This window comes from Pogona vitticeps, chromosome 6 (assembly GCF_051106095.1).
Source record: "Pogona vitticeps strain Pit_001003342236 chromosome 6, PviZW2.1, whole genome shotgun sequence".
Classification (NCBI taxonomy): domain Eukaryota; kingdom Metazoa; phylum Chordata; class Lepidosauria; order Squamata; family Agamidae; genus Pogona; species Pogona vitticeps.
The window spans coordinates 52,208,859-52,280,947 of record NC_135788.1 but is presented as its reverse complement, the minus strand read 5'-3'; the positions used below and the strand labels follow the sequence as shown (position 1 = coordinate 52,280,947).

Below are 72,089 nucleotides of genomic sequence, written 5' to 3'. Positions count from 1 at the left end.
CCATTCCAAAACGGATTAAGTTCTTAAGTAGAGGTTCCACTGTAGTTTCTATGGACGGAAAAGAGCAGATACGGATTAAATGGTTTTCAATGCATTCCTATGGGAAATGCAGATTCAACATAAGAACTTTTCAACTTGAGAACCACCTTCCAATACGGATTAAGTTCTTAAGTAGAGACCCCACTGTATTATCTTAATACCACTACAATTCCCCCCCCACACACACACACAGGAGCTGCTCATAGAACTTAGGAATCAGGGGTTTTCAATTAAATATTCTTTTATTATTGAACAAAGTATAAGAAGAATCAAATATAACTGTTTCATGTGTTCATGTATAATAAATCAGGTGTTCAATCACTTGTATTCAATACTATTGTAGGTTTTCAACCAATATTCTTCGTGTTATGCTTATGGGTTCATTTCTGCTTGTTCAATATGTTTTTCTTTCAATTTCCTTTCTTAACCCCTTTTTTTCTACTCCTAAACCCTAGCACTCTCTCCACATCTTCTTGTCCCTACTTCTCTCTATCCCTATCTCATTCCAACTGTCCTTAACTGTCTCTTCTAACTCTCTGTCATTCTGACTCCGCCCCTCCTGCTCTGTCCTCTGATTGACATGCAGGAATGACGTCATCTTTTGGGTTCCGCTACATACCTCCCCCCTTAGCAAGTTTCTTCCATGGAGTAAACCTATAGTGGTTTTCTCCATGAACAACAAAGAAGCAGTTTAATATTTCCTCCAATTTATAACAATAACATTACACATTTTTACTTTACATTAATACTTACTCTATATATTTAACTTCACTCAATTAACCTGTGCAATCAACACTTTCAATTCCTTTGTTATTACACTTTCCCATTGCTTACCAATTTTTTTCATTTACAGTACTTCTATCAATTAACATTTTCAATCAACACTTTCAATTTCTTTGTCAATACGCTTTTCCATTGCTTACTATTCTTTCATTTTCAAAAAAACAATTACTTTTGCAATTACTTATTTTTATTTATACATAACTGGAAGTTTATCACATTCTACTTTTATTTTCATTAGTCTATTTGTTCTTCATTAGGTCTTCGTGCCCAACCTTCAGCAGCTATCTTTTGAGTCTTTCTTTTCTTGCAGAATTTAAAGTCCAAACCTTGCAAGTTTCTCTTCCAGTTTGCAAGCTTGTCCTTGTAGGCTTTCCCAGTTCATAATTCAGTTAAAGGTAAAGAGTCTGTGCATAGTCCAAATTGTCCTTTTCCCTTGCACGGCTTAATCTCCTGTAATAACCACCCCCTTTTGTTACACTTACGTACCATCGATGTACAGTGTCTCTCACCTGTCTGCAGCTTTCCACTCCGGAACGCAGCTGGCTGATGATCTTCCTTGTCGTCCGTCTGGCTCAGCACGGCTCTGGGTTCGAATCTGGACACCTCAGCATGGAACTCCTTCTGGTACTCTAAGTCTCTCGCGATCAGACCTTTCTTGTCATCTGCTCGGCTCTGCTCGGCTCTGGGTTTGAATCTGGACACCTCAGCATGGAACTCCTTCTGGGACTCTACGCCTCTCACGATCCGATCGGCCATCACCGCCTTCCCAACGACATCCTCGCAGTTGCTCATCTCCTGGATATTTTCAGCTTTCTTTTTGTATACAGTATTAGGTTAGCTGTAGGGCTAGCTATTTCTCTAATCTCTGGTGAACACTTTGGAGTTGCACCTGTAGTATCAATTAGGTGCACTGTTCCCTGTGCTACCCCTGGTTGGTTTGAGACGACTTGCTTCTGTCTTATCAGCAAGGCTCTTGCTTCTTTTTGTTTCTCTAGGGAAAGTAAGGGACTGATTTGGGCCTCTTCCTTCCTATCACCTAGGACCATTTCCCTTCTATAATCTGTTTCTATCATGTTTGTTTGAACCACTTCCTGCCCTGGTTCTCCCTTCTCTTGGATTATGTAGTTTCTTTGTTTCATTTTGGGGTTTATTTTGTGTGGATCTGCCTCATCTAATTGTAACTTGCTCTCTTTGGAGGTTTCTAGCTCCAGATCCTCATCTTCAGGGTTAAATGTTACCCCTTTGGCTTTTCTGTCAGCCTCTAGCTCTTGTTTCTGTTGCTGGCCCTGCAAACTTTCTGCTGCACTTTATAGGGGTCTCTGCAAAGTGTTCCCTAGGTTATCTATACTTTGACTTGCTGTTGTAGGACCTTGCGTCTCCTCTATTTTTGAATTTGGTGTTTCCTGTCTTCCTTTTGATCTTGTATACACTAAATTAACTTGTTTCAATTCATCCTCACTTTTTCCAAGTCCTGACACCTCTGTGTTCCTGTTTCAATTGATTAAAAATATTATTAATGTCTTCCATGTAATTATTATAATCATCCCTACTCTTGTCCTCTCTATTGGCTTTATCTTCCCTATTTCTCTTCCTTTGACATATATCACAACTCTGACAAAATTCTTTTATCTCTTTCTCCATTTTTGGCCAGTAATACTTCTGAGATATCCTCTGCTTAGTCTCTGTAATACCTAAATGTCCAGATAAGGTGTCTGTGTGTCCTTTTTCTATTATATTCTTTCTGTATTTGGAAGGAACCACTAGTAATTTATGAAGGCTCTCTCCTCTTTTCCTTGGATTTATTAAGATCTTTCTATATATAAGGCCTTTTTCCTCAAAATACCTCTCAGGGTTCTCAGGTGATACTGGCTCTTTACTAACCATTTTAACGCACTGTTCTAACATTGGATCTTCTTCTTGGTACTTTTTAAATGTACCTTCATTTGGATTTGTCATTGTTACCAAATCAGCTATTTCATCATTCTCTCCTATTATTTAATTAGGGCACTCAAATTTTTCCTCAGATATTTCCTTGTTTTCTTTCTGGGTGTGAGAATTCACTAAAGCACTCTTGACATGCTCAGAGAGGTCTATACCTATCAGGCATGACGTTGGCAGTTCACTAGCAATTCCTATCCTCCACCAACCAGTCCACCTTTGATATTTTATTGGTATTTTTGCCACTGGTAGTTTATCTCTGTCCCTATTCCTTTGACTTTTATGCTTTCTCCTTTCACTATAAACTTTGAAGGGATTATTTCTGGATGGCATAATGTCACTTGAGAGCATGAGCCTTTTAGAGCTTCATATTTAGTTTCATTTATATAAATAGTATCCCCAGAATATTTCATAAGTTCCTGATTATTTCCAACCAAGTAACAGTGGAGAATTTGAGCTACTGGGAGTTGTTCTTGTTGCTCTGGGTTTTCTGCTCTGCCACTAACTGTGGTTGCCATGGCACCTGCTTCAACTGCCCCTGTAGGCGCCTCTTTCTGCTGTAGACAATATACTTTCTTTGGCACATTTACATTCCCTTTTTGTTGGCCAAAATCTCTGTTTTTAACACATTGTGTTTTAAAGTGGCCTTGTTCTCCACAAGCAAAACATCTAACAGCTTTATGTTCAAATATCTCAATTCCCCAGGTAACACTGAGAAGAATTGTTCAAGACCCAGGACATTTTTCATATCCTCTAGGGTCTCAACCCCTGCTTATTCAAGCCATTTTTCTAAATACCTCTGCATATTGGCCCCTAATTGAGAATAGGTTTCATCAGGCTTTTTGGTCAATGCCCTAAATTTCCACCTCAAATGTTCTGCATTGATCCCAAACCTAGCAAAAACCAGCTTTTCAAAAGCTTCGTATTCTCTCACTTTTTCCTGAGGCATACTGGCATATATTTTGGCGAGTTTGCCACTAATTTGGGTCCTTAAAAGGATCATTTTATCAGATTCTGGGATTTTATAGTCCCAGCAGGCTCTCTCAAATAGAATCAGAAATGCCTCTGGATTATCCCCCTTTCTGAATTGTGGGAATTTCATGAGGTCTACTTTTAAAATCTCTTCACTGGCTGAATTGTTATTATTCTGATTTAGGGCTGTTATTTCTAGTTGTTTCATTCGTAATTCATGTTCCATCTCCTTTTCCTTCATGGCCATTTGTCTGGCTTCTGCCTCTGCCCTCATCTTTTCTTGCTCCATGGCTAATTGTTTGGCTTCAGCCCTTTCTCTGGTCTCTGCCTCTGCCCTCATCTTTTCTTGCTCCATGGCTAATTGTCTTAATTGAAATTCTCTTTCCCATTTCCACCTTTGAAACTCTTGGGAGGTTAGAGTAGCTTCTCCTTCTCCTCCTCCCTTTGAGGCATCCTCCTCCTCCTGAGTAGCATCCTCCTGCTCAGCTACCTCAAGAGTACTTTCCTCTTCGTGAGGTAACCCTTGTCCTTCAGGTACCTCCATTGTTAACTTTTTTCCTCTCTTAGGAGGCATGGCTTATCTGTGTTCTCAGTTTCAAAACACAAGCCTTGTTTTAAAAGGGACCTATTTTTTTCTTTTTGTTAGAGAGAGATCCACTTAGTAGCTTTGACAGCCTAGTCTGGGCTTGCTTTGCTACTTTGTTATTCCAGGCACCCTGCCTGAGCTCCTTGTGGGATACACTGTTTCTTTTTGCTTCCAGCCACACACTTATTACTGTTTATTTTTTTTCAAGCTCCTCTGCTTGTTTCTGTTTCCCTCAGATTTGTGTTTTGACCCTGGCTTCCGCTTCTTGTCCTCTCAGCACTCTCCTCTCAGAGCCCAGGACCCCAAAGCTAGCCCCCCTGGTCTTTCACAATCTTGAGGTAAACCTTAAACTGTTGAATTTTCCTCAGAGCTTCCCGTTTCTGTAGTCTTTCTCTGGTCTGCACTCAGGAGTCCCTTTTAAGCTTTTCACCAAGCTACTTCCAAGGTCCCACTCCTGCCCTGACAGCACCAGACTACTAGGTTCCCTAAGCTCAGAAAATTCAAGTTTTTCTTTGGTTTACTGAAATCTTTTGGCTCACTGGATTATCTTTCGAATCCCACTTTCGCTGCCACCACTTGTGGCGATCCCCCTTGTGGTCCCTTATTTCCCTAGGCTCCACAAAGGTAAACTCACCCTTTTCTGCTGCCACCAGGTATTATCTTAATACCACTACAATTCCCAGATACGCACAGGAGCTGCTCATAGAACTTAGGAATCAGGGGTTTTCAATTAAATATTCTTTTATTATTGAACAAAATATAAGAAGAATCAAATATAACTGTTTCATGTGTTCATGTATAATAAATCAGGTGTTCAATCACTTGTATTCAATACTATTGTAGGTTTTTAACCAATATTCTTCATGTTATGCTTATGGGTTCATTCTTGCTTGTTCAATATGCTTTTCTTTCAATTTCCTTTCTTAACCCCTTTTTATCTACTCCTAAACCCTAGCACTCTCTCCACATCTTCTTGTCCCTACTTCTCTCTATCCCTATCTCATTCCAACTGTCCTTAACTGTCTCTTCCAACTCTGTCATTCTGACTCCGCCCCTCCTGCTCTGTCCTCTGATTGACATGCAGGAATGACGTCATCTTTTGGGTTCCGCTACACCCACGGTGAGGGTAACAGCAGTGGTATGCCCAAACAGATACACTTATCCAGATGTCTTAATCATGTGAGCAGTAGTTGTGATAATAGGCAGTAGGGAGACCACTGTGGAAGAAACCTTCATCAGATCCCACTGTCCTGGGCAATTCTCTATCTATCTATCTATCTATCTATCTATCTATCTATCTATCTATCTATCTATCTATCTATCTATCTATCTATCTATCTATCTATCTATCTATCTATCTATCTATCTATCTATCTATCTATCTATCTATCTATCTATCTATCTATCTATCTATCTATCTATCTGTCTGTCTGTCTGTCTGTCTGTCTGTCTGTCTGTCTGTCTGTCTGTCTGTCTGTCTGTCTGTCTGTCTGTCTGTCTGTCTGTCTGTCTGTCTGTCTGTCTGTCTGTCTGTCTGTCTGTCTGTCTGTCATTAGGACATAGAACCTGTTGTTAATTTATTTGAATCCCACCACTGGGGAGCTCCAGAGTCTAGGAGAAGCAACACAGAGGAGCCCCTGTCCCCACCAAACACATGTGTAGGTAGTGTGACCGAGAGGAAGGCTTCTCCTGATGAGCAGCAGAGAGAGAAGATAGGGAGACAGTATCGGCAGAAGGAAAGCGGCAAAGAGGAAGAGTAGGAAGAGGGTTGGGCAAAAAGTGAGAAGAAAGCAGAGATTGTGAGGAAAGGGGGGTAGTGAGAAGTAGAGAAGAAATTCATATAGAGAGAGGGAAAAAAGGGATCAGAGAGAGAGCGAGAGAGAAAGGGGATGGCAATGAGGAAGGGTTGAACAGCCCTCAATAGAATAATTCAGTGGCAGGAAGGAAAATATGCAACATGTTGAAGACTATGACAAAACAAGAGGAAGCAGTGCTAAAGGCTAAAGCTTTAGGCAAACAAAAAGTAAAGCAGGATATGTTGTAAAAAAGTGACAACCCAAATTAAATTGTTCTGCACAGAAAGATGGATAGAGACAAGCTACCTCTCAAATGTTAAAGTGTTAAGCCAAACCTACAAGTGAATTGGAAGAAAACTTTAAGATATTCAAGACAATATGTTTCCAGATTGATTTAGGAGTCATAATTCACATGACCAGTGACATTTCATTTTTTTTAGAGAGTTACATTTATACGCAAAAATATTGTTTGCTGCTCTCGGAGTAGGTCTTTGAGAGCCTGCAACTTGCGTATGTGAGCATCAGCAGCAGGAACTATGGTTGACGGCAGGACAGCCAGGGAAAAACGAGGGTGGTATCCATAATTGGCTGCAAATGGGGTCTGTTTTGTGGATGAGTGTATGGCATTATTGTAAGCAAATTCAGCCAGGGGTAGCAGGGTAGCCCAGTCATCTTGCTGATAGCAGGTATAGCAACAGAGATATTGCTCAAGAGTGGTCTTAGTATGCTCAGTCTGTCCATCTGTTTGGGGATGATACGCCATCGACAAGTGCACTTGGGTGCCCAAACTGGTGTGTAAGGCTTGCCAGAAGTGGGAGGTGAATTGGGAACCACGATATGAAATTAAGTGTGTCGGGAGCACATGCAGACGGAAAACATGGCGAAGGTAGAGCTGGACTGTTTCAGGAGCTGTGGGAGGTTTAGAACACAGGACAAAATGAGCCATCTTGGTGAACAGGTCCACTATTACCGGAACACAGGTATACCCTTGTGATCATGGGGGATCCGTGATGAAGTCTAGTGATGCTGTGTCCCAAAGACCGGCTGGTACGGGTAATGGTTGTAGCAACCCTGGAGGTTTGGCTGGTATATCCTTGGCTCGACGACAAATCTCCCAGGAATTGACATAACGGGCGATGTCAGTTCGAACCCAGGGCCACAAAAATTCCCGTGTAAGTGCAGAGTTTTGTCCTGACCAAAGTGTCCTGCAGGAGGGGAATCATGGGTCAGATAGAGCACGTTGGTTCGGAGCGGCCCTGGAGGAACATACAGACATCCACGGTGTAATAGGAGACCCTGGTGGTCAGTAAAGTCTCCAGCAGGGCCCTTTTGGAGCTCCTGCAAGTGTTGCTTGGCTCAGGGATCTTGAGCTTGGCTGGCTCGAATTTCTTCAGCCAGGGACGAGCAAGTTGTAGTGGCTGCAAAAACTGAAGGGGATAGGATAGGTGTAGTCAGAGACTCTTCAGAGGTTGGAACAGCGTATTCCAGTTTGCAGGACAAGGCATTGGCTTTCTGATTCTGAGTATGCAGGATGTAGGTAATGCGAAAGTCAAACCAGGAGAAGAAGAGACTCCACTGGCTCTGGCATTGGTTAAGGTGTCGGGCTGTCTGCAAGTGTTCCAGATTCCAGTGGTCCGTCAAAACTTGGACAGGGTGATGGGCCCCTTCAAGGTAATGCCTCCAGACCTCGAAAGTGGTTTTGATGGCCAAGAGTTCCCACTCCCAGATGGTGTAGTTCCATTCTGGGGGTGTGAACTACCGAGAGTAGAAAGCGCAGGGCTGCAGTGGCTGTGAGGGGTCCTCCTGCTGGGACAGTACTGCACCCAGAGCGACACTGGAGGCATCCATCTGCACAGGAAATGGTGGTCGGGGGTCTGGATAGCGCAGAGTAGGCTTGGTGGTAAAGCGGGTTTTTATTGTGGTGAAAGCATGGTCTGCCTCTGGAATCCAAAGAAATGGCTTTTTGGGTTGGAGGAGGTGGGTCAGCGGCATGGTTATGTCCACGTAGGCTGGTATGAACTGGCGGTAATAGTTCGCAAGGCCGAGAAACCGCTGCACATCCTTACGGTTCCAGGGCTGCTGCCAGATCAGAACCAACTCTATTTTCTTTGGATCCATCAGGATCCCTTGGAGAGATACAATGTGACCTAGCAACTTGACTTCCTGCAAGTTGAATTTGCACTTCTCCAGCTTGGCGTAGAGTCGGTGGTCTCATAATTGTTGTAAGACCTGACAAACGTGTTCTGTGTGCCAAGCGGGTCTGTAGGTCCCGAAAGATAACATTCATAATATTAAGTACTTTTTAAACAAAGTAATTCCCTCAATATACAGTGGTGCCTCATTTGCACTTACAGGATGACATCAAAACAACATGACAACCTGATCTTCGTTCACCAAGTCTGTCTGTGTAGGTGTGTTGTTGTTGACAGGTGCCTTAAGGTCAGAACCGACTTAGAGCAATTCAAAGTGGGTTTTGAAGATGAATATTTAAGAAGTGCTTTTACCAGTACCTTCTCCCACCCACCTATGAGTTTCTGTGGCTGGTCAATGACTGGACCCCAGGTTTCCTGAGCCTTGGTCTGCCACGCTGTCTACTGCACCACACAGGGGATCTCTTGTGCAGGCTTAGGCATAAAGAAGTTAAATGAAACAACAAAGATTTTATTTCTGAAGGAAAAAAAGATCAAGGACTCTGAAATAGGCTAATAGCTCCTTGTGGCCATGGGGCACAGTTATCTGTAGTGAGGAAAAGAGTGATAGAGCACAGAACTAGGAATTTGGAATTTTTTTATACAGGCAGAAATACTAACTGCACTTGGTTCAGAAGCCCCATTGCCACCTTGTTTCTCTCATTCCAAAAAGTTCTGGGGCCTGCAGAGAACAGCAGTTCATGCAGTCTGTGAGTCAAAGCAGACATAATAGAAAACCCATTAGTAGAATGGAGCTTCCTTAAGAGGTTACATTCATATTTTTATCCTTCTTTGTTTTGCTCTGCGAAGTACAAATTAGCTTGCTTTTGTTTGACAATTAGTTGGGGTGGGAAAAAGCACAGGCTTTATTTGCAAGTTGACGGTGAAGACACTGCAGTTTTGAGTTATTGCCTTTGCAGACAATCATCTTTTATATCATTTTCCAACTGTGAAACTAGCTACCAGAATCTTCATCTTAGGTTTGGTTACTAACTTCCATGGTCATGGACCTATGTTAAAGAGAGTACTTCATAAGCATTGACTGATTTATTCAGACCTGCAGGACAGATTGCAAAGACAGCTGCAACTTATGAACATTTTGCAGAAAATCTGCAGTGGTTCTAACAGTTTTGAGGGAAAGATAGAAACAAAACAAAACCCTCATTGTCCCTATAATGATTTTAGTATATGCATGCATCCTGCTTTTAGCATAAAAAGCAGACAACATAACCTATATATAACAAGTGTGATGGAACTGGGGCTCACATAAATCCTTGGTTGCTGTTTCTTTAGCAAAGCTCAGTATCAAAGCACTACCAGTAAAGAATCTAAAATATAACAATGCAAACTCATTTCCAATGAGCCTGAAACAATACCATTTAATTAAAACCTTATTATCACATACTACCATTTCAGTCAAAGCAGGCTTCCCAGGAGAGAAAGCTCTCACTCCTGATCAACTCACATCCACCTTCAAAGAAGAAGCAATATCCAAAGATCTCCTGCAACAGGAAATGGCATGGATACCAATATTGATAACACATTTTAATGAGTTTTAGTGTGTGAAGTGATGAGTCGTGTCTTTATTTCTTTATATCATGTATGTACGACCACTTTAAATTCCTGTGTCAAAGTAGTTCAACAGCTCCTATCAGTTGTCTTGTGTGTATCTGAAGGTGGGCATGAACTGATTTTTTAAAAAATACATTTTCAGTGTTTTATTATTCTTATGTTTCTGGTATGTGTTTTAGAAATAAATTTGGAGCTCCTGCTTACAAGAAAATGTTTTCATCTCTGTCTTCCCCAAACACTTGGTTTCCCTTTGTGGGGAGGAGCATGTGCTGAATTTGGTGGGATGTCCCTTACCTGCTATAACAGATGACTGTGGGGCACTTCACCAGCACAACTATTCCCTTAGGCAAAGTCAAGGAGGCTTCTATCAAGTGTACATTACAGTTATAAAAGCAGGAGGAAAATCGCCTTCTGCTGCACTGTTTACTGAAGTATATAGCTTCTTCTCCACGAAGGAACAAAAATGTAGTACATTTAATTAATACATAGGACAGATCTCACTCTGCATCCATCCATCTCATATGCAGAAAAGTGTTGTTTAGTTGTTAAGTCGTGTCCAACTCTTCGTGACCCCATGGACCAGAGCACTCCAGGCCCTCCTGTCCTCCACTGCCTCCCGGAGTTGTGTCAAATTCATGTTGGTAGTTTCAATGACACTGTCCAACCATCTCATCCTCTGTCGTCCCCTTCTCCTCTTGCCTTCACACTTTCCCAACATCAGGGTCTTTTCCAGGGAGTCTTCTCTTCTCATAAGATGGCCAAAGTACTGGAGCCTCAGCTTCACAATCTGTCCTTCCAGTGAGCACTCAGGGTTGATTTCCTTCAAAGTGGATAGGTTTGTTCTCCTTGCAGTCCAGGGAACTCTCAAGATCCTCCTTCAGCGCCACAATTCAGAAGCATCAATTCTTCGGTGCCAGCTTTCTTTATGGTCCAGCTCTCACTTTCATACATCACTACAGGAAAAACCATAGCTTTGACTATTCGGACTTTTGTTCGCAAAGTGATGTCTCTGCTTTTAAAGATGCTGTTGAGGTATGTCATTGCCTTCCTTCCCAGAAGCAGGCATCTTTTAATTTTGTGGCTGCTGTCACCATCTGCAGTGATCATGGAGCCCAAGAAAGTAAAATCTGTCACTGCTTCTATATGTTCCCCTTCTATTTCCCAGGAGGTGATGGGACCAGTGGCCATGATCTTAGCAGAAAAGTACTTACTTTTCAATTTTGATTCCTAATGTACAGTATTGCCCATGAAAGCCAACAGCCCACTTTACATAGAAATGGGAAGAGGCAATTAACCACTATGCCTGCTTGGCCACAGGGAGTCACTGTTGTATAGCTGAAATAAAATTATGCTTTAGTTTAATTTTTAAATTTCATATAAACTTCCAGTTTATATTAAGCAACAACATCATTTATAGCATCTCAAGCTTTAAGATATTAATATAGTTCTAGACAAATGAATGTACCAAAACCCTTATGAACATATACAATATATGCACCTATGTCTTTATGTGTTAATGGAATGATGTTGCAGGATTCTGTTTCACACACATAGACAACTGCATGTGAGAGCAGAAAGGTGAGGGCGATGGGAGGGAGAGAGCCTGAGCAGTGAAAAGGCTTTCAGCAAACCTACCAAGGTCAGCACTTTCCTAATCCCAATCACAGCTTCCTGAGTGGGGTTCATAGAGGTGGGGGAGCTGAAACTAAATACCAGACACTTTCATATAAAAAGGTTCAGCACAGCAGCTGAACTGAAGCACTGATTTAAACCAATCTAGTCATTCAGTCTGACTAAATCTTAGGTTCATATTTATATTGAATGCGAAAGAGAAATGTCAAACCTGCAACCTTCCAGCATTTCAAAAATGAAAACAGGACAAACCTTTTTAATTGCATTGCATCTTTATTTTTACACAAGGACTTTTGATTGTCAATTCCCTTTCCTACTACCTGTTGCTAGTCTTCTCTGCCTGCTGCACACAGTATTCATTTATAGTGCTATGCCATGTTCTTGCAATTGCCTCAGATGCAGAGAGCACATTTGGTAGGGACACGGGAGAGAGCTTTTGTTGTTGTTGCTCCCAGACTCTGGAACTCCCTCCCACAGAAGGCTAGACGGGGCCCCATCTTTATTGTCCTTCCACAAGCAGACAAAGACCTTGCTCTTCAGGCGGGCTTCCCCTGAGTAAATGGGTGCCGAGTGGGTTTTTAAAAAAATGGATTGTCGTACCTTACTGCACTGAATACATTTTGGTGTTGCCTAGGTTTTTTGGTATTGTATTCATTGATCTTTTTAGTATTATATACTCATTGTTACTAACTTAAATACAGTCTTTTAATTGTTGCAAGCTATCTTGGGTCCTTTTAAAGGAAAAAATGGGTTAATATATTACAAATATAAATGAATAAATAAATAAATACTCTCACGGTCAGCAGTGTAGCAGTACATTTTGAACTGTATGTACTCATTTTATTCACAAACGCACCCAAGAAAAGTCCAAAAATGCAAGCAGCTGCCTGTACGAAATGTGTGTACACACAAGTGCATGATCTTCCCTGGATTCTCTGTTCCCAGCATTAGGGGGAAACCCTTGATCTCAAAGTAAACAAATGAGTTCTAACAGTCTCAAACACAAATCTCCAGCTGGGGTAGAGGAGGAGATAATAGATGACATAACCGAGAGGCCCCGGTGTTTCAAGGCTGTGGACTCTGGATGCATTACACCGCTGTCCACAACAGGCCTTGCTATATTTCAATGCAGAGTTTAGAGAAATGAATATTCAGGAATGATGCTGGCCGAGGGATTGTGTGAGTTTTAATCCACAAAAAAACTTGTCCCATCCCCATTTCAGTTCAAACACAATCAATGACTTTTAGGACAAAATCCTATTGTGAAATGGCACCCACTAGTGGGCAATTTTCATAATCTGTGCATCTTCTTTTTGTAAGAGAAATATAAGCCTGGTTCCTTCATGTACTTGAATGGCAACATTGTAATGGAGAAGCAAATACACATGCTTCCTTATCATATACCTATAGTGTAGTGCAGTGGTTCTTAACCTTGGGTTACTCAGGTGTTTATAAACTGCAACTCTCAGAAACCCCAGCCAGCACAGCTGATGGTGAAGGCTTTTGGGAATTGCAGTCCAAAAACACTTGAGTAACCCAAGGTTAAGAACCAGTGGTGTAGTGGAGACAACCCCTGCAAACACCCACATGCAGAAGCCTGATTCACGCACAGACACTTTTAAAAGGGAGGAACTACTATTTCTATGGCTACTTGTAGCAGTCTTAATGAGGACACCTTTATATTAGTTAACATGTATTAGAGTTTGAAAAAGTAGCTTTTCCAACCTCTGATATCATGACGTAGAGCAGAATGAACACCTGTTTCTCTACCATGTGAAAACTAAATGGCTAAAATCCTGCCATGCAGTTATGCAAAAAGTGTAACTTTTAGAGGCAAAGTGCCATAGGTTAAGAAATCTCTGCAGGCAGTATCTATTGCAATATATCCCCTAATTTTAAACCCGACTCAGCAGGGCTCAGCCTCTCTCATGTGCAGCTTCTCCCCTGCATGCACATGCGATTCCGCCCCCCGCCCCGTGCTGGGTTTCATTGTGACTGGATAGCTGCATGGAGAAGGAAAAGAACTGCATGGAGGGAAGCAGAGTCATGTGTGCGTGCACATGCACGCCCAATTTAGCTGGAACCTTGATCTATTGTATACTGAACTGTGCATTTTGCATAAGTGTGCAACAGGTTTTCAACCATTATAATCCAAGCAGGAACACTGGTGCATGTTACACTTGTTTTATGACAAGATGCCAGGCTCTGTCCAGGACAGAAATGGACAAGTAGCCCTTAGGACAATGTTGGACCACAATTTCCACCAGACCTAGACATCATAGCCAAGGGTGACAGATCATTGGCGTTCCAGTCCAGCAACATCTAGAGAGTCAGTCACAAGTTAACCATCGATTATCTACTTTTCTGGGGGCTGCCTTCCAACAGCAGAACAAAGCTAAAAGGTTTGTGCCAGTTTCTAGGGAGAAGGCAGGATGATGTCAGTAGCTGACAATGTTTTCCTTTCTGTCATCTTTAATTACATTGCACCACCTGTGTAATGTTTCTTCCCTTCCTGATTCCTGGGCAGATTAGTAGAGCATAATGACAAATGAACAGAAGAGTAAACCACCATTCTACTCAATGCGACTTTGGAGTTAATATTTTCCAATTTCCTTGACTCTTGGTAGGAAGTCTTCAGCCTTTTGAATATTCTGAGTCTGGGTGAGTGCAGTGTACATAATAAAACTGTAAAGACCTCAAACTGTACATCATAAAATTGTGGGAAGTTTTGGCTAGAGCTCCCAGAAAGCACGATACTGGCTATAAAAGTTTACAGAGTTGTAGTCTGAAAATACAGCCTTTCTAAATTCTGTGTAAGATACATTATCGGATTTGGGTAAAGGTAAAGGTTCTCATTGACAATTTTTGTCCAGTCGTGTTCAACTCTAGGGGGCGGTGCTCATTCTCGTTTCCAAGCCATAGAGCCAGTGTTTGTCCGAAGAGAATCTTTCATGGTCACATGGCCAGTGCGACTTAGACACGGAACGCTGTTACCTTCCCACCGAGGTGTTCCCTATTTATCTACTCACATTTGCATGCTTTCGAACCGCTAGGTTGGTGGGAGCTGGGACAAGCGACGGGCGCTCACTCCGTCACGTGGATTCAACCTTACAGCTGAAGATCTACAGACCTTATAGCACAAAGGCTTCTGCAGTTTAACCCGCAGTGCCAGCACATCCCTTCTTCAGATTTAAGGCATCCTTAAAATAGAAATAAAGTAATGGCAAATACATGATTATACAAATTCCAATTAGGAATGAGACCATATTAGCTGGTGAGAAGAGAGGTGCCTAATTCTACCTCCATATCATGATCCTTTTTTAAAAAATAGTAGTTGTTACTAAAGGGTAACTGCTCAATAGCAGCTTTCTTCCTGTAGCAAAATGGCAGTTTTTGAGATATGACTTTGGCTGATTTTTGTTTTGCATTTCCTTGCACTTTAAAGATTTTAGGCCTTTTAATTCAATATAAAATACAATTGCTGGCCTGATCTGCTCACTCTTCCTGTAGCTCCAATTTAGAAATGGGAAAAAAGGGAAACTTAAAGCCAGACATGTTAGCAGTTGCATAGTTAGCATTATCTTATAGTTTAGGCTTCATTGCCTTAATTAGGCTATGTCTACAAATATGCTGATCTGAATATTATTAATTTATGCAATGGCTCTCAATGAATTTCAAGTGTGACTGTGCATATATATGATTATTGAGAGAGAAAGATAGATCTTTCTATAGGTGTAGAATGATTATGATTAATGCTATGATTCATAACATCCATAGAGAGAACAAGTTACTCTAAATAACTGTGACTAGTTTCTCTTGGGCATTAATCATTTCACTGTTAGAACCAAGAGTAAGTAACCAGAAAATAACACGTAAGCCAGAAAATAGGGCTGGTATCTTTTGAACAAATAATCATCTTTTTAAAAGAATCAGGCTTCACTTATTATTCTTGTTAGAGTTGTCACTACAAGCAGCACAGCTTGCCACAACAGGCATGCACCTAATACCTGGCAGTCAAGGTAATTCTCCTCCTCCTTTAAATAATCTCTGGTGTCAGATGGAGTCTGATTCAGCCGGGCTGATTTAATCACAAGCAAGCCACCAGGTGTAGCCAGAGTGGTATGAGGAAGAATGTGTCACTGCCAGCAATTATAAAGAAATACTCTTAAATTTTAAACTGAAAAAACAAACATACCAAACCTTTTAAAATTACTGAATTTCAACAGTACAAAGGAGCATTCAAATAAATACAGCAATATCCAGCCATTTAAGAATAATATTCTGACTGACTCTTGAAGGAGTCATCCAACCAGGTCAGAGCCAAGATGGTTTGGGGGCCTCCATCAAGAGACACAGAGAAGCCATATATATTCTTTGGCAAGCTTCTTCTCTCATAGTCTAGGCAAGAGATTACCTTTGTTGCTGGCTGTCGATCCATATGATCATGCCCTACGTTACACAAGAAACTAATGAAATGGTAATTCAGATATGATAGGCAGAAACGGTGATGATTTCCCACATCTATCCTCCCAGTCCCCAGTAATACACCGACGCTGCAGATCTGAATTAAGATGGTCATCTGGGAGCAGCAGTTCCCAAGAGTTGTCCTGAGAGAGGGAAAAGAAGGGTTGAAGCCATTGTACCCTAGATTACATTCCCCAGACTTTAAAATTGGTTCAGATAGGTGGGGTATAAATCAAATAAATAAATCAAATCAATCAATCAATCAATCAATCAATCAATCAATCAATCAATCAATCAATCAATCAATCAATCAATCAATCAATCAATCAATCAATCAAAAGAGCTGGAAACTTTCCTGGGGCTGGACTGAGGGGATAATGGTGAACTGTGCCCCAAGATGGTCATACTTCTTTGCCAGTGAAAAATCACCATAGTTAGTTTTTTATGCCCCCCACATAATCACAGTGAGGGCGGGAAACATGAAGTGCAAGAAATACACCTTTCCCCTCATCAGGAACATACTCTTGCCAGCTTTCTTGGAACACAAATCATCAGAATTGAGACAAAAGCTCTCCAAGGGTCGTGTCTGGCTAGAATGGCATGTGGCTCCACCCTTTCAAACGGGGGGGGGGGGCTGAATATGAAGCTATACACTTTAAAAAGGAAGAGGGGAAATGTAAGTACTAGCTATGTCTTCAAAGCAACATGACCAAAATCCTATTGCCTAGCACAGTAAATCTGACTCGAATAGGCTCACTAAATCAGTAGGGATTTGATGAGTCAACTCCTCTATAAGTTCAATTGATTCAAATGGGCCTACTCTAATCATGACAAACTACCATAGTAAAAGTCAGAGTTACAATAGGTCCATTTAAATCAATAGAACTAATGGAGGAGTTGACTCACCAAATCCCCATTGATTCAATGAGTCTACTCTAAGCAACAGATTTTTGGCCATTGTTAGGCTATAATGTAACTGTGCGTCAAGAGTTAATCCCTCAACATGTTGGTCATTTTCCCCTTTCCATTTCTCCTGTGTTATGTTTCTTACACTAGAAGTCTTTGGATTGTGGTTCTATTGTTTTTGTTTTTTTACAGTGTCCAGAAAACTTTAGGGACCTAAATAGTTTATATAAAAGCAATTTATTTGTTGGCTCTAGCTCACATACTAACTCACATACTTTCATAACGAAAGAGTTAACATTTTTCGCTTGTCGATGCTATGTGCTATTGAGCTGAAACTAACTTATAGTGACCCTAACAGGGCTTTCATGGTAAGTGAAATATTTAAGAAACAGTTTTACCAACTCCATTCCCCAGTGAGTTTCTGTGGCTAAGCAGAGATTAGAACTCAGATCTCCCGAGTCTTCGTCCATCATCCTATCCACTATACCACAATGGGTATCATTTTAGCTTGTATTTTCTTAATGTTTGATGGATCTACAATACTAATAGCCAGTAATACTGAAGAAATGTTGACTTTTAAAAAAATGTTTTAATTCTAATTCAGTGTTTTATAGACAAAAAATAGCTCTCATGAGCTTAGGAATACAGAGAAAATAAAGTATATCCCATCCTATACACTATAACTATCCAATATCTATTTCATTCCATTAAAATGACATTAAATTTCCTTTCTTAATTTACTTCAAAAGACAAATTGTTTAAGCATTCTTAGGTTTTGTAAAAATCCTAATTAGGTGCATTTTAATGCAGACACCAATTATATTAATTTGTCATCTTTAAATAGCTTACATGCTTTTTTTCTGAGATAAAGGCATCTGTTTCTAAAGCTAAATAATGTACTTGAGGCAACATTGTTTGTAGAGTGAATAATAATTTATAATAAAGACAGAAAGCTAAACTGTTTGTGAGCAAAGCTAAATCTGGTTTTTTTAACAAATTAGAAAATAATTGTGAGGCAACAGTAAATTAAGTAAAATGTATGGACCTTTAAAGTTTTTTTGTGACTGGACTTTTTAAAGTTAGTCTCTTATCTTGTTATGAAAAGTGCGTGTAGCAATGAACAATTAAGGTTAACATTAGAAGCGAGAAATTTAAGTCTAAAATTTGTCTAATAGCATGTACTATAATAGTAGTATAGTATCAACACTGTACATCACCTGGTATTCCCAGGTGGTCTCCAGTACTAACCAAGCCCAATCCTGTTTAACTTCCAAAATTATCAGACAAAATTTGGCATGTTCAGAGCGATATGGCCATAGACTATGTCCAATCCATTCAAAAAATAGGTCATATGAAAAGCTGGACTAGATTCAGATAAAGGAGAGAAAATTGGTCTAGAAAAAAAATCAATAATTTAATATATGCAGATGACACCATCTTAGTGGCAGAAAGCAATTACTTGAAATGGCTTCTGATGAAAGTGGAAGAAGAAAGTGCCAAAGCAGCACTGCAGTTGAACAATAAGAAAAATAATTACAAAAGAACTAAGCAAGTTTTATGTGGACAATGATGAAACTGAAATAGTGAAACATTTTGTATACAGTGGTTCAATCATGAGTCCAAACAGAGACTGCAGGCAAGAAATTAGAAGACATATAGTCAGAAAGGCAGCAATGAAGGAATTCAAAAAAAAATCAAGTGCTAGGATGTGTCACTAGAGACCAAGATGAAGATCATCCACACTCTTTTATTGCTAATCACCATGTATGGGCATGAAAGCTGGATAGTAAAGAAAACTGACGGGAAAGATAGCTTATTCATAGGATTTCCATAAGTCAGAGGTGACTTAACGGCACGTAACAAGTTGTATAATACCAGAACTTGGGCTTCTGCATTGGGTAAGGCCTGAACAGACAACTAATTTCAAACAAAAAAAACTTGAAATGTTGTTAAGACTAAGATTTATTTTCATGTGAGCTTTCAGATTAGAGTACACTTCTTTGGATAAAAGAAAATTTGGAGGAAGTAACTTGAAATATTCAAAAGCTCCCACTAATATAAATCTATTACCGTTTCCCCAAAAATAAGACCTAACCTGAAAATAAGCCCTAGTATGATTTTTCAGGATGCTCATAATATAAGCCCTACCCTGAAAATAAACCCCACTTAAGTGAAAACTCTCCCTCCACTATTGTGCAGCAACCAATCAATCCCATCATCCCTGAACATTGGAACATGGGAAGATGGAGGAGGGGAGAAAAAAGAGTGGAAGGCTGGCTGGAGCCCTGATGTGGAGCACTCTTGTTAGGAGGGAAAATACAATAAAATGTTTTAATTTTGTTTATCTTCCATGTCTAACTATTAATTCATCATAATCAATTACAATAAAAGCAAATATTACATCAGCAGCATAATACTGTTATAAATACAAGTACTGACCATTTTTGAACTAATCAGTTTTTAAAAAAGGATTTCAAAAGGAGACCCCTGCAATGAAGCATAAGTCACATAAAATCCATGTTTAAGTAGCTACAATTGTAAACATTGTTTTACCTTTATTTTGAACAACATATATACATAACTGGTGCTGGCACACCTAGAAAAATGCAAGCTACGTAAAACACTTGTGTCAGGCAAAATTTAGAAACTTACAATGTAACAAGACTACCCATTGGCAATTTCAATCATAGACTAAAGTTCTTCCAATATGTACAAAGACCATGGCCACATTAAAACAATACATTGAACCCACCTTAAAAAGACAGACAGAGAGGGGAAGTGAGTAATTTGTGATTGAATGAACATATCTAGAAAGTGTGACAGAAAAGGAATAGTCCAGGAAAGGGGAAATAATTGCCCAGCACCAACAGGATCCAGCACTCCTTTTGAAGATTCTATTACATGTTGTTCTGCAAACATAAAAACTATGGGAGTTTCCCTATTACACATTCAAAATGCAGCATTGCCAAACTGCTGAGAAATCAGATTCATTTGGAAAAGTGATCCTGCCTAGAAATGTTGTCCCTTGCATCTTTAGAAAGACCAGTGGTCCCATGCCCTTTCATATAATTTTTTAAAAATAGCCCAAGCACCTCCAATACATATATACAAGTATGTCTGTATCATAAAACCTATTACATATACATTCAGGTTAGGTGGGACCAAACACTTGCCTGTTTTTGCTTTCAAGAAGCAAAATGCCATTCATCTCACAATCACATAGTGATCCGTTGCTGTTTCCTACAAGAAATGTGAACTCCAAGAAATGGTAGCTTTTGCAATAGAAGTACAACCATCATCACAACTACTTAAGGGGGCTAGGAGAACAAGACCAAAATAATCAAAACTCTTGTATTTCTAATAATCATGTACAAGTCTGAGAGCTGGACGGTAAAGAAAGCTGACAGTAAAAAAAATTGATTTGTTTGAAATGTGGTGCTGGAGGAGAGCTTTGTGAGTATACTGGACTGCCAGACAGATGAACAAGTGGGTCCTAAACAAATCAAGCCTGAATCATCTCTGCAGACAAAAGTTATGAAGTTGAGGCTGTCACTACTTCGGACACATCATGAGAAGGCAGGATTCTCTAAAAAAGACAATAATTCTGGGAAAGATTGAAGGCAGCAGAAAAAGTTGAAGACCAAAAACAAGATACATTGACTCTTGTCAAGCCACAGGTTTGAATTTGCAAGAGCAGGATATTTTGGAAATCGCTCATTCATAGGGTTGCTATAAGTCAGAGGCAACTTGATGGCAACAAGGGTGCACGAAGTGTCTCTAATTCATGTTTACATGAAGACAGATTAATGCAGAGGATAGATGATAGAGTATCACAGATGATACTCCACGGATTGCTGCGTTGTCATGGCGAAGGGGCTCGAGTAATTCAGAGAAGCTATCGGCTATGCCTTGCAAAGACACCCGAGATGAACAGATGATAGTGGAGAGTTCTGACTAAACATGATCCACCTGGAGCAGTAACTGACAAGCCACTCCAGTATCTTTGCCAAGAAAACTCCATGGACAGAAACAAAAAGCTAAAAGATATGACGCTGGAAGACGAGCCCCTCAGGTCAGAAGGCGTTCAACATGCTACTGAGGAAGAGCGGAGGACAAGGACAAGTAGCTCCAGAGCTAATGAAGTGGGTGGGCCAAAGCCGAAAGGACGCTCAGCTGTGGACATGCCTGGAAGTGAAAGGAAAGTCTGACGCTGCAAAGAAAGATACTGCATAGGAACCTGGAATGTAAGATCTATGAACCTTGGTAAGCTGGATGTGTTCAAACAGGAGATGGCAAGAATAAACATTGACAACCTGGGCATCAGTGAACTAAAATGGATGGGAATGGGCGATGATTACCAGATGATTACCATATCTACTATTGTGGGCAAGAATCCTGTAGAAGGAATGGAGTAACCCTCATAGTCAACAAAAGAGTAGGAAAAGCTGTCCTGGGATACAATCTCAAAAATGATAGAATGATTTCAATACGAATCCAAGGCAGACCTTTCAACATCACAGTAATTCAAGTTTATGCACCAACCACCGATGCTGAAGAGGCTGAAATTGACCAATTTTATGAAGACCTACAACACCTTCTAGAACTGACACCAAAGAAAGATGTTGTTCTCATTATAGGGGACTTTAATGCTAAAGTAGAGTGTCAAGAGATAAAAGGAACAACAGGTAAGTTTGGCTAATAGAGTTTTGTCAAGAGAACAAGCTGGTCATCACAAACACTTTTTTCCAACAACATAAGAGGCAACTCTACACGTGGACATCAATCAGATTGATTATATTCCTTGCAGACAAAGATGGAGAAGCTCTATACAGTCAGCAAAAACAAGACCTGGAGCTGATTGTGGCTCTTTTCATCAGCTTCTTATAGCAAAATACAAGCTTAAACTGAAGAAACAAGGAAAACCACTAGGCTAGTCAGGTATAATTAAACCAAATCCCTTATGAATACACAGTGGAAGTGAAGAACAGATATAAGGAGCTCGATTTGGTGGACAGAGTGCCTGAAGAACTATGGATGGAGGCTGTAACATTGTAGAGGAGACAACAACAAAAACATCTTAAAGAAAAGGAAAGGCAAGAAAGCTAAGTGGCTGTCCAATGAGGCCTTACAAATAGCAGGGAAGAGAAGGGAAACAAAATGCAAGGGAGACAGAGAAAGTTACAGAAAATTGAATGTGGACGTCCAAAGAACAGGAAGGAGAGACAAGAGGGCCTTCTTAAATGAACAGTGCAAAGATATAGAGGAAAATAATAGAAAGGGGAAAATCAGATCTGTTCAAGAAAATTGGAGATACCAAAGGAACATTTTGTGCAAAGATGGACATGATAAATAGCAGAGAGCTTACAGAAGCAGAAGACATCAAGAAGAGGTGTCAAGAATATACAGAGGAATTATACCAGAAAGATCTGGATGTCCCGGACAGCCCAAATTGTGTGGTTGCTGACCTTGAGCCAGACATCCTGGAGAGTGAAGTCAAGTGGGCCTTAGAAAGCTTGGCTAACAACAAGGCCAGTGGAGGTGATGGCATTCCAGCTGAACTATTTAAAATCTTAAAAGATGACACTGTTAAGGTGCTACCATCAATATACCAGGAAGTTTGGAAAACTCAGCAGTGGCCAAAGGATTGGAACAGATCAGTCTACATCCCAATCGCAAAGAAGGGCAGTGCCAAAGAGTGCTCCAACTACTGTACAATTGCAATCATTTCACATGCTAGCAAGGTTATGCTCAAAATCCTCCTAGGTAGGCTTCAGCAGTATGTGGACCAAAAACTCCCAGAAGTACAAGCTGGATTTGGAAGGGGCAGAGGAACTAGAGACCAAATTGCCAACATTCGCTGGCTTATGGAGAAAGCCAGAGTTCCAGAAAAACATCTACTTCTGCTTCATTGACTACGCAAAAGCCTTTGACTGTGTGGACCACAGCAAACTATGGCAAGTTCTTAAAGAAATGGGAATGCCTGACCATCTTATCCATCTCCTGAGAAATCTATATGTGGGAGAGGAAGCAACAGTTAGAACTGGATATTGAACATCCGATTGCTTCACAATTGGGAAAGGAGTTCGACAAGGCTATATATTGTCTCCCTGCTTATTTATCTTATATGCAGAATGCATCATGTGAAAGGCTGGACTGGAGGAATCCCAAGACGGAATTAAGATTGCCAAAAGAAATATCGACAACCTCTTATATGCAGATGATACCTCTGATTGCAGAAAGTGAGGAGGATTTAAATAACCTCTTAAGGAGGGTGAAAGAGGAAAGTGCAAAAATATGGCCTGAATCTCAACATCAAAAAAACTAAGATAATGGCCACTGGCCCCATCACCTCCTGCCAAATAGAAGGGGAAGATATGGAGGCAGTGACAGAGTTTCTCTTCTTGGGCTCCATGATCACTGCAGATGGTGACAGCAGCCACGAAATTAAAAGACACCTGCTTCCTGGGAGGCAAGCATTGATAAACCCAGACAGTATCTTAAAAAGCAGAGACAACACCTTGCCAACAAAGGTCCGCATAGTCAAAGCTAAGGTTTTTCTAGTAGTGATGTATGGAAGTGAGAGCTGGACCATAAAGAAGGCTGACCACTGAAGAATTGATGCTTTTGAATTGTGGTGATGGAGGAGACTCTTGAGAGTCCCCTGGACTGCAAGGAAAACAAACCTATCCACTTTGAAGGAAATCAACCCTGAGTGCTCACTGGAAGGACAGATGCTGAAGTGAGGCTCCAATACTTTGGCCATCTCATGAGAAGGAAATCTCTCTGGAATAGACCCTGATGTTAGAAAAGCGTGAAGGCAAGAGGAGAAGGGGATGACAGAGTACAAGATGGCTGGAGTGTGTCACAGAAGGTACCAACAGGAGTTTGACCCAACTCCAGGAGGCAGTGGAAGACAGGAGGGCCTGGTGTGCTCTGGTCCATCAGGTCATGAAGAGTCGGACATCACTAAACAACTAAACAACAACAACAATGTAAATTACATCAATGGCTTCAACAAAATACACATCCAAAAGTTTAATAAGAAATACAAAATGAATCCTGTAAATTAATACAGACGTGTCAGCACGTCCATAGATGCTTAAGCATTGCCCTGCCTTTGTTTTGTCAGCTCACTGCAGTGCGGAAGAAGGCCTCTCCTGTGGTTTTGCCTGAGTCTGTGGACCAAACATTTGTGCAAGGTGGAGGGGGGCAGCTTTGAAAGGGTGGAGAGACTGAAAGTCCAACCACATTTACTAAGCATTATCACAGTTGTTAACCCTGGATTTCCATGACCAGTTAAAACTCTTTTTATAAAAGCCACACAAGACATCACTCTTGCCCAAGAGCAAGCGAAGGAAATGCAAATTGTGCAAAATGGCCTTGGGCAATTGTGAGATGCTTCTGTGCTATGAGGAAATGGTAATTTCAGTGAGCATTCGCAAAGCCCCAACACAGATGTTCTCTCACATATTAGTTGCAGACTACTTAGCTAAGAACTCTGTATTGGAAGTATGTTTGAAAGGTAATCAAACACACCATTCTTACCTTCTTTGGTGAAGTTACACTCAGTCATATCATGATCATGCTGTTCACAATAAAGTAGTAAGTGTTTGTGTGGTGGTCATGGTAGGCTAAATTGAGTATGTTCTGTGAAGTGGTTTCTATGCCCCCAAATGAAGCTTCTCAATAAAATGTCTGACTTCTAGCAATTTGGGCTGTGATACTGTAAGAACTGTACGAAGTGCTGATGATTGAAATATTCGCATTTCATTTGCAAATGGAACTTTCTTTACTGTTGTGCTTCTGTATTTGAAGCTAAGTATTTATTCATTTCTACACAGACACAGGATAGTCTTCTGTTTTTATAGTACACTCTTGGGAAGCCTCATATTTACAGAGGTGATAGAGAAGGACTAGGAAGCCACTACCCCCATCCCCTTCTAGCCATGCTCGGAGAGGCTGCAGTGTCCTGGACGTCAACTACATCTGCAGGGCACAAATCTGTCTGATAACCAGTGGCATCCAAACACTGACAGTTTTAGTTCCCATTAGTATGTTTTGATACTTTTTTCCTTTACATTTACATCTGTTATTTCTGTACTATACATTAATAAACCTTATGTCAACATATTGCTTACATAACATTTAATGCTGGAGCAACACATTTCTTTCCCTTAGATCCTTGGCATCACCTCAACGATTTAAAAGCACCACTGAGGATAATTAATTAAAATGTACAACAATCTTTCAATGTACAAATGTAGAAAAGAAATAAAATTGAAGTATCCTCAGTCATTCATATATCACACAACAGACTGAAAAGAGGAGTAGGTGGAAATTCTTCTCTATAAATGGCACAATTATTTTTGTTGCTTAGCTGGGCATGTATCTAACCCAGTAACTGGTATCATCCTTATACACATAGTATGAAATAAAACTATGTGAATAATCAAAGTCCTGCCCTTTTTACAAGCCTCCATTTAGGAAAACCATCTTCATGCTCTGCCATTTCCCCCACAACTATTCTGTAGTATGACTAAAACCTTTAAATCCACGTGGCCCATATATCTGTCTCATCAAGCAGAAGAATCAACAGGCAATGTCACTGTCTTCTTTTCTGTTTTACCATCTCATCTCTTGATTTTTAAAATAATCCCAGCTCTGTTCATAATCAAATACTAAAAATGCAGCTTTCCTGCCCTTTTCCATCTTCATAGTTACGCATGTCCCAGCAATTCATGGTCTGAAGGTTCATTGTAAAATCTGAACAGAAGCGCATCCCAAGTTTTAAAAAGACCACAGAAAAAGTATTCTTCGGAATACAGAGAGTCAAGGGTTAAGACTTGGGTTCTGAACCTGAGAAATCATGGATTTGGTAGCAAGGTCATTCCACTGAATTTTCCCGTTCCCTGTTTTCAAGCGAAGGTTTGCTGTTCACTTTTTCTTGATGGCTCCCATTCACATCCCCATTGCTCTGGAGCTCCCTTGGTGGATGGTGTCCAATGGTGTAGTTATCAGGGTCAGTCACCAGCGTGAAAGATGATTCCTCTGTGTCAGGCACTTTGGATGCTTTCCTGAATGGTGGAGGGGAAGGTGGTGTAGTACTCATGGGCCCAGAAAAAGGCCGGTACACACCCGTCTCAGCAGTTTCTGGTATTGTAGAGCTGTTCAACAGGTGTCCATAAACCGTGTCTTCATCAATGACTGCATAAATATGAGACTCGTTGGCCTTCCTATTTTTTTGGAATAAACCCTGTCGTCCGGGTAACTGGGTGTTGACATTGGTATTATATACTCCCACCATTGGAGTTGGTGTTTCCTTTTTCCTGCTGGCAAAATATTGAAATAAAAGAACAAAAAAACATTTAAAATGTGCTGTTTCTGCATTTAAACACTCACTCACTTTCCCATTCAGGAATTGTTATTCCCATTGTTATCCTTCAAAGCCTGAAATGCAGATGCTTGCAATGTAGATGAACTGAATCAGGAAAGGATATCATTCAGTTTTATACCTTGATTTCTCCGCAAAGCTAGGGCCAACATAGAGACATTTTCTGAGTTGGCAGCTGTTGCCTCAGATGACGTCTAAAAGCTCTAATCCCCAATGCTCTGCTTCCATTTTTGTAGGCATCTAGACCTATTCATTATCTGGCACAGACCTATCCTGGGCACTGACTGACTGGTGATCTCTTCTCAGTAGAACTGCTGGATAGCTCAGTAGCTTAAGTCCCCTGGCAGCAGAGCCAGAGGTTGGGAGTTCGATTCCCCACTGTGCCTCCTTGACAGGGGGTGGATTCAATAATCCATTGGGTCCCTTCCAGCTCTGTAGTTCAAAGATTATTATCATCACTGCAATCTACCAGAGTTGTTTTAGCAAAGACATTTTCTCTTTGTATAAAATAGGTGCGTGATAAAAGTATCGCTTTTCAAATTTACTTGAACTCACATATGACTATGTTTAGCTATTTGCCAGAGGCAGAATAACCTCTCTGGTTTTGCAGTCCCAGAGAGACAAGCCTCAAAAACCTATGGGTAAAATTCAGCCTAATGCACCACCATACACTAACAGGTTAAGCCCTCCCTATCATGACTGGCTTGGTGGGACATAAGTTGAACAGCATTATTAATAAGACAGCAGCAGACATGAAATACAGTACTCAGTTCAGGCAGAAGAGCAAACTGGGTAGAATAAACACCTACTACCTGCCTAAACTGCAACAGACTGAATTCTGCCAGTCCCCATCTGGAAAAGAATTCCATAACTCTTGAGAGCAACATGGAAAAGCTCTTATCCTGTGTGGCCATCAGTCTAGCATCCCTCAACTAATGCAACAAATTTCCCAACTTATCCGTGTGAAAAACAGCCACTTCTTGAGAAAAGTCAGTATGTCAGACAGTACACCAATTTAAGCATTTCCTCCAGATCACATAAATATGAAAAGGTCAAGATGTACAAATCTCAAAAGCCAGTGTGATTCAGACATCTAAATTTAAGTCCATCTCTTTCTGAAGTAGGGCTGGCTATAGTCACAAACCGCAGAGTCACCAATGCTTCATCACAACGTGACTTTTGTAAGCTGGAGAGAATTGAGAAACTTGGGCTTGCCCACTAACGTTCACAACATGCTATCTGAGGAAGGGAGACATCAAGCCAACTCTGTTGCTTTAGGGGGACATCTGGATAGCAATAAAGGGGAAGAGAAACCTGCACGAACAGAGGTCAGCAAGTCCGTGGTGGGACACTGGGGGAAAACCACCTAGTTCAGATGGGAACCTTTACTAAATTGTAAGTGTACCAATTTATTCTTCTGTAATGAGAAATCCAAACTTTTTTTAAAAGAAGAAAATACATAATTAAAACAGGGAAGTCATAACACTTTAGACAATGTATCCATACTCCTGAGTACAAATAAGTAAAATCTGAGAAAGAACCTGGCCTCAGAGAGTATCAGTCACACAGAGAAAAATGAAATAAAAGGAAATTCTATCAGGGTGTCTTCCTTCTCTAAAACCTGGTGCCAGCCTCCCATATCTATCCCACATGCAAGCACCCAATGAATGATATGCTTACAACGTCATCAACTCAGATATGGTGGTGAAGGGCAGAGGGCCTTACAAGTATGCCAAGAGTGCTCCTGCAGTACGAGATACATCTAAACATACAGCCAATGAGTAATATGAGCACTGGAACAATGGTCAGGATCAACAGGGTACTTGTAACAATGGAAGAAGCCTCAATAGCCAATCTTGGAACAGATTATTTCATTTCCCAGAGTCCACAACAAGACATTCTCCTTTTCTCTCCTGCATGCAGTTCCTCTGTACCTTCAATATCTGCTTGTAATACCTGCTCTGCTCACAACCCAAAACCCGGTTCTGGAGGGTTTATGAAACCAGCACGTATATATTGAGGGTATGCAAATATTATAAGCAAACACTGACGGTACAGAGATACTGCATGCAAGAAAAGAAAACATTTCTTCCTTGATTTGTGGTCTGTCATCCCACTGGATCCATGGCTTCTGAGTTCAGTTCTGTTTATTGTTGAGTTCCCTCCCTAGTATGATAAGCACTGGGTGCTGTCTCAGCATTGGCCACATATTAGGCAGGAGAAGGAAATGCGCTCCAGAAAGCTAGCTTACTAGCAGCTCACCTGCCTGGGCCAGCCAGTGAATTCAGAGAAAGCACAGATCTGCCTCTAGCAAAAACGGCATTATCTCACTATGTCTGGAAAAGCCTCCAGAATAAAGTCAACTTACTTCTTTCTCTTTGTGCAGAAAATGACAAGCACAATAGCCATTAACACTGCAATCCCACCAACCACTGCACCAATTATGATTGCCAGATCTGTGGAAAAAAGGCAGAGAGACATTCAATGAGATGCAATCAAAGAAGAGTCTAGTCTTGTGCTGAATCACAGTTGCTCTGATCTGCCTCCCTTCGATGCTTCCAAATATATATTGGGGAAAGGGGGCATCCTGTGTGTGTGCCTGCAGAGGTACTCCTATTCATCCACACAATCCAGTGCCTGGCAAACATGTTTCTTTTTAAAGACAGATAATGAGAATTACTCAGGTGAGAGTCTTTCATGCCATGTACTGAACATTTGAAATAGATGGAATTTTGAAATTTTAAATTTTGCAAAATTGTTAGAAATACATTCCATTCATGTGCACACACACACACAAATGGGGAAGGATAGAATGCAGACTATAACTCACAAGGATTTTAGGAAATAGTACTGATTTTATTGATCATTTTAAATACAATACCTGTTTAATTTTTTTAAGTATGTGTATACTCACTGTTTTAGCTTTTAAATATTGTCTTTTAAATGTTGTAAGCTGCCTTGGGTCCTTTTGGGGAGAAAGGGCGGGGTAAAATATTTTAAATTAAATTAAATTAAATTAAACAAACAAACAAATGCCTATCCTCTCAGTTCTTAATAGCTGGATGGTGGCATGAAAGGAGGAGAGTGCAAGAGAGAGACACAAAATTTTAAAAAACTATCACAGATTCTACAGCTGAAACATGCCTTCTAAAAGATATTGTCTCTTTTTTCAAAGATGGTTAGACAGTCAGAGTAGATCCTCTGAAATCAGTATGGCTTAAGTCAGTCATAACTAACAAGCTTTATTAATTCAATACTTTAAGTATGATTATTTCTGGATCCAGTCTCATGTTGGAATAACTCAACCAACAAGAATAACTCAACCTCAGTGAGAATCTATATGAGTCCACTTCAGAAGAAAGTCCAGCTGAGTTCGTGGGACTTACTCTTAGTTATGTGTGACTGGGATTGCAGTTTTATGGCACAGTCCTATGCATGTTTACTTAGAAAGAAGTCCCATTAATCTGTCTGTTTTTATTTCTGAGTGTACATGTGGACAAGAGCCTTGTGGCGCAGTGGTTAAACTGCTGTACTGCAGTCAAAATTGTGCTCACCACCTGGGGTTCAATCCCAGGTAGTGGCTCAAGGTTCACTCAGCCTTCTATCCTTCCGAGGTCGGTAAAATGAGTACCCAGCTCACCGGGGGGGGGGGGCAATGTGTAGCCTGCATCATTCACTTGTAAACTGCCCAGAGAGTGCTTGAAGCACTATGGAGCAGTATATAAGCAGCATGCTTTGCTTTGCTTTGTATAGACATACAGTAGAGGAAGTAAAAATAATATGATGGTTTCTGCCTTGCACACACAAACATACAGAAATTACTGAAAGTATGCTTAGTTTTCACAGAAAAATACTAAGCATTGTGAAAATACACAAGACAGGAGAGCCTATGTTAAATTTATCATCACGTGCCACATCAATAGCTATCCCAAGCTCCTGCCTGTACCTCAATACAGTATATTAAATCCTCTTTGATATAAAGCAGATAGAGGGAAGCAGATTCCTTTCAGATTAGTAAGATGGAAGAGAAAAAAGATACAATAATATGGAAAGAAAGCTTTCCTTATAGGGACTTTGTTGGGTATAACAAGAAAAATGGGATAGCTCACCTGTTTTTTTCTGAATAAAAGTCACCATGAGTTGCATACTCAGTAACTGCTTGGCAGAGGGCTTACAGTTAGTGATGTTTATCCAGAAATGGTGTCGCATATCCAGAGTCTTTGGCAGGATCTGATCATCCCGACACACCGTCTCCTCTGCATTTGGATTCTGTTCTTTAATATTGATATAAGCCCGGCCTCTCTCACAGGTCACACCCATCCGGTCACTTAAGAAGGCTAACTGTGCGACTTGTTTTGCTGGGACGCTGATGTTCCAATACACAGACATGAAGGGAGGCATGCCTTCCAGCCAGTTAGGTGTCTGCAAGTAAACTTTGGTTTTGGAGTCCGGAGTAAGACTGAAAATACATTCTTCTGCAAAGACAGAAAAAAAGCCACATGCATGAAATGGCACTTCTGTTCTTTATGTCAACACTAGAAGACAGAATAATTACAGTAACCAGCAATGTACACAGACCTTCGAATTAGTAGTGCATGAAAATTACTATATTAATATTAGGGATGTGAGGAGCACTCCATAAATTCTTTGTTCTTGTCAATTTAGCTGCTTCAGACTGATTGAACCCAAAGGAGGAATTTCCAAATTCCATGAGATCCCTGATCCCCCATTAAGGGATCAAGAATGCTTTTTACCCTGTAGAGGTTGCTGCAATCTGTGCAAAATGTCTCTGTGACAGTCTGCAAAACTAGATTCCTTTCTTTTCCTTTGCTTTCCTAAAGCACACATCCACACAAAAAAGCTAGCAGAGAAGGACTGGCTAATTGTTTAAGAAGCCATATACAAGCCACCCAATGCTTCCAAGTAGAGATGGCGGTACTTGTATACAAATATCTCCATGCAGCTGGAATTAACAAGGGTCTACTCGCACGTCTGCCACCACTGCCAGCCCCGCTCATCCTTCCAATTGCTCCCAGAGCTCTGGAGCGCCATTCTCTTCCCAGTCAGCCAGTCACTCCTGGCAGAGGGAGGGAGGATGAGTCTCCCTGCAAGGCTGCCAAATGGCTAGCTGAGTGGCGCTCCAGAGGAATTGGAAGGAAGAGAGGGGCCGCCAACACCACTGGACACATGAGTGGACAGTCTGGCCCAGGGGCCGGACCCTCGTTAACTCCAGCTGTGCGGGATACGAATATCCCCATCTCTACTTCTGGCTTTTAAAAGTGCATGTGATATGACAGCACCAACTGCAGCTTTGCACAACTTACAGAAACTGGGAAAGTTTTGTAATTTATGAAAAATCATTTTTGTTAACCAGAAAACTCTCAAGAGCACAAGAAAAGACATTGCCATTTCAATTGGTAAGGGAAAAATGTGATTTCTCTTCCTTACATGCAGGAAGGTGGCAAACAAGGATCTGCATCCCTAATTAGAATTCTGTGGTTGTCATTACCCAGGAAACAGTGTCTTTACACTTGGCAACATCACATACTAGGAAAGATATTATGAGATCCTATATATGTGTGTGACTCATGCAGGAAACATCCCATCTCCTACATCTAGCAATATTCTTTCTAATAACAATAATAATCTTGGAAGGGACCCTATGGATTATCAAGGCCAGCCCCTGTCAAAAAGGCACAATGGAGAAACAAACTCCCACTCTCTGACTCTGCAGCCAGAGATCTAAACCACTGAGCTATCAACTACCAAATTGTAAGTCTCCTCTTGCATTCATCATAATTTTCAAATATATAAACATTATTGTTGCATGGAATTCTTGAAAAAGCAGACAGGTAATGTCCAGAAAATTGAGAATTAAATGGGATATAGGAAAAACATTAAGCCTGCAGACAAGGATATATTTGAATGTCTCTCTCTTTCTTGCCTTCTTACCACAAAGTGTTTTAGCTCTTGTGGAACTAAGGCATTACAGCTTTTAGTAGAACTCAGTTATAACACATCAAAAATGATAAATGAATTTCAACATCACAGTGTATAGGATCAGTTTGGCAGGAAGAATTTTTACCCAAACGTCAACTACCAAGGTGATGTAAAATATAAAACTTACCTTATTCTGTGAGTGCAGAGAATCAAGAGAACAAATAAACTCACCTGGCATAATGGGGATGAACAACAACTGAAGATCCTGTTTCTGAGATTCATTGAACCACCTTTTCCCATAGGTCGTAAGGGTTACAGTGAGATTGCCCTTCATCTGAATTTTTTCGATGGCTCCTCCAGGACAGAATAAACCAACGCTCACGGCCTTTCCCGGGGTAGTGCTATTAACAGCATAACTGTAACTTCCCGTGCACTTTTGATTCTGGTCTGGGATATGCTGCTTAAGTTTCAAGTATGGAGACTTGATTTCTATGCTGACATCTTCTGGAGCCTGGATTTTCCATGTATATCTCTCAAGCAGGATTGGCAGCCGGGTCAGAGAAGAGGGCACAACCAGAGGGGAGAATTTGGGGCAGGATCTAAAATTCCAACAGGCTGTAATCAGAAAGCCACAAAATTATGGCTACAGATTCAAACCAAGATAAACAATCACCTACTCATCTCCTACATTTTCTGAAGCAGCGTGTTCCACACTGCAGACTACTTTTTAAGAATCAGGAAAGGTGAAACTGCATTTGGAGTTAGTGTTTTCTCTTCTTCATTGTGGCAATGTCAGTGATGTGTGTTTGGGGCATCAAGACTTATCCAGTATAAACAGAAAGATACAAGGAACAATGTTTTCAAAAGCACAAACTAAACAACATGAATTTAAGTCAAACCTAAACCTAAGCTAAAAGAACAGAAATATACAAAAGGTATATGTGTAATGGGAGAAGCAAAGGTTGAAATATTTCTAAGACAAGCATATAGAGTTGCTCAAATTACCAACACATTTAAAGAAGAAGGCAGAATGTGACTGGACTGGGAAAGGTCAGAGAAGAAGGACTGAAGGCTGGTACAGGCAGGAGAAAGAGGGAGGAGCACAAGATACCGTAAATACAATATGATGATCAAGCTTCAAGACAGCTTTCAAAAAGGCATCCTCTTTTTAATGGAGAACCTGCAAAAGAACACTTTTTGCCATCTCTCTCCCCCCCCCGAGCACTAAGACTAAAAAGCGCTGCTGAGATTTTGCCTCATCTTGGAAGCTACAGCTGTCAATCAGCAAAGTCCAGTTCTCCTCCTGCTCCCCTCCTCATACTCATGTTCTCCTTTTGTCATACTGTTCTTCAACATTTTGGAGACAGTGTGTCTGGTTTTTCTTTACTGCACATTTCAATAAATCAGTGGAATCCAATCCAATCCAATCCAGACCCAACTAAGACTGATCTGAACAGGACCTGATTCATATCAATCCAAATCAGTCTGGGATTCAGCCAAGATGGTTGTGTGGCCCTAGTTAATGCACTGCTGCTGAAAAATCTCCAATTGAGTTCTCATCCAAATCAGTGAGCTTAGTAACAATGAGGCAAGATTTCCAATCACATGGAGTCCTGTGAATGCATTCAGCTGCACATTACAGAAACTCTTAAGTTCTTCCCTGGCAAAAAAGAGAGGCCAGGAGTGGAGGGGCAGAGCTCAAATGTGGATCACTGGCTTCATCTCTATGGCTTCAACGTTCAACTTCTAAATCATGCCCAAAACATCAAAGTAAAATGAAGAGAAGGGGTGGGATTTTTGGATTTCTTGAACAACCTATTCTGTAATTCCCCGTTCTGAGAGTTGTACCTGATTTTCACACACATTATAGACACCTAAATGTGGCTCACCTGGGAGAAAATGCCTAAACTGGAGGGCTTTAAGGCATAACTAGCCCTGGTTCTACCAAAGTTTCCTCTTTCTACCCCAATGATAGCTGGGAGCTTTTTTTCTGAACAGAAAGCAAGGCAGAGCCAGACCTAGCTAAGCTTCAAAGACAGTTTAGGCCTTTTCTTGCAGGTAAGCACATTTAAGTATCTGTAAGGTGTATGAAAGTCAGGTAGAACTCCCACAATGGGAAATTATGGGATAGCTATTTAAAAATTCCATTTTATCTTTAGTTTGTCAGTATTCAAGAGCAAAGTTAGAGAAAGCTAACATTAACAAACAGCTTTTGGATATTCAAAATATTACTAATATATTCTCCTGTATAAGGATATTCTCCTTAGTACAGGATAATACATATTCCCATAATCTACCTCCCTTCATTGCGAGGTAAGTGAACATTGGTTGTTTTCCTCATACCTATAGAATGCTCAGCAATTATCCTTATATTCTCGAGATTCAGGCACAGAAAGGTGACTTTGTAGCTGAACCTTGGTTCTAAGGTCACATTGTGTTTGCAATCTTTATTCGAATTAACACAGATCAAGCATCTCCGTTCATGTGTCAAATGGGACTCAGGCTTTGAATAAATGGTAAGATTCGTTCTCGACTCTTTCTTCAGGTCAATTATGAGGGTTACATCTGAAAATGAGGGGAAAAATAACTTAAAAGAAATGTTAATACTCCAATCTATCTGTTACGGCACTTATTTCACGATTTAGCAAGATCTATAGAAGGATGTTCATGGAAGTCTGCTGTGACAGAATTTGAAGGAGTACAAACTCTAAAGGCAAAGAAGGCAGAGAAAATTACTTCTTAACCCTATCTCTCTCACAAAAAACAGTAACTCCTAGGAAAACCTAATCTTACATAACAGATTTCTGTGGAAGTAACTGAACTCGGCAAATGATCTGCATTCTAACATTGCCAGGCCTGGGTGGGGGGAATGTACCAGGAGATCATCATGCTGAAGAGTGGGTGATTTGTTACAGCAGATCAGAGGAATCTTCTATAACCATCATCAATAGCTAGTTTTCCCAGAGGGCCACCATGAAAATGAGGGGTGGTAGGCCAATACCATAACTGCTACCCCTAACACAGCCTTCTCACAAGTTCTGTTGCCATGGATAATCTTTCAGTCAGCACTCCTCTTTTGGATCCAGGTGTGGGGGAGGGGCAAATGACTTGCCATTTCTTAGTGGACTGGATTTGGCTTAAGGACATCCAAACCGCTGACCCCTATTCTAGTTGCTTCAGGTTGGCAACACCTTTTTAAAATACTGTGTCTACAACTAAGACATATTAGTCCAGCCATAGCCTGGATTTACATTTTGTAGAATGCAGAAAAATTGGTGATCATAGTCCAAAAAACTGCACATGCCTGGTAGTCTTAAGGTTTACCATGTAGATGTAACACACATGCACACATATTCTGGAATCACCTTTCCTGACAGATATGTGGGAGTACAACCTTTACCTTGAAAAAGTCTACTTTCCAAGGTGTTTCTCTGTATTTGGCTGGTCTACAAACAATACAAAAAGAAAAACCTAGAAAATGTGACTGAGGAAAAGCAACTGAGAAGGACAATGCCCACTTACTTCCTTCATTTTTTGGGTACCGAACAACAACATCAAAAAGCAGACTGAGGGCTCCTGGATTTCGGTCATCTTGGTCACAGCCCTGCAGAGAAAGGTTGAAACTACCGGGAATGTTGGAAGGTTGCTCCGCATCAAGTGACACCCCTTCAAGCTTATTGTTGGAGTATGATGGAGGTAAACTGTAGTCTAGCCTCTCAAATTTCCGTTCACATTTTGGTTTTGAGTAGTTACGGATGAAGATGTCAGCTCTTAAGTTCCCCGGAATGACAAACTGCCATGTCATGAGTTCATCTTCTGGCATCCCTAGTGGGTAGTTAGCAGACATCAGGGTCGCTGATGATTCATTTTGAAATGTGGCTTCAATAATGCATAACCCTGATTTTTTTAAAAAGAGAAAAAAGAAGGGAAACAATATCAGGGACGGGAAACTTGTACACATATAACAGAGGGAAAAAAATAACATTATAAATTTGTTGAATTTAGAGTCTGGCTGCATAACAAGTTCTTCCCAACTGGCTTCTGCTCAATATAAAGCAGACCAGCCATTAGAAGCCATTGTCCCAAAGTTTGAAAAGGTACTTTAACAAAACTAATGTGATATAGTTGTTATTTTTTTTTAAAAAAAGGAATATATTTGTTACACTGCAAATAACATATTAGTATCAATTATTTATTACATTTGTTTAAGACAAATGCTCTCAAAATGACTCTTGGAGGTAACAAGCAAACATAATTCATTTCACAGGGAAATAACTACACTGTAATAGTGCTTAAAAAAATTGTCGTCTAGTCGTTTAGTCATGTCTGACTCTTTGTGACCCCATGGACCAGAGCACGCCAGGCCCTCCTATCTTCCACTGCCTCCCGGAGTTGTGACAAATTCATGCTGGTTGTCTGCAAAGCTACCAACATGAATTTGTCACAACTACAGGAGGCAGTGGAAGATAGGAGGACCTGGCATGCTCTGGTCCATGGAGTCACAAAGAGTCGGACACGACTAAACGAGTAGATGACGAATGATTTTTTTAAAGACCACTATCACCCTCCTGGATTCTGAAAAGAGCAGAGATGGGTAATATGTGTCCTGCATGTGGCCTCTAGGGAAATATTTGTTTCCCCCAAATTCAGCCCAGAGACATCTATTAAAAAACTGAGGAAGGGGAGGGAATTAAAATGTACTACGTCCATTCCTGGAGGCATTTAGAACTGGGGCCTTTGGTAGTCCCTAAATATGAAGAGAAATGAAATGTGCATGTAAGGCTTTGCTTATCTTTTTAAATGGACAAACTCAAACATTTCCAAGTTGTGTGTTCTGTGTCCCCAAGACCCCCGAGATCGCTTGTCACCGCTGTTAAAAATAAACATGTTACAAGCCTTTAGCAAGTTGTTTATCATTCCTTTCTTCTGGGGGCGTCATGGGACTGTGCAGGTTGCCCAAGGCCACACAGGCTGGCTCTTCTCCCTGGAGGCACGCCGGGGAATCAAATTCTCAACCTCTAGCTCCACAGCCAGATATCTAACTCATTGAGCTATCCAGCCAGCAAATCTATAGTATCTACCTTTTATTATGATATAATGGCCCTCCAATAAATGACAACGGAAGTGCATTAAAAACCTCCTACGCTTACTTTGTATAGATGATCTACTTTCAAGCTTAAAGCCAGAGGAATTGACTTTCGAATCCCAAGGAAGTTGTAAGGTCAAGCTAAGACCCCCCTGCACCTTCACCCGAGACACAGAACCATTTCTGCAGAAATTTCCAATGTTGACTCTGTTTGTATTGAGGCGGCTGCCAATGTTGTAAAGGATGTGATCTGCACAAGTCTCTCCAGGCATAATTTGTCTTAACCATGTAGAAAACTTCAGTTCAAGTCCAACTAGCCTGTCAGCTTTAACCTCCCAAACGAAAGTCCTATTAAGGTGTGGCAATCCAGAAGGATGAAGCAGGAGGTCTCCAAAGGGGCATGGCCCTGACATGCAATCTAGAAACATATAGATATACATCACAAAAAAGAAGAGAAAAAGAAAAGGAAAGAAAGAAAAGAGAATCATCATTGTAAGTGTCCATTCAAATGATGAGGTTTGTTTTTTAACTCCTGCATTTACGTTAAAGCTACCTGAATTGCCTACATCTTCTAACCAAGAAATGTTGTAAAGGCATCCGTGAGAACACCATGTGCACCACCATTCAGTTCTTGGGCTGCAAACTCAGTTCCATACAGCAGGATCCCAGGCTTGGCATAGCCTATTACTTCCATTTTTATAGATGATTATTTCTGTTTTCACAGATCAGAGACAACAGAAAACAGTGTATCCAAACAAGGAATCTCTGTGAGTAGCATAATGACCCCATTTGTCTACTGCTCCACAAGACAGGAAGGTATGCAGGGTTTGAGACACAGAAGAATTCCATGGTATGCATGCACTGTCATTGGGGGAAATTCTGTGTCTGACAACTTTTTACCCCACCTGTTAATAGTCTACAAATGCCCCACCCCTTTATTTAAGACTGTGAGCTTTTATTTAAGAGAGGCCAAAAAGTCAAGTTTTCCTGCCTGGGCCCAACACATGCAATTATTTCCAAATACTATGTAGGTAGAACTGTAAAACTGAATCAGCTTAATTAACTGAATAATCAATTAACAACTTCACTTAAACAAAGGGACTAACTGGCACGGGTGAATGTTCTTTAAGGGCAAATTTATTGATGGGTTGAAATATTTGGGGTTTGCATAACTGCCAGAACCACAGTCCACTATCCTGTCCACCACCCAGATGACAGTGAGCATGCCTCCAGTTTCCAGAAAAGGGTGGTCAGCTGGTTATCCCTGGAGCGGCACCGTGGGGCTGGCTGTTCAGATAACAGGGCTTGACTGTGTGGGCCCATGGTTGCAAAGCACTCCTTTACTCCCTACCTCCAAATCTGGAATGATCATTTAGGACACATTTAAGCTTACAGCATTTTGCCACAGTAAACAAAAATCCATGGAACTTTTAAAAGTTCACAAATCCTTTAAGAGTAGATGCTGTAAACTGGCTTACCGATGTTTTTTTCGATCACCAACACCCAATATTTCTCTGGCGTCGGGCAATCAAATACAAAATTAAAAGACTGTCCAGGATGTATTTTCTGTTCAGTGAAAAACGGTTTTCCTCCTGTACGCAGTGCACATGTTTTTAGATGCAGAACCTCAGGTTTTATCCTAACCGTTACGCTTTCATTGCGATGAAGGGAAATTTCAGCAGCACCTGAAACGGTTCAAAACAGACAAAAATCAGTATTGTGCAGTTCTGTCTAGAGCAGCTAACAATATTAAACAGTTTCAAATAAAAATATAGCTTTGTTGGTTCATAGGAACTGATCATGTGAGAACTGTCGAGGTTAACTCCAATTGTAAAGCCAACTAAAGAGCAGGCCCATAGAAACGAATGGGACTAGTTTGTTGACGCCAAATTAAATGCCACCAATTTCAAAGGGTTTACTCTCGTTGGGACTTAAAGGGTTTTACCTTTAATCTTTGGAGTGCTACAGGACTCTTTGTCACTATGCAGTTGATAAAAGGAATACTACTGCAACCCTTTCCTGTACAAGGGAAGACATTTTCCTACTCAATACTGTGAAGTTGGTTTTTTTAATTCAATCTTGAGCCTTGAAAAATAAAAATAGGACTTGGATACAAGTATTCACCCCTGCACAGAGGCACATGTTTGCACAGCATGTCTGTCTCTGTGTGCGAGAATGACTGATCCACTGCTACGGCTCCACCTCCATCTTATTACACTCTGTCTGGACAATCTAGAGCTTCTTTTCTAGGGCTCCAAAGGGCTGCTGCTGACAAGAAGAAATGCCTCCTTCCCATACATGGTTGGTAGGGCTTTTTTAGTGCTGGCTACCAGAAAGAAGAAAAAAGAATCTGTGATCCCCACTAATCTAAATGGGTGACACAATGGTTAAACTGCAGCATTGCAGTCAAGTCTCTGCTCACAATCTAACTTCAATCCTGACGGATTCAGGTAGTCGGCACAAGGTTGAATCAGCCTTCCATCTTTCTGAGGTTGGTAAAATGAGTAACCAGCTCCCTGCAGTGGGGGAGAGTGTCTCTTGCCTAATTATGTTGTAAACGGCTCAGAGTTTACAACATAGTTCTAGCACTATGTGTCAATCAAAACAACCATCACCTGTTTTTGCAAAGCATCATCAACAATGAAGCACACAACAAGATCAGACCTTCACTGAGAGAAATGCTAATTTTTCAGTGTACAGTGGTGTCTCACTTTACGATTGCCCCGCATTATGACGAAACCGCATTACAACGATATTTATGTGATCGCAATTGCGATCACAAAACGATGGTCTGAATGGGGTTTTTCGCTTTGCGATGATCGGTTCCCTGCTTTGGGAACCGATTCTTCGCAAAACGACAATTTTCCTCCAGCTGATCGGCGGTTTCAAAATGGCAGCCGGGTAAATAAAATGGCTCCCCGCTGTGTTTAGGGACGGATTCCTCACAAGACAGCCACCAAAAATGGCCGCCCTATGGAGGATCTTCACTGGACGGTGAGTGGAAGGGGTTTCAATGCGTTTCAATGGGCTTTTTATTTTCGCATTACGATGTTTTCGTTCTACAGCGATTTCGCTGGAACGAATTAACGTCGTAATGTAAGGCACCACTGTAATTCTCTTGGGATTACTAAGCAGAAATCTTCCTACCTACAGGGCAGGCACCAATGAAAAAAGAACTGGAATAATTTGAAGGATGGAGAGATGAAGGGTGATAAACAGACAGGCAAATGAGTCAATGAGGGAGCTCCTAGGAAGGAACTTTATACAGTCAACCCTTGATTTACAAACTTAATCCGTTCCGGAAGGAAGTTTGCAAGTCAAAAAGTTTGTAAGTCAAACCAGCATTTCCCATAGGAATGCACTGAAAACAGCATGGCACAGAACCCAGCAACCATTCCTCCAGCACAAAAAGACTCTGGATCCACATTTTAAGCACAGGGACAGACACTTTAAAACAATGCAAGACCCATAGGAGCACAGAAAGATAACCCCCCCACAGCAAGGCATAGCAATCCAGCAACCATTCCTCCAGCACAAAAATCCTGCCTTCCTGAACAAACAGCACATGCAGTCAAAGAATATTTTAACTACAGGCACAGACATTTTAAAACACTGCAAGACCCCCCCCCACCTAGCCCTACCCCCCCACCAAGCTGCAAAAAAACTCTGTACAGTACATACAGTAAAGTAAAAACATACAGTGTACTCACCCAGAACAGGCAGTCACTCTGCTTTAAAAAAGAATGTCATAAAGCAAAAAGCAAAAATTCAAAAACCCAAAAATAGCCAAAAATAAAGATACAGTCCAGGCAGTGGCAGGCAGTCTGAAGACTGTCTCCCAATCCAGTCTCTTAATGCTGGGAAGAGCGAGGAAACGGACAGACACCCTCTTCACTAGCCAACGGTTAACTGAAAGTTCAAATTTTGCGCTTTCCCCGCATCCCACGTGTTTTTTTCCCAGTTCGTAACTCAAATCTAAGTTCATAAGTCAAGTCAATATTTTCCTATGAGAGCGGTTCGTAAGTCAAAATGTTTGTAACTCAGGCCATTCGTAAGTCAAGGGTTGACTGTACTAGTAAGGCTAGCAATCAAGTCAAGTCCACTTAAACAAGACTAGAATCCATAGTATGCTATTCTACAAATAATGCCAATCACAACACAACTCATTTAAAGAACCGCTGCCACTACTAAATATATTCTGAGCTGTTTCAATACATACAGAACAAACTAGGGCCCCAAATGCCAAATACAGACTTCAAAAGAGGACCACTTGGCCCCTCTCAGTTGTCAGTGAAGAGAAGACAACTGGAGGAACAGCTTGTACCTCCTCAATAGGTTTGTGCCCGAAATCTGACGCCTCTTAAGAATTACATAATTTAGGAGAGCGGTTCTTCCCAAGTATTGCTGGGGACCTTGGCCAACCTCTTAAAAGGCTGCTTGTTGATGTACACATCAAAACACGTAAGCTCGTATTTCCTCCCTCCCCCCTCCTCCCCACCGACTCCCACTAGCATTCATGTCAAAATCAGCACCAAAAAGGTCCTTAGGCCAGGCCACAAATAAAGTTCACTTTGAACAGTACACATTTAGGGGGAAATTACCAAGAGTGCAGCAAAACTATAATAAAACCTATGAGATTATCAATCGGCTTGATCTACCCTGGTCAAATAACCCACAGTTTGTTCAACAAAAAATGCTTTTGCTCAGGAAGGGACAACTTCCAGAGGACCGGCGGCCATTCCCACAGAGCACTGAAGTTTGGAGAACAGCAGCTGCCTCCCTGCTCCTATTTCCTCAAATATTTCAATTTTAAAAACTAAAATAGTTTGCTTAGCTTCTGGTGACCCCCCTCCCCAAATTGGTTTGGGGTGTGGACCTCCCTGCCCCCCCCCAAATGGGGAAATTCCTACCATTTCCACAGAGGGCACAAGTGGATTTGAGCAGGGATGGAGTGTGAAGCCTTTTAATTTAAAACAATGGGAAGTAAGGGGTCTGGCACCACGTTCCTCATTACTAGCATTTGAGCTCTTTGGTGTCCATGTGCAGCCAATATACACTTTGTTGTTGTTATATAGTCCTTTAGTCGTGTCCGACTCTTCATGACCCCATGGACCAGAGCACGCCATGCCCTCCTGTCTTCCGCTGCCTCCCAGAGTTTGGTCAAATTCATGTTGTAGCTTCAGTGACACTGTCCAAACATCTCATCCTCTGCTGTCCCCTTCTCCTCTTGCCTTCACACTTTCCCAACATCAGGGTCTTTTCCAGGGAATCTTCTAATCAGATGGCTGAAGTATTGGAACCTCAGCTTCAGGATCTGTCCTTCCAGTGAGTACTCACGGTTTATTTCCTTCAAAGTGGATAGGTTTGATCTCCTTGCAGTCCAGGGGACTCTCAAGAGCCTCCTCCAGCACCACAATTCAAAAGCATTATTTCTTTGGTGGTTAGCCTTCTTTATCGTCCAGCTCTCACTTCCATACATCGCTACTGGAAAAAACATAGCTTTGACTATGCAGAACTTTGTCAGTGAGGTGATGTCTCTGCTTTTTAAGATGCTGTCTAGGTTTATCATTGCTTTCCTCCCAAGAAGCAGGCATCTTTTAATTTTGTGGCTGCTGTCACCATCTGCAATGATCATGGAGCCCAAGAAGGGAAACTCTCTCACTGCCTCCATATCTTCCCCTTCTATTTGCCAGGAGGTGATGGGACCAGTGGCCATGATCTTAGTTTTTCTGATGTTGAGCTTCAGACCATTTTTTGCACTCTTCTCTTTCACCCTCATTAAGAGGTTCTTTAAATCCTCCTCACTTTCTGCCATCAGAGTGGAATCATCTGCATATCGGAGGTTGTTCCAGTCCAGCCTTTTGCATGATGTATTCTGCATATAAGTTAAAAAAGCCGGGGGACAATATAAAGCCTTGTCGTACTCCTCTCCCAATTTTGAACCAATCAGTTGTTCCATATCCAGTTCTAACTGTTGCTTCCTGTCCCACATACAGTGGACCCTCGACTTACAGACATTTCGAGTTACAGACTTCTCTGGCTGCAAAATTTAGATTCGACTTGCAGTCGGAGAATCGACCTACAGACCAGAAAAAAACAAAATAGAACAAAAATAGCCAGTTACAGGTTAATCAGTTTTCAATGCATTGTAGGTCAATGGAGACTCGACCTACAGACTTTTCGACCTGCAGCTACCAATCCAATATGGATTAATACTGTAAGTAGAGGCTCCACTGTACAGATTTCTCAGGAGACAGATAAGGTGGCCAGGCACTCCCATTTGTTTAAGAACTTGCCATAGTTTGTTGTGGTCCACACAGTCAAAAGCTTTTGCATAGTCAATGAACCAGAAGTAGATGTTTTTCTAGAACTTTCTGGCTTTCTCCATAATCCAGCGCATGTTACCAATTTGGTCTCTAGTGCCTCTGCCCCTCTGAAATCCAGCTTGTACTTCTAGGAGTTCTCAGTCCACATACTGCTGAAGCCTGCCTTGTAGGATTTTGAGCATAACCTTGCTAGGGTGTGAAATGAGTGCAATTGTACAGTAGCTGGCGCATTCTTTGGCACTGCCTTTCTTTGGGATTGGGATGTAAACTGATTTTTCCAATCCTCTGGCCACTGCTGAGTTTTCCAAACTTGCTGCCATATTGAGTGTACCACTTTAATAGTGTCATCTTTTAAGATTTTAAATAGTTCCGTTGGAATGCCATCACCTCCACTGGACTTTCTGTTACCCATGCTTTCTAAGGTCCACTTGCCTTCACTCTCCAGGATGTCAGGCTCAAGGTCAGCAACTATTTGGGTTGTCCAGGACATCCAAATCCTTCTGGTATAATTCCTCTGTGTATTCTTGCTACCTCTTGTTGATGTCTTCTGCTTCTGTGAGGTCCCTACCATTTTCGTCCTTTATCATGTTCATCTTTGCACAAAATGTTCCTTTAATATCTCCAATTTTCTTGAACACATCTCTGGTTTTTCGCTTTCTATTATTTTGCACAGTTCATTAAAGAAGGCCATCTTGTCTCTCCTTGCTATTCTTTGGAAGTCTTTATTCAATTTTCTGTAACTTTCGCCATCTCCCTTGCATTTTGTTTCCCTTCTCTTCTCTGCTATTTTTAAGGCCTTGTTGGACAGCCACTTTGCTTTCTTGCCTTTCCTTTTCTTTGGGATGGTTTTTGTTGCTGCCTCCTGTACAATGTTACAGGCACTCTGTACACCAAATCTAGTTCCTTAAATCTGTTCTTTACTTCCACTGTGTATTCATAAGGGATTTGGTCTAGATTATACCTGACTAGTGCAGTGGGTTTTTCTACTTTCTTCAATTTAAGCTTGAGTTTGCTATAAGAAGCTGATGATCAGAGCCGCAATCAGCTCCAGGTCTTGTTTTTGTTGACTGTATAGAGCTTCTCCATCTTTGGCTGCAGAGAATATAATCAATCTGATTTCGGTATTGCCCATCTGGTGATGTCCATGTGTAGAGTCACCTCTTATATTGTTGGAAAAGAGTGTTTGTGATGACCAGCTTGTTCTCTTGACAAAACTCTATTAGCCTTTGCCCTGCTTCGTTTTGAATGCCAAGGCCAAGCTTTCCGGTTGTTCCTTTTATCTCTTGACTCCCTACTTTTAGCATTCCAATCCCCTACAATGAGAAGAACATCTTTCTTTGGCGTCAGTTCTAGAAGGTGTTGTAAGTCTTCATAGAATTGGTCTATTTCAGCCTCTTCAGAATCAGTGGTTGGTGCATAAACCTGGATGATTGTAATGTTGAAAGGTCTTCCTTGGATTCGTATTGAAATCATTCTATCATTTTTGCAATTGTATCCAAGTGCAGCTTTTCCCACTCTTTTGTTGACTATGAGGGCTACTCCATGTCTTCTATGGGATTCTTGCCCACAATAGTAGATACGATAATCGTCTGAACTGAATTTGCCCATTCCTGTCCATTTCCGTTCACTGCCGCCCAGGATGTCAATTTTTATTCTTGCCATCTCCTGTTTGACCACCTACATCTTCCCAAGGTTCATAGATCTTACATTCCAGGTTCCTATGCAGTATTCTTCTTTGCAGCATCGGCCTTTTCTTTCACTTCCAGGCGCATCCGCAGCTGAGCATCTTTTCAGCTTTGGCCCAACCCCTTCATTATTTCTGGAGCGACTTGTGCTTGTCTGCTCTTCCTCAGTAGCATGTTGGACGCCTTCCGCCCTACCCCTGGTTTGAATGACAGAAATATGTCCCACTTAATTATCTAACCAGTATCGGTTTGTTGTTTTAAACATCTCTCTCTTTTTTGCAACATATTATAAAAGTAAATGACATGAACATTATTAAACACATCATTTTCTTCTAGGAATGTGAGCAACAGCTTATTTTTCATAAGGAGGGAGTTCACAATTCCTTTTGTTTTTAATCAGAAATCTACACAGGGGAGTTCCAAAATGTGCAATTCTGTTTTTAGTTTTGATTACTTAAATCAGTCCAATATTCTGAATTAATGACAACTGTAAGCAAGACACTTTAGCTTTACCAGCTGCAATCCCATTCCAGACTGAATAGCATGGGGCCTAGTGCAGCTTGCTTTAGAAGAGGAGAAAATTCTGTGGCTTTACAATGCTCTGTCTTCAGTGACAAATATAATGGATCTACAGAACATGAAGGGGAATCTATGGCTCCCCAAATGTTCTGGAATAAATTGCCAACAATCTCTTAGGGCATGTCTGAAAAGAACTACAACTCAACATAATGGAGAGCCAAAGGCTTCCCACCCCTGCTGTAAAAGAAATTGCACAAAAGGTATATTTAGACATCAGCACATTGCACGACATTGTTCTCAGAGAAATTGAGTTTTGAACATTATTGCCATAATGGCACATTTAACATCACAACCCAATGCTTGATTTTTAGCTGAAGCTCTTCACAGAGGCTTCCAAGGGACACCAAGTACAGAAACTCTTGGAGAAATACTAGTTGCTTTGTATCTCCATCATCCAGTCTAGCAAACAAAATGCATACGTTTCTTTGGAATTCAGCCTGTGTCTTCCAGACTGCCTTGTATCAAGTTTCCCACATTGCCTACACATCTCTGGCCCACAGTCTACAATGAACTTACTGGCCACTTTAAGAGGAAATAAGGAACGTGTACTGGCATGTTGGAATATATGAGTGGCTTATAATTAAAGGGAGAGATATCCTGAACAGCCTCATAGAGTCAAGGATGTGGAGAAGGCCAACTATACTAAAAGAGCCAGAAAATGCTATACAGGAAATAACGCCCCCCCCCCGCCACATATTGTACCTGTTATTAAGAGTTTAACATATATATGTTACTACAGGCAGTATTACTGATTGTATGGAGTTTGTTTTTAGTTGCATTAGTTCTATTCCGTACTTCTCCCCCCCCCCCCACACACATTTTTTGTTACAGAGGGAAGAGTAGCCTGCTTCCATGCTCACCTAAACAATATTCTAAAAGCAGAGATCTACAAAGACTGAGGTTGAGAGCTGGAAACATCAGCAAATACCCCTACTCTCCAATCCGTACAACCACAGCATAAGCAACTATCTTAACATACTCATCTTTGAAGCTCAAAAGACTTAGGAGAAAGCAAACATAATATTCAGTTTATCAGCTTGATTTTCAAGTACAGCAATAGCCGTATGATTCATGATGAAGTGTTGCTTTAAAAAAACCCACTATGTTTCCCTCTGCATGTATCCTTGTTAGGATTACAAGAAATGCACATTGTGCTTTTAAGAAGGGAATTTCTTTGGGTTACAAATCATCGGTTTGGTATGATGACACACTAGATGATGATGAAGTGATGGAGGCACACAGCTCAGCTTTCCCAAGGCAAGCCTACCCTCTTTCTTATTCAAGGGGCAGACATGGAAACAAATACTGAGAAAGACAGAAGGGCTTGCATTCACCCAAGCAGTTACCCCTTCTCTCTGTTTTTACATTATTTTTACTGGTTACATTCATTCATTTATTCATTCATTTAACTTGTATACAGCATTGATTGGTGATAAACACCACTGTGGCCTGTTTACATCCAGAGTAAACAAAGATAAAGTAAAATCATAAATACAGTAAGAAACAGAACACATAATCAATAACGCCACCATCAAAGAAATCAGTGAATACCAGTGAATCAGTGAATACAAATAAATCAGTGAATTTATTATCAGTAACATTCTGCGTAAGGCAGAATGTTACTGATAAATGTAATGATGAGCTCAAGGCACAGTACAGTATATGGCTTTGTAATGGTGTGAAACAGATCAAGGCAGAGAAAGTGACCAGTCCATGGCCCCAGAGTAAGTTTTATGGCTCAGTAGGGACAAGAACCCAGACCTCTTAAAGTTGCAGTCAAACTTTTTAATCACCCTGTCACACTGGGTTTTTTTCCTGGAAATGACCAAGAACCCTTTTGGTTCTAGAGAGATGCACTGCATTCTTTCTTGCTATGCAACATTCTTTCTTTCTCTTAACTTACAATTTTTCTGCCACAACTGGAATTCATCACTTCTTATTGAAACCTGTACTAGCAATCACCTAAAGAGACAAAATCCATTCCTTATGATTTAAGAGCCTTCTGTCCAATCCAGACAATTTTGTCTCTATTTTGGGCCTAAACATGCCTATCCTCCTTTTATTAATGCTTTATAAACCCCAACAACATAAGATTAAATCATATTCATGATTCTAAGTATGAACAACATGTTAATACCACATATAAGGAAAGGTAAAGTTCACCTCCAATCAAAGCCTATTTATGAGAATATAAGTACTGTGAGAATTATTTTATTTGTATTTCTGGTAGTAGAAGGCTGTAATCAGACAAAAAGTGCAAGTCTATAGCCATTTCCTTTTAGAACAAAGAAAGACAGAGTAGAATGCTATTTAACTCCTCCTTCAGCATCTTTCTGCTATACCTCACACCCCAATGTGCCATCTGCTTACATGTGGAAAATATGAATGTCGGGGATCAACTGAGCAGGATGACATCTGACTTCTTGAATCTCTGGATCCCCCAACTCTTGAGTTCAACTAATAACTGCATCTGAATCACATCTCTCCTGTGGAACATTCCAGATCATCACAAATAACTTCTGGAGGTCCTGGGGGCATATGCTTGAATGTCAAGCACGCCTCTCCACATCCCCAAAAAATGATCTTTGGTTATTTAAAAAGTACATGACACTCTTGATGACATGAGGGTGTGGCAAGGACAATTTCACTATGGTTTTTGGCCAGGAAGGATATTTCTCAAAACCAGAAGTGATTTTAAAAGTACAAATCTGATTGTAACATTTGGTCCATTTCAATTTTTATTTGTGCTATTCTTCTCTTTCCACAAAGAAGCCCAGAAAAACTGTCAAGAGTAATACAACTGTGAACAACTCTAAGAACAAAATGGCCTAGTGGCTGTCATGAATGACTTCTCCCTCAATTATTCTGGCACCACGTACCAGTTCTTCCTAGCCCTTTTAACAGACAAATTAGAACAACATGTTACAGTGGTGCCTTGCTTAACGATGATAATCCGTTCCAGGAAAATTGCCATTAAGCGAAAACATCGTAAAGTGAAATAAAAAAACCACACTGAAACGCATTGAAACCCCTTCAATGCGTTCCAATGGGCTAAAAACTCACCATCCAGCAAAGATCCTCCATATGGTGGCCATTTTCGCTGCCTGTATAGCAAGGAATCCGTCCCTAAGCACAGCGGGGAGCCATTTTAAGCACCCAGCGGACATTCTGAAAACCCGTTGATCAGCTATTTTTGATCGTCGTGAAGCGAAAATCAGTTCCCGAAGCAGGGAATTGATCGTTGCTAAGCAAGGCACCACTGTATTTTTATTCAACAGGGGACAACCATGTGGCTTGAGGTCATCCAATAAATTTTCCTGCCTGAGGCCAAGAATAAAATTTTGCCTCTCCACTATTCCATGCACTGAAGTTGCTCTGAGTGATTACAGTATGACATGGCATGGCTGAGTAGAACAGGGCAGAGTATATACTTACTGTGATAGTTGACACTGACTTGAAAACTAGCAATAGGACAGCATCTGCTATACCTGATGGCAGGAAGATAGCCTCAGAATAACCTTAGAACTGCAGAGCTGGAAGGCACTCTATGGATCATCAACTCCACCCCCTGTCAAGAAGGCACAGTGGGAAACTGAACTCCCAACCTCTGACTTTGCAGCCAGAGACCTAAACCACCGAGTCATAGCATCCATCGCTCTGTCCTCCAACATCCCTAATCAATGTCCTTTTGGAATCTCTAACTGAAACAGCTGTCTCACTTTCCCCATTGGTAGGTCTGGCCCTGCAATTACAGTTAGGCCTCCAGTCATGCCCAACCACACAACCTCTGAGGCAATATGCACGATTAACACTTTGGCCTAGATGTCAAGACATCAGTGCTTCCAGCTCTCATGGCAGCTGTCCACATTGCTTCTTCCATGTGTCCCAGCACTTTCAGCTTGCCCCAACTCACAGGGAAGCTGCTCCCTGTGTGTAGTCAAGGCTGGAGACAGAGTCAAAGCAGACTATGGTACTTTCAGCTGTTGTTGCTGTTTGTCACAATGTGCACTGCTAGGTGTGATCTGATACCTGCACTCCTGTAAGGAATTAGTTCATTCTGTATAGACAGACCATCCTGATATTTAGATGTAGATTTAAACTTCTGAAGAACGGTTCTGGAGAACTCTAAAGCTTGCACATTTCTGGCTTCTTCCTTGACTGTAGAATATATAATAATTACATAAGAATTAATAGTATGGACATCTTTCACATCTAGGGGCTGGTAGATATGCTTCTTGCTATTGGGCTGGATTTTCCGAAGGACTGGCCAGAAAAGAGTCAGCACAAATTAACAGTCCCACCCCATGAAGCCCCTGAAAATCCTTTGCTGGGAGTCAGAAGGTCCTGGTGAATAGGGTGAGCAACAGCAGAGGAACTGGGGGATGGGACCACCCCAAACAAGGGAAAACCAAACGTTTTGCTCATATTAGTGCAATTCCTACTCCCCTCCCCTGTTTTAGAATCTACCATGGATGGTCACATGAAAAAGGTGAACGAGGATTATGGTATGAACAGTATAATTCCCTCTTTGATATGACTATAAAAGGTACAAGAGCCCTGTCCTCTTCCTCATGGGGCCATCTGTTGTTGCTATGTGCTGTCACATTACCCTCAACTTACGGCGACCCCATAAATGAGCAATCTCCAAAATGTCCTTTCCTTGCCCAGCTCTTGGTAAACTCAAGCCTGTGGTGCCTTTAGGGAGTCAATCCATCCTGTATTTGGCCTTCCTCTTTTCCTGATGCCTTCCACCTTTCCCAGCATTTTTGTCTTTTTTCAGAGAATTCTGTCTTCTCATGATGTGCTCCAAAGCAGGACCTCAATTTCATCACTTTTGTCTCCAGAGATAGTTCAGGCTTGATTTAATCTAGGATTCACTGGTTTGTCTTTCTGGCAGTTCAGGGTATCCACAAAGCTCTCCTCCAACTTCAAAGAAGAATTTGGGTAACAGAAGGCCAAAATTAAAATCAATGGTCAAGTAACTGAAAATATTCAAATTGAACAAGGCACAAGGCAGGGTTGCCCACTTTCTCCATTATTATTTATTCTAACATTAGAAATTCTAAACAGACAAATAAGAGGGAATGCTGGAATTAAGGGTCTCAGAATAAGAGGAGAAGAATTTAAGCTGCACATATATGCTGATGATTTAACAATAATACTAGAAAACCCTCTGGACAGTTTGGAAGAATTAGTGAGAACTATAGAAGAATTCGGAGGTGTTGCAGGCCTTAAAATAAATTATTAAAAAACAAAATTCATGACTAAAAACATAAAGAAAGAAGACGTGGAAAGACTGGCAATCAAAACAAATTTTGAGGAGGTACAGAAAGTGAAATATCTAGGAGTTATCAATACAAAAAAACCCAAGTAATTTGATGAAAGAAAATTATCTTATAACACAGAAGGAAATTCAGAAAGACCTGGAAGAATTGAATAAGCTACAAACCTCTATGATGGGAAGAATCTCAACAATAAAGATGATGATATTACCAAAACTATTATTTTTATTTCAAAATTTACCAATTTAATTAAATTATAAATACTTCAAGGATCTGGACAGCATGATTTTGAAATTTGTATGGAAGGTCAAGAAACCAAGAATAAAACTTAGAATATTGCAAGACTTAAAAGAACAAGGTGGTCTAGGACTACAGAGTTGGCTATTATATTATAAGACACGTGCCATGGTCTGGATAAAAGAATGGATAACACTAGAAAATAAAAGATTATTGAAATTGGAGGGTCATGATCTAAAAAATGGGTTGGCATGCATATGTGTGGTATGGGAAATACAAAGAACAATCACATTTTGCAGAACATATTCTGAGGAAGGCACTCTGCTTAATATAGCAAAAATTGAAACACAAACCTACAAGAAAATTCCAATATGGGTAGCACCAATAGAAGCATTCACTTTGAAAGTATTGAATCAAAAGGGAGCTTTACATATAAAGACTTATTAACTAAAGCTCAGAATATAAAAGAGAAACAAGATCTAGAGAAACTGGGTCTAGCTATAGATTGGTGGTCAATGTTAAAATTAGAATCAAGATATAAAAAGAATAAAACCATGGGCTTTTTTTGAGTCCAAGTGGATGGGTTTACACTAATGAGAAAAATTATGGGTACAATACTGAAATGGACGAATGGACAAAGATGTGGAAAGAGAATCATAAAATGATTAAGCCAGTGAATCTCAGTGGAAACGTCCTTAATATGTTTCATAGATGGCATTTTACCCCTGTAAGAGTGGCAAAAATGTCAGAAGGTAACAGTAATGTTTGTTGGAAGTGTAAAAAAAAAAAAAAAAAAATTCAGGGACTTATTATCATATGTGGCTGTCATGTGAAAAAGCAAAAAAAAAAAAAAAAGGATATAGGTTTGAGAAATAGTAAAAGAGATTGTTATAATGCCAGAAAATATTGACAAGAAAATAAAATATAGTCTACTGTATATATTCACAGCAGCTAGGTTACTCTGGGCCCAAAAATGGAAGAATGAAGAGACACCAACAATGGATGAGCTATTAAAGAAGCTATTTGACATTGCAGAACTAGACATCCTTTCAGAGGCACTACAGGATCAGCCAAGAGACTTTGTAAAGCAAAGCTGGAAGCTGATATATAACTGGGCCCAGAAAAAGACAGGAACTTAGGGGGAAAATTAGGCTATAGCGAATCAGTGCTCACCAGAATCCCCTTGAAGATATTTCGATGACCAGACGACGGTGAAATCTCTGATCCATAGGGGAGGAAGGATGCTTAGCTGTGTTCTTTTTTTCTGTCTCTTTTGTTTGCTTTGCTAATTATCTCTTAGATTATTAATGTTTTTAAGTTTGTATTTTAGATATGAATAAAATGGTTTAAAAAGAATTTGGTGTGAAGAGGGTCACTTGGCTGTTACAGGAGAGAGTCGAAAAGATTCAGTACTACTTTCTTTTAATTAAAGGCATTTTATGATCTGCATAATTTATATAATTTTTTCACATTTTCATTATGTCATCAAGAAGATTTGCGGTACATCTAGAGACCAGTGAAGCTAACTTTAACTTTACTCCAGGCATTAGCACTACAGTACAACATAGAATATGCAGAATGTATCTGGATATTCTATGTTGTAGTGTTGAAGTGCACAGACTGCATGGGGAAACTTCTGAAAAAACACAACCTACAAATAGTATTCAAGCCCACCACAAAAATACAACAAATGTTACGGTCAGCAAAGGACAGAAGGGACCCCCTCACCACTGCAGGAGTATATCGGATACCTTGCAGTTGTGGCCAGGTATATATTGAAACCACAAAACGAAGCATCTACACCAGAATCAAAGAACATGAGAGAAACTGCAGACTAAAACAACCAGAAAAATCTGCAGTAGCTGAACATGCCCTAAAACAAGCTGGACATGAAATTCTATTTCAAAATACTGAAATACTGGACAACACCAGCAATCATTACGTCAGACTGCACAGGGAAGCCATTGAAATCCACAGGCACCAGCAGAACTTCAACAAAAAAGAGGAAAGTGTGAAGCTCAACAAAACTTGGCTCTCAGCTCTCAAAAATACAGCGTGCAAAAGGTCAACGAACTCTACCCAGCCACAAGGACAGGAGATCACTACACGCAAAAGACCAGCTAATGACACCCGTCAACCACAGTGACAGATAATCTCTTCTCCTTAGCACAACAATACACCCACAACAAGACACACTAATCACCCATCTACAGAAAAAGACAAAAGTCTATCTCACAGCCATAAATACTGCACTCCCAAGCCAACTACACCAGAGCACAGAGTGCTGTCCTCTGAAGATGCTGGCCACAGAGACTGGCAAAACGTTAGGAAGAACAACCTTCAGAACACGGCCAAAAGAGCCCGAAAAACCCACAACAACCAACTATCTGGATAACTATTTTTAAAAAAGTATACATGGAGCTTAAATCACATACAGTACCTCAGTTTTTAAAAACTGTTGGCACTACCAGCAAAGCATGCCCAGTAAAAATATGCCATGAGACATTTGGCAGAGAGAAGGGTAGCAAATTAACAAACTGAAAGTAGCTGAACCCTCCTGACAAATGCTAAGGAAATGATTACAACATATGAATCATTTCCATAGTTCATTCCACAACATCAAATGTGGGAAGAATATTGTGAAACCTTACACGTACACACATACACACACTTCCAAATGAAATTAAAAGAAGTCAAGAATTAAATAACTACTGGAGTTTTTGAAAGTGTCATTTTAATTCAGCATCCAGCCAAACTGACAAAAGCAGTTATAGCTGTCCTGGCCATAAAAAATACAGAATCCCTGCAGATTAATAATACCTTTTACAAAGTAAAACAAAGGAACTCTTTACAATGGAAGTCTCCATTAAAGAACTGTAACAGTATGTAACAGATTTAGTAGCAAAACTGTTTTGTAGCTGTCACTGTGGTACAAGCATGAACAGTTAAGGCGAAGCAGGAGATGGAGAGGCATGAGGTGGACTGATCACTATTACAGGCAACAAATCACAGGCGCTTTTAATTATGAAAGCAGTAATTAAACAGCTTGTATCAGCCATTGGACTTATACGAAGTATCACAGAAGGGAACAAAATGATTTTTTAATGCTGTATTTATATATTTAATGTTTAACTTCAATGGCTTATTACATCAAGGAAACAATGAAACAGGTTGTTTGGGAAATGGACATTCAAAAAACCAATGTACTAATGATGTTCAGTTCAAAACATCAGTATCAGGACAACCCTTTATTTAGTTATTATTCTTAAAGATGCAGAGTCCATATTGTTTAGTAGCTAATATGGGTATTTTTGCCTTTTATGATGTTAAACTATGATGATAAATCAGGTTTTCAAAATGCAAATACCTCCTCTATGTAGAGGGGAAAGGAGAGAACTGTAATGGACAATAACATAGTGTTTATGTGTGTGGTATTTGTGCTGTGGAAGCTGCAGGATCAATCTGACAACATACCAGTTGTGTGCCTGGTTGCACAGGACGAGGACCTCATGAGATTTCCTCAGCAGCTTTCATAGCTGCAGCTGCGTACACATCTAAATACTGAATAGGATATTGGCCAACGTTAGTCACAGATCCATTCCCAGAAGCAAGTCTAAATTTCACAATTTCACAATACTTTGGCTAATCAGAGTCTAATCCACCCCAGGATATATATTTGACTAACTGTGCAAAGAGGATTTTAGAAAGAAGAACTTTAGTTGCTTCGTAGCTGCACACGAGCAAGGAAGTATGGATCTAAGCTGTACATGAGTGAAGTTCAGTTTGAATCCAGGGTCTTGTTTCAGAGTCCCAGGACAGCTGAGCACAGCATCACAGCCAGCCTGCAGAAAGTAGTTAACGATTTCATTTTCTGCTATGTCCTCTTCCAGCGCTTTCTCCTGGGACGGTGAAAACTCCCCATGATACTAATAAACGATCTTCTCCCTGCCAAACAAGAATGCCTAACAAGCAGTGGTGACTGGTGTCCAGTGGGATTGGTGTAAGTAGAAGGCATTCACAGTGTTCTGGAGTCTGGGAGAACTAGGCACAGAAATTAATACACACAAACACAGAGGCAGATCAGCAGGCGTACACCCAGATACAGTCCAGGAAGAGATTGGAAATGGCCATAACCCTCCACCTTCAGTACGGAAGGAGTCAGAGTTGACTCAGTGCAAATACCCAAAGTCTGAGATGAGACAGAGCCCCATTTGCTGTAACAACATGCCACTGATGCTTTTTAGAAGTGGCTTCCTCAGGAACTGCAACTCTCTCCATGCCTGCTGTGGTCCCATTAATCTCGGTTTCCCTGCCTCCCACTACAGCAGCTATAATTTCCATTTTAAAAGGCCTGCAGATGCAAAGAAGTGTTTGCCTCAAAGAGCTACACAGACCTCAGTATACAAGCCGGCACAGACCTGACATAGAGATTTCCAAGAGCGGGTGAAATGAGATGAAAATACAAATGAAATGCAAATCTTCACCCTTGGGTGAAGGAGTGGCTCCAGTATTTTTCATATACTAGGAAGAATCTCTTCTGTGCAGTGCTTAATATGCAACACATACAAAAAGCAAGGACATAACAGAAGACAAGGAAGTTATCAGCCTGACCCAAACAAAGAAGCCAGGGCAAGGGCTTATGTTTACTCTGGTAAACAAAGCCTTTGCAAAAATTCAGATACTAAGCTTTTCTTCAAACTAATTCCTTCCATCAGACAAAAAACGGAGCAGGCACTCTTACACTCTGTACCTTGCATCAAACTGGTTAGGTGCTCTTTGTACGTGAAAGAAAGGCTGTGGGAGGGACTTTTCTCAGTTCTTCCTGCAGTAGGCTTTTACAACAACCTTCCTCAACCTTTTGCCCTCTGGCTATCTCACATTACAGATCTCACCATATCCACCAGGCAGAGTTATCAGAATTGTCCAACATGTTGGGAGGGCACAAGGTCGGGGAAGGCAGCCACTACATTTTCAAAGCCAGTGCTGCAACCACATGCTGTGGTTTGGAGACACTGCTGTCCAAAACCATCTAGAGAGCCACTGGTCTTCACCTCTGGCATAAAGAAATAAGATATCCTGCTTTTAAATAAGTTACAGTAGTACCCCTTACATGTCTCTTAAAAGTATGCCTACCAAGTTCCATTTGGCTCAGTCCAAGTAAACACGTATACAATAGCAAGGAAGGAGATACTCAGTGTGGTGTGTAGTGGATAGAGTGGTGTAGTGGATAGAATTCTCATGAGTGAATTACTTGTAAGGATACATTGATATAGCTGAAGTTGGAATGATTACAATGTTATGGACACCAGTAAAATTATGTACCTCTATGTACTGGAAAAAGAAAGTAGTGCTTCCTCTTTTTTGTTAATTCAACGGGAGTTAGGATATGGCTGTAATGCACACACTAATGCACCAAGTGTAAGCTCATAAAAAGGAATATATGAAAATTCTGATGAGGAAATGGTGGATATCTGATAAGATTCAGAACAACAAATTTCTTCTGAATGATTATACCTTGCTTTTTGTTATGTCGCAGGAAGGAGGCACAGAACTCTGGTAACTAACTAAATGAAATATTAGGATGCAGAATAAATTGTGTGTATTTCATCTTTGTGTTTCTTAGACCTTTTTCTGTATTTCTAGAAGCCAGAAGTAGAAATGAACTATTTGGTTATGGATGAAATAATCAATTAAGAACAACACAAGATGTTACTTTTATATTCAAACAAATACTTGGAGCATATTTGTGTTGGAATAAACATCCTGAAACTGGAAGCCCAGTAACATGTTACTTCATATGCAGTGTTTATATTTGGGGGTAGGGGGTGGGGAATGAAGACACTGAAAACAGTTGTATCCAAATATGGTTGAGCAACACTAACTATAATTCCTGGAATGCTGCTCAAACAGAGTAAAGTGACAGCAGTTTCATCCATTTGGAAATGATGTCACTGAAGAGACTGCCACTGTAACTGCAGTCCTGCACACATAGACCTAGGAATCTAACTTACTGAAATATGCAGGAATCAACGAGTAGACACTCATAGGATGGAACTGTGAAGATGTCAATATTTGGATTAATGCAAAACTAGCTTGGAGATTGGACAAGGGTGGCAGAGCCAACAGTAAAATAACTCTGTAGAGAACCATGGTGCTCAAGGAAGAACTTGAATGGTGGTGAAGATCTTTTGAAAAATATTCATTCATTCATTCATTCATTCATTCATTCATTCATTCATTCATTCATTCATTCATTCAAATTCATACCCCACTCATTTAGTGAACATGCCCTGGACCCATTTCAGTCGGGCTTCAGGCCGCGCCATGGTACAGAAATGGCACTGGTCGCACTGTTGGATGACCTGTTGAGGAAGGCTGACAGGGGCACTATGTCCTTGTTGGTCCTCCTCGACATTTCAGTGGCCTTTGATACCGTCAACCACAGTATCCTCCTGGGGAGGCTCTTGGAGTTGGGAATCGGTGGATAGGCACTTGCCTGGCTCCGATCCTTCTTGGAGGACCGCCCTCAGCGAGTCCAGTTTGGAGAGAGTGTTTCGGCCCTATGGAGCCTCAATTGTGGAGTTCTGGAGGGTTTGATCATCTCTCCAATGCTGTTCAACATCTATATGAGACCGTGGGAGGGGTAATCAGGGGGTGTGGGGCCTCGTGCCATCAGTATGCTGATGACACACAGCTCTACATATTTTTTTCACCTTCCTCAGTGGATGCCTTTTTGTCCCTTGAGAGCTGCCTCGAGGCTGTACTGCGGTGGATGCAGGAGAATGGACTGAGGCTGAACCTGAACAAGACAGAGGTCCTGAGGGTGGGTGGCCCCTCCATCTGCGGTTTGGGAAACTCCCTCTCTTTTGGGGGGGTGATTTTCACCGCAAAGAGTGAGGTTCGCAGCTTGGGAGTACATCTGGACCTGGTGCTCACCATGGAGACCCAGGTGGCGTTAGTGGTCTGCTCCGCCTATTTCTATCTGTGGTGGATAGCCCAGCTGCTTCCCTATCTTGATTCTGGGGTGCTCACCACTCTGGTCCATGCACTCGTAATCTCAAGATTAGACCACTGTAATGCACTCTACATGAGGCTACCTTTGAGGCTGTTGCGGAAAATTCAAATGGTGCAAAATGCAGCAGCCAGACTTCTCACTGGGACGAGAAAATACCAGCATATCACTCCCACCCTGGCCACCTTCTCATTCTTTTCCGCATCCACTTCAAAATGTTAATGATGATTTATAAAGCCCTAAGTGGTTTAGGAAATCAATACATGGTGGAATACCTTCTCCCACCTAGATCTACCCGAGTCACTCGTTTTAGCCAGGAAAGATGGCTGAGGGGCCTAACGCTGAGAGAGGCCCAGAAGGCAAGAACAAGAAACCGGGCCTTCTTGGCAGTGGCCCCTCATCTATGGAACACCTTGCCATTGGAAATCACCCTGGCACTCTCGCTGGGTGTTTTTAATAGTCAGTTAAAGATTTGGCTCTTTAGGTAGGCCTTCCCTCCAGCCAACACTTGATTTCTTCTCTTTAGTTTTCCTTTTCCCCATCTTGAACTTTTAAATTTTTTGATTTGATTATGTGATTGCTTTGATGACTTTTAATGATGTTTTATAACCGCTTGTAAGCCACCCCGAGTAGACTCTGTCTAGAGGGGCAGGGTAGAAATCAAATAATAAATAAATAAATAACCAGACTATTGTGAAGAGTGTGTGACAGGCCATGGGGAAGAGATGATCTAAGAGAACTAGCTTGACAATCTTCACCTTTAAATTAATAAAGAAACCCAACAGCTTTCTGTCAAGCCAACAGAGCAAGAGCAAGCAGACACTAAGAAAACTACAAGATTAAGTTCTACAGAATGTCTACTTTGTTTTAGCTGAATTTTCAAGCAATAGTTGTAACAAAGACACCAATAGCAAACCATATTTATTTATTTATTTATTTATTTATTTATTTATTTATTTATTTATTTATTTATTTATTTATATCCCGCCCATCTAGTCATTCGACTGCTTTGTGACTCCACATAACACAAAATAGCTTGGGGCCAGTTTTATAATGTTGGTGGTTAGGAATTTTGCCCAAAACAGAAGAGTCAGATAAAAATGAGAACTTGGGAAAGCTACCTTCTGAATTACAACTCCCAGAATCCTTATATCACCATGGTCACTGGCTGGCTGGGGAATTCACGGAGTGGTACACCAAATGACAGATGTTCCCAAGCTCTAGAAGAGCCAGAAAAGATATTTTGCAAAATACAAGGTAGCTATCCAAAGCTAGTTGAGAAGCAGCTGTGCAAGAGCTAAATAAATTGTTTGAATTGCATTTCACCCCATTTTCAACATTTGAGATGGTTAGTAAATTAAAAATTATCAAAATCAATAAAATCTTACAGATAGTACTCTATAACTCAGAATTCATGTTTCATCCACTTTATTTATTTAAAGTATTTGTATCCCGCCTTCCTCCTTAAAAAGAACCCAAGGCAGCTTACAATCCAGGTGAAATCACACTCCTTTCAGGCCCATACTCATACACAAGAACTTATAATCATGAACCTTGGCTAGGAGGTAAGAAAACTGTACAAGATGGCACTGCCTTTACCAATCTTAATGTCCAGGAAGATTTTTTACATATATAACCATTGTTATATCCAACATCAAGTTGTGTCCAACTTCAGGTGATTCTAACACAGTTTCCAAAGTACGTGAGATATTCAAGAAGTGGTTTACCATTACCATTCTGCACTAGGTTTTCGGTGTGGATTCAAAACTAGGCCACCCAAGTTCTAATCCAGCATTCCATGCATAATACCATACTGGTTCCTATGGGTACAGTTGCTCTTTTGAACAACTTTGTTGTAACTGATGGACTTCTAGGTTTAGAAACAGCTTGTCCTTGAAACAGTCACTGGGGAGGAAGAGAACATTTCCCATGCTTTGCTTTTTTTTTCTTCCCAAAGGACCTAGCTGCCCACATTGGGAAATGGGTTAAAAGCCCTTTGGTCTGAATTGGAATGCCTCTTATTTATTATCTATAAGAAGATAAATATTCAGAGAACAAGTTCCAAAAGCTTCCAGCAAAATAGGTCACATCCAATTGGAATTTTAGACAGAATAATTCCAGAGCTTAATCACAAAGCTGTCTGGACTATTTAGTCAACATTTAGCTATGCTTTTTGCTGGAGCACAAACCACAACCATGTTAAACAATGATGCTTGTTGGAACCCATCCCTGGTGAAGGTTCAATTTTTTAATTTAAATCCTCACACTCACTGGCAACAGCCTCCACTGCACACAATCATTTCTAATTCTACAATTATTTTACAGGAACAGAACTTCAAAAATAGTTTTATTGGAGTCATTAAAGCATTAAAGTAGCTTTGTTTAGATTTGTGGCCATGCAAATATATCAGGCTCTGCCTCTGCTTTGCTAAATACATTCTTATCAGTAAAAAGGCTTTAGGGATTGATTAAAAGCCCACTTCTCTAGAAGAGCCAGGAATCTGGATGTTCTCAATAAGCTTGAGTAAACTTACTGAGATGGACAACATGATAAGCATTTGTATCCAGAGAAAAGCCAGTGGTGCAAAAGTAGCAATGAGAAGAAGGGACCAGTCAATAATCACCATTTCCTGCCTCTCTCTGCAGGAAATGGTAATTACTGGCTGCTCCGATTACTCCAGTGGGTCTACTTGGATGAGTAACATCAACTGCATGTTGCAAGAAAACTGTTCATTTTTTAGGACAGAAAAATTGACACAACAAAACGAGAGGAAATTCACTCTCGTTTTGTTCCTCAAAGCATTCTATGGAGAAAATATTCTGATTTTTAAAGCAACATCTAAGCATATTAGCATACAAACTGGGTGTGCTACTCTTCCCTTGAAATATGGAATACCTTCACAAATCAATAATCAACTCAAATTACATACAACAATAATTATATATGCTATATTTACATAAATTTAAAGATGTTAAATTTTACTTAAATTTTTAACTTAAATTTTTAATTTTATACATAATACATAATATTATACATAAAAGATTTTTAAGATTTTAAAGATATTTTAAAATTTAATATATTTAAAGCTTTGTAGAACCACCTGTGCATACAGTGTGCATTATTCCCACTTCATATGCAGAGGCTCTCCTGTACATTGTTGATTACAGTGCTCTTGGCCATTAGCCTTGCTGGCTGGGACTAATAGGAACTCAGGTTTAACATCTGAAGAAACATGGTTACCCACTCCTGTTCTAGACTGACGATACTGTACTTCTAACGCAATGATCTTTGATAAATAGGGTATTGTCAGTGGTCACTGTTCAGAAGCCCATCTTGAATGCATAGGACTCACTAAGGATAGGATACCCCAATGGTATGCTGACATCAGATCAGACCTGGATCAATTACTACGTCACTATAGTATATCAGCAAGGGACATGGTGGTGCTGGGGGTTAAACCGCAGAAGCCTCTGTGCTGCAAAGTTGGAAGGCCAGCAGTCCTGAGTGAGCTCCTGTCACTTGTCCCAACGCCTGCCAACCCAGGAGTTTGAAAGCATGTAAAAATGAGAGCAGGTAAAGTGGTACCACCTCGGTGGGAAGGTAACAGTGTTCCATGTCTAGTTGCACTGGCCACGTGACCATGGAAACTGTCTTCGGACAAACGGCGGCTCTATGGCTTGGAAACTGGGAATGAGCACCGTGCCCTACAGTCAGACACGACTGGACTAAATGTCAAGGGGAACCTTTACCTTTACCTATAGCAGTGGTCATGAACCTTTTTGAGCTCACGTGCCCAAACTGGGAGGGGAACAGTGGGCGGTGTGCTGTGCCAGCGGTGGAACCAGAAGTGGTGGCAGAAGGGGGAATCCCGGGCACTGAGGTGCCTCGAGACACCACTCCAGATCCACCACCAGCTGCTCCAGATCGTGACCCACCGCCTTTCCGGGCACCAGCACCGCATTTGCAGTGCCTGCTCAGGTTTAGCAGTTGGGGGGGGGGGAAGCAATCCAGCGACTTATGGCTTGCGTGCTGACAGAAAGAGCTCCGCATGCCAGCTGTGGCACTTGTGCCATCGGTTCATCATCGCTGACCTATAGTATATCAACAAGGAATCATCCCCAAGAAGTCTTTGAAGAATTATACCAAGAAAGATAATAACATCTCCTTTGCTTCACACATGAGGTGTCTTCAAACTGTCTTGTTGTTCAGAACATGAGAGTTCAAACATCACATGAGAAGAGACCAGTTTCAATGTCACTTGATGACAACTTTTAATATACAGTATTAGCAAATATCCCAGAGTGAAGAAAAACTGCCATATTACACATAAAAAGGTTTTTTAGAGTACCGAGATGTGAGAAGAGGTGGTGCGATTCATATGGTATTGAAGTGCCATGAGAAGTTTCTATATGGGACCCTTGCTTAAAGTCCTCTGCCATGTAGCAACCTGTCAACTTCGGGATACTGAAAAGTGTCTCTGATTGATGTGAGTGAACATATGTGGCAATAAAGTCCATTTTCAGCCACCTAGCATACCCTAAACTGCCACAGTGACTGCTCTGGATCTGTGAGGACATTGTCAACTCTCAGATTAAGCTACCCATCTTGTCCATTTGAAAAAAAATCACAATGACTGAGATAAGAATACACATCTGTTTACAGAAAAGCACTGGCTAAAACTATCACTGTCTATCTAACTTCAGGTGTGAGTTCTTTTGGGAGATAACAGGGTAGCCTATCATTTTTTGCTGTATCCAGTGCACCTGGGGGGGGGGGTGGTGAAGTTAAGAAGCCTCTTGGGCAATGACAAATATAAATATAATACTAGAAAGCTGTTTTAATTAGTATGGAAGTTAATGCTTGGAGTGTATAGAAGAGTGAGCCACCGGACCACAGTAGTCCTCTTAAACCTATTTTCCAGGAAACTAATCCTTTATGTGGATGTACGAAGCACCTTCTCTTATGTGCTTATTTTACAGAGGTCAGGGATAGGCAACTGTTGTGCTCCTGTTTTTTTTTTTTTTAACTACAACTCCCATAATTCCCATGATTGACTATGCTGGCTAAGACTGATGGGAGCTGTTTGTTCTGTCATGTGCCATCAAGCCAGAGCTGACCTATAGTGACCCTAACAAGGTTTGCAAAGTAAGTGAAATGTTTAAGGAATGGTTTTACCAGTTACACGCTTCCCGTGAGTTTCCATGGCTGTGCAGGGATCTGAACCCTGACATCCTCCTAGACCCACAATGGGAGCTGCAGGCCCCCCCAAATCCAAAGTGCCTTAGTTGCCTCTTATGTAGTCCAGCATAGTCCAGCAACAGTTGTGAAGCTTCAGAGAAAGGTATATTACACTCCTGAAGATTTCCAAAGTTGTAACTAGAGCCTTCTACATGCAATTGCTTTTCCTCCCCTTGTAAATATCCACCACGATTAACATCAATGTGAACCTGCCCAGGATCTAGCTGTCAGAGCCTCCCATTAAAAGACTGCCACTCTACGCAGAAGGCATAATTCGTAGGGATGATAACAGAACAAGAACATAAAACAGAATGGGAACCTTTTGGCCCACCCCATGTTCATGAACTAGTATGTCCATCACCAGTATTGTCCGGCTGGCTAGAGCCAACGGGAACTGGAGCTCTACCACATCTGGAGACCCACAGATTCCCCTGCCCTGGCAGGCAAGAAAAGTAACATAATTACATCTGCAGGAGCACTGAAATTAGCCCAAAACAACAGTAATATGCCTTGTAAAGACATCGTTGGTTTTAAGGACAACCAGAAACCAATCAGTTCAGATTCTGGATGCATCATTTAATAGAAGGTCAAGATCCATCTATTCGCACAACTTAGACTCTAACCTTTAGCTGCCTACTTCTGTGACTCCAAAAGTTTCAACGGATGGGATAAGGTTATTCCTAGAAGACGCCTGGTGAAATCCCTGGGTTTTAACTCAGGAACGACTTATTTGTCCCATTTATCTCAGTGAGCCTACTGTAAACAAGATCAATCCCAGATCCAAGCTACCGTAACTCGAAGTGGTCTGATCACGTCTCCAAAGGGGGCGCGCCCAAAGGAAACAATGAGCAGGAGCTTCTTCTCTGTACTTCAAGACCAGCCCTTTCCCAACCACTTGCCTGCAAATATTCTTTTTTCTGCTCCACCCGCCCCCTCCGCGCGCCAACCAACATGCTATACTAGAAGCGAGGAAGCTTATCAGCCATACCTGAAGCGGAACCAGCAGGCCACTTTATCAGCTTCCATTCTTAAATTTGGACTCACAGACTACACACCTCAAACACGCACCCACCAAAACGCTCGACTTTCACACGGTTCCGGAAAAAGCAGGGTGGGCTTCCCTTTTTCCTTTCAGCTTAATATCGGATTTGCCAGAAACTGTGTTTGGAGCCATTAGGCTCCCGGTTACCTGCTCCTTGTAGGATCAGTTCCAGAGCTAGTAGGAGTTTGGTGAGCAGCAGCAGCCGCACGATCCGCCGGTCGGGAGCCATGGACGCGCAACCGCCCCTCCCCGACGGCCGCAGCGCCGAGCCCTTCTAACTCCAGCTCCGGCCGCACGCGACCCTACTATACACCTTCCCCTTCACTGGTGGATCGCGCCGCAGGCAGGCGTGTCGGGTTCCTCAGGAGGGGCTGCTGAGCGATTTCTTCCTGCTCAACATGGGCTCGGGCAAGTAGCAAGAAGGGCTCCACCCTCGCTCTGCTACCGATCTCCAGGTACAACTCCTCCTCTTTCCCAACGCAGGCGTGGCGTTTGAATTACAGTACTTTCCTGGCCTCTCTGTAACTCAGAGTGAGAAAGCGGTAGCTCCGCCCTGGCCCCAGCCTCGTCCCACCGCTGGAAAGGGACACACAGACATAAACTACTCCCCCTCGGGGTGACTCCCCCCCAGCTGGAGAAAAGGCGGATACTGACCCTCGTGTGGATTACCTCGCGCAATATTCCCTATTCGGTAGTGTTTTTTGTTAATTTCTGGGAGAGCACTGAATTGTTCGAGGGCGGCGTCAGTTGATAAGGGAAGAGGAGATAAGCGTTTTTATTAAGGGCTTTTTGTGGAGAATTCTGGATAGTAAAGCCAAAGTATTCGCATTCTGCTAGCATAGGGCGCTCGGATATTACCATCCTGAGGTAACGCTGCGCCTGGCTACTGGGCTCGCACCCTGATTCACACATACTTGGAGGAAAATCTCTCTCTGACACGTAACTTTTCCTCTCTAAACGTCCTGCAAGGCGTGTGAGCGTGGACGGAGCTGTGGCTATGAAGAGTAACCTCCCTATTCTACCACTGAACCGTTTAAACTGTCTCGAACATGTGAGGTGTCCTAAATATTTTGGAGTCTGAAATGGAAAGTCCAAATAGCACCAGCCTTTTTTTAAAAGTTAGTGATATTTAGTTAATTGGAGTAATGATATTAAATTACTGATATTAAGTTAATTTAGAAGAGGGGGATGGGAGGCTTTCAGGCACATGCTAGTTGTGATGTGGGTTAGATGCATTCCTTACGCTACTGTTATCATTGGTGTCCCAAATTCACTAACTAGGATACCTTGCCTTATTTCAAGGCTACATCTGTGTCTGTATGTTTGGACCTGTGAGTGTAGCAGTGTTTGTGAGGAAGGTGAGACGACCCACATCTTACCAGTGGGATGTCTTGGTTAGAGCACTTGGGACAAAAAAGAAATGAGTTCTTCAGCCAACCATGTAATTAAACTCTCTGGGTGACTTTAGGCCAGCATTCTGTATAAGCCAGGCTTATCTTACACAATTATTGTGGAGATAAACTAGCAGAAAACAATGGTCCTCAATGTACATGAGCTCACTGGATAATAGAAATGTAATTAAAAAATAAAATCTACTTGTTGTACACAATTTTACAAAGTACGTATATTGTTTGAAATAGCCCTCAGGTAAGGAGCAGATATTTGCTCCTGTGACAGCTGGATAGCTCAGTGCTTTAGGCATCCAGCTGCAGAGCTAGAAGCTGAGAGTTAATTCCCAACTGTGCCTCCTTGATAGGGGCTAGACTCGTTAATCCATAAAGTTCATTCACATTTAAGATTACACAAAGATATACAAACTATTAAATTTAGTATACTGTATTTTGCCAAAATATGTTTTATTCTTCATAGTCTGTTTTAAAATAAAGTAGAATAACTGTAACTTGCCATAAGTAGTTTTCTTAAGGTGGGATGTGAACTATAATCTAAAATCCTCTGTCCAGGCTTTGCCCTTGAAAAACAAGCTTCACACCTGAATATGGAAAAAAAAGTACTCTTGAATACAGCACGATGACGGTAGTAAGGTGATGATTCCCAAGCTTTACATCTTAGAGGTTATTAGGCTTTGAGTTCCAGAAACCTCAGTGAATTTATCGAGTAATCAGGGAAGTTGTGGTGGAACACCATCCAGGAACCCAGGTTTGATCTCCAGATATTTTGGACATCCTCTCCCAGAAATCCCAGCCAGCAAAAACTAAGATAAAAGATGGCGGGAGGCCCACTGTTCCCAGCCTCTCAGTTTAGAGGCATTTTAAACAGAAATCAACTTTAGAGGAACAGACTTGAACAGGAGCCAGATCATCTTAAACAGATATGCAGCCTTTCATTGCAGCCTGTATAGTTTATCAGGACAAGGTCATTGCCCAGAGATTTTAGTTTACGTGCTTAAAATTTTTCTCCAGAGAACAAAGATGATCCATCTCTAGATTTGTTTTCTTTTGAAAAAGTGGTCTTGGGATTGTGCCTTTCCCAGGCACATTTCAAGTATGAAAGCAGCTCAGTTTTTCTTTATAGCCCTTCATTACACCAAGACTTACACTTTGGCTATAGTCCTAAACTCTGGCACCACACAATAAGCACTATTCACACAGTCTGAATGACCTGCACTTCCTAAAGTGGCCTCCTCCTTTGTCAGGTGAGGTAAATCATAGTCCATCACCAGTGTGTAAGGTTTGGGGGTGGGGGGGAGAGATAATCAGTTGCAAGTCTAGTTGGCTTCAAAACATGGGATGAAAAGGGGCACTTATTCTCTCTCCCATTCATGCACAGGGCTTGTGGACCATTCCTGCAAACTGAGTAGAAATCTTTGCTGATGAGCTACAAATCATTAGAGACCTACTAGCCGATGAGACCTTCTGCAGCTGCATCTCCTGGTCATGCTGCTATTAATCTCCATGAAAATTGCTACCTACTGCTTTCTACAAATCAGGCTTAAAAGTACAGGAGCAAACCAGCCAGGCTGCTTGTTGATTGTATAAACCCTTTCCCACATAGTCTTAGAGCAGTGGTTCTTAACCTTGGGTTACTCAGGTGTTTTTGAACTGCAACTCCCAGAAACCCCAGCCAGCACAGCTGGTGGTGAAGGCTTCTGGGAGTTGCAGTCCAAAAACACCTGAGTAACCCAAGGTTAAGAACCACTGTCTTAGAGGATAGGCATGTTTCCCTATGGCAGATTTGCCTTGAAGTTCTCTCCTTTCCTTACTCTGGTGCTCAGCTGGCCCTTTTGTGGTCCCATGTCTTACATTCTAATTCATATTTCTTGCAAAATTTCTGATTCTTACTCTGTGGCACAGTTTTCGATAGCGTTTTTGAAACATTCCCAAAACATCCTAGCCAACATGACAAATAGTTATACTGATTGGGGTGTTTGGGGGAATGGTAAAAAAAAGTTACTTTTTCAGGCTTCCATAGCTTTACTTCTGCTTCCCCCAGCTGGACTTTCTCACCCCTCTCCCAGCTCTGCCACAGGAAAGACATGATGTAACCAACTGTAACCTAAAGAGCATATGCACAGTCATGAGTAACTGACAGGGGGAAATGGGTACATGACTAATGGAAATGTAACCGTGGTGAATTTGGGGGCTTAGAAGAGGCGTCAGTAGTCATCAAGTTCAAAATAGTCTTTCTCAATGGCAAGATCTACCATGGCCAACCAGATCCTTTGATGTTTTTCTTCTCTCAAAAGAATACGGTCTGTGATCTTACTAAATTGCACACTTTTACAAGCAGAAAGGTCCAGAGTTCACTTCCTTGTCAAAACAAGGAACATGTTTCCATCATAGTAATTGGAGGCTGGACAAACAACTGAAATTTATGCTGCAGCTTATGTGACAAAGAACTTTAACATCATCACAACCGGTCTTGTACATAAAATCCTAATAAGCAGCTAGCACTGATAGCCAATGCAATGTAATGATTAGAGCAGGTGGTGGGGGCAGGCCCATAGGGACTCCACAATGCAGCTCAGATAAAATGAGTCTGAGTTGCTTGTCAAGTCCCCTCAAAAAAAAACCCAAGCTGAGTCTAAGTCTAGTTGCTGGAGAGACTTAAGTCAGACTCTATAGAGAGTCATGACTTGCGAATTCCTATCATTGCTAATTATTCATTGTGGAGCCTGTGTGGATGGTTAGCTCACACTCAAATGGAGCTGTGGGCAGTTTCATCTGAGGTGACAACCCTATGAGGTAATAAGTGGGTTGTGGCATTAAAAGGGAGGGCAAAGAAACTTTCTCCTCTATTTTTGTCTTCCTTTTTAAAAAAAAAAAAACTCCATAAACGATCCAACACAGTTCTAGTACCATACTAGGTTGATGCTTTGCTCTTTTGATGTGCAACTTGCTTCATTCAACAAAAAGAAAGCCTCTGCAGCCAGCTGAATGACAACTGTTGGAAAGAGGGTTATGTGGACTCCATGGGCTCCTCCCCCACAAGGCAGCAGAGCCCCAGCTAAGGAGAAAAGCAGGGGAAATGGGAGCTTACCTCTCTTCTGTCTCCCCAATGTTTCCCCCTTGTGCCAGAACTGCTACTGCAAGCTTAACCTGCCTCCACTGCCCTCTGCTTCTGCCTGCTTACTTGTGAGTAAATGGGTAACCCTTACTCACAAGTAAACCAGGAACACTTACCATGGATAAACTGGCCATCCAATGACTTGTGTGGACCCTTCTCAAAGGAGAAGAATAACCTATAGTGTGAACAGAAAGAGCACTCAAGTGAGAGATAAAATAGATTGCACTGAAGATAAGAACCTCTTAAGTTCTAAAAACCTACTCCAAATCCCCCTGTCTGGGTAGGCCCTAAAGGCAGAACTGTGAATTAGCTGGAAGTTTAAGATAGGCACTGCTCTGGCAAGAGCCTATGAATGTGTGCCATTAGCAAGTGCCTATTTTTCAGTCTTTCTATATAGAGAACTGGCAGTGTTTTATGTTATAAAAGAAAAAAGTGTGCTTATATGTTGCCTTATAGCACTTAAAGCACTCTCTGGGCAGTTTACAAGTTAATTATGCAGGCTACACCTTGCCCTCCAGTGAGCTGGGTACTACCCTACTGGATAGAAGGCTGAGTCAACCTTGAGTCGGCTACTTGGGATTGAATCCTGAGTCGTGAGCAGAGTTTGGGCTGCAGTACAGCAGTTTAACCACTGTGCCACAAGGCTCCTCCTCTACTGCAAATAAGAGCTTTGTGGTAAAGAACCTGATAGCTTGACACATAATTTTTATATACTACCATTTTTACCTGTTCATTTAACTTTTTTATTCCTTTGTGCCTTTTTTTAATAAAACTCTTTTTGGTTTACAAGCACTAGTTATTATTGTTGTTTAAAATAATGGTCACAAGGCATTGTATCCATGTAAACTATTGATCAGTGGTAAGACACATGATTTTTGTAGTCACCAACGTAAACAAGGTTGTGTGTTTTCACCATAAGTATTCTCACTCTTTTTAAAGGGCAATGTGATGTCAGACCTCAACTGTGACAGTGTTTGAGCAGCAGTGTGAAAGAGAATTCTGGCCGTTTGCCTGGCTTGATGATAATTATTATGTAGGACATGGACTCTTCTTCCTAGGTCAGTGGTTCCCAACCTTGGGTATCTAGGTGTTTTTGGACTCAGACTTCCAGAAGAATTCACTACAGTGGGGTCTCTACTTAAGAACTTAATCCGTATTGGAAGGTGGTTCTCAAGTTGAAAAGTTCTTATGTTGAATCTGCATTTCCCATAGGAATGCATTGAAAACCATTTAATCCGTATCTGCTCTTTTCCGTCCATAGAAACTACAGTGGAACCTCTACTTAAGAACTTAATCCGTTTTGGAATGGTGTTCTTAAGTTGAAACGTTCTTAAGTTGAAGCAAAATTTCCCATAGGAATGGACTGAAAACCAATTAATCCGTTCTGGCTGTTTTTTTATGTAGAGGTGCGTTCGTCCATTGAAGCATTAGTTCCCATAGGAACTAATGCAAAGGTGGTTAATACGTACTCTACCACTAGGGGAAGAATTTTTTTAAAACCTAAGATGACCTAAGGTTAAAAAAAGAGCAGGAAAGTTTTTTTTTCCTGTTCTTATCTTGGATTTCTGTTCTCAAGTAGAAGCAAAATTTAGCAAATGGAGCTGTTCTTAAGTTGGATTGTTCTTAAGTAGGGACGTTCTTAAGTAGAGACCCCACTGTACTAGCCATGCTGGCCAAGATTTCTGGGAGCTGTAGTCCACGAACACCTGGAGACCCAAGATTAGGAACCACTGATCTAGGGAGTCCCTGTTTAAAGGTTTAAGGCACAACCTCAAGCTTCGTGCAGGTGTGTGTGAGACAGCACACACAGTAGAGAGGGTTGTATGAACACCTCAGCTGCCATAAGACAAGATAAGATGAACAACAACAGTAACTCATATGTGGCTGTCTTGATGTTTCTGAGTAAGCAGTATCCTGAGAAATAGAGTGTACAACTATGGTAGTAACTGGAGTTTGCTGGAGAGAGGTGTCAAAGCATTGTTCCTGCTTCTCAATTAGAATTTAAATAGAACCTTGCCCTATTGCACATCACCCCCAAGAGAAGCTGCAAGGATGCTTTCTTTTCTCAAAAAGCTCTAGTATCCGAGGTTAAAGAGAAGTGCATGCCAGGAAGTTCTAGATACTTGTGTTTTCTGTTCTCCCCACATCTCCATCATATAGGAAGACAGTGAATCTCTCATGTGTCCAAAACACTAGAGGGGTTTGTTGGTGACTCACATCTGCTGTATATGTGGGTTGCTTCTATGAGAAAGCAAACGTACAAGGGGGATGTCAGGTAAGAGATAAAAGCTCCGCATGTAGTGGTTGATTAGTGTTTCCCTCTTGCAAGATGCTGCCTAGGAGCCTCCAGGAGATAAGAATGCATGTGTGAACTCACCCTAAGTCAAAAGAAAGTGAAATACAGGCAGTTGTATCATTATATGAGAGGAGGATTTTTTTTTCAGTATTGTGGTATAGACTAATTATTAATTACTCTCCTGGTTTAATTCTAGTCCTGCTTTTAAGAAAAGCATTGATGCTTGACTTGTGTCAGAATGTGGACAGGATTGCACTCAAATCCCTGTAATGCTCCAAGCATGGCATTGTTGCTCAAATGTATGTTCAGTTCATGCCTGTGGTTCCTGTAGGCTGCTTATGTGCCCAGACCTCTGTGATTCAGGGGTGTATCTTCATCATCATCTTAGAACTGCAGAGCTGGAAAGAATCCTATGGATCATCAAGTGTGACCCACAACTGTTCCTTGGTCAGTTCATAAACTTGGATATCTCACTTGCATTTCCTTGTGACCCACCTAAAGAGCTGGACTGTGTAGGGAGGGAATTCCTTGGTGTCTAAGACACCGTATTTTCCGTGTATAAGATGCCCCCAT

At 41.1% G+C, this 72,089-nt stretch overlaps 1 protein-coding gene across 2 annotated transcripts; it reads right to left on the bottom strand.

The window, feature by feature from the left end:
• Positions 1 to 24,752: 24,752 nt before the first annotated feature.
• Positions 24,753 to 65,067, bottom strand: CDCP1 (CUB domain containing protein 1). Of its 2 annotated transcripts, none has more exons than XM_020807672.3 (9): positions 64,844 to 65,067; positions 38,773 to 38,979; positions 37,359 to 37,712; positions 35,731 to 36,105; positions 34,552 to 34,773; positions 32,440 to 32,823; positions 30,378 to 30,743; positions 28,637 to 28,724; positions 24,753 to 26,206 (listed from the first exon to the last, which is right to left on the bottom strand). In XM_020807672.3, the coding sequence occupies exons 1-9, from the start codon at positions 64,923 to 64,925 to the stop codon at positions 25,762 to 25,764; spliced, it is 2,523 nt and encodes an 840-aa protein (XP_020663331.3). In that variant the 5' UTR covers positions 64,926 to 65,067; the 3' UTR covers positions 24,753 to 25,761. The 2 variants fall into 2 exon arrangements, with proteins under 2 accessions (XP_020663331.3, XP_020663332.3); XM_020807673.3 differs by having other exon boundaries at positions 24,970 to 26,203.
• Positions 65,068 to 72,089: the final 7,022 nt, after the last annotated feature.

Bases quoted from the DNA above. Each gene is read 5' to 3' on its own strand.
- CDCP1 (XM_020807672.3), bottom strand. From the start codon at position 64,925: ATGGCTCCCGACCGGCGGATCGTGCGGCTGCTGCTGCTCACCAAACTC. The intron at 37,713-38,772 runs GTAAGCCAGTTT...ATATGTTTCTAG, and splicing joins GGTGATCGAAAAAAACATCG to ATTGCATGTCAGGGCCATGC. The intron at 26,207-28,636 runs GTAAGTTGACTT...ATATTTTGCCAG, and splicing joins TTCTGCACAAAGAGAAAGAA to CAGGAAAAAGGAAACACCAA.